Raw genomic sequence first — 60948 nt, forward strand, 5'->3', positions numbered from 1 at the left:
ACAGCTAAAATAACGAAGGAGTGGCTTCACAACAACTCCGTGACTGTTCTTGAATGGCCCAGCCAGAGCCCTGACTTAAACCCAATTGAGCATCTCTGGAGAGACCTAAAAATGGCTGTTTACCATCCAACCTGACAGAACTGGAGAGGATCTGCAAGGAGGAATGGCAGAGGATCCCCAAATCCAGGTGTGAAAAACTTGTTGCATCTTTCCCAAAAAGACTCATGGCTGTATTAGATCAAAAGGGTGCTTCTACTAAATACTGAGCAAAGGGTCTGAATACTTAGGACCATGTGATATTTCAGTTTTTCTTTTTTAATAAATCTGCAAAAATGTCAACAATTCTGTGTTTTTCTGTTAATATGGGGTGCTGTGTGTACATTAATGAGGAAAAAAATGAACTTAAATGATTTTAGCAAATGGCTGCAATATAACAAAGAGTGAAAAATTTAAGGGGGTCTGAATACTTTCCGTCCCCACTGTATGTGAGCATGCATCTACTGGCCATCTACTGCCATTCATCCTCACTGTGCTCAGTGTGCTGTATGCCAAACAGGATCTTGGAAAAATCCTCATTCGTGGCTAGACCATTAACCACTTGCCGACCAGCCGGCGCAGCTGTACTGTGGCAGAATGGCACGGCTGGGCGAAACAACGTTATGTAAGGTCGCTTCACCCTGTGGCCACTAGAGGGCGATGCGAGTGCCCGGTGGTCACGATCACCGACGGGCTCCCGCGATCGCAGCTGACACACGGAGAACCGGGATCTGTGTGTGTAATCACACAGTTTCCAGTTCTCTGAGGGGAGAACAGACAGGTCGTCTGTTCATACAGAGTATGAACAGCGATCTGTCATCTTCCCTACACAGTCCCCTCCCCCTTCAGTTAGAACACACACTAGGGAACACATTAACCCCTGATTGCCCCCTAGTATTAACCCCTTCACTGCCAGTGACATTTTTACAGTAATCAATGCATTTTTATAGCATTGATCGCTGTATTAATGCCAATGGTCCCAAAAATGTGTCAAAATTGTCCGATGTGTCCGCCATAATGTCGCAGTCCCGATAAAAATCGCAGATCGCCGCCAATACTAGTAAGAAAAAATTAATAATAAAAATGCCATAACTCTATCCCCTATTTTGTAGACACTATAACTTTTGTGCAAACCAATCAATATACGCTTATTGTGATTTTTTTTAACCAAAATTATGTAGAAGAATACATATCGGCCTAAACTGAGGGAAAAAATTTTTTTTTTATATATTTTTGGGGTATATTTATTATAGCAAAAAGTAAAAAATAATGCGTTTTTTTTCAAAATTGACGCTCTTTTTTTGTTTATAGCGCAAAAAATAAAAAACGCAAAGGTGATCAAATACCACCAAAAGAAATCTCTATTTGTGGGGAATAAAGGATTTTGTTTGGGAGCCACGTTGCACAACCGCGCAATTGTAAGTTAAAGCGACGCAGTGCCGAATCGCAAAAAGTGCTCTGGTCAGGAAGGGGGTAAAATCTTCCAGGGCTGAAGCTGTTAAAGGCTACTTTTTTTTTAAATTAACCACTTGCCTACTGGACACTTTTTCCCTCTTCCTGCCCAGGCCAGTTTTCAGCTTTCAGAGCTGTCGCACTTTGAATGACAATTACGCGGTCATGCAATGACTAGAGCTTACTTTTGGTAGTATTTAATCATCGCTGGATTTTTTAATTTTTTGCTAAACAAATGAAAAAAGACCAAAAATTTTGAAAAAAAAATTTTTTTTTTCTTAGTTTCTGTTATAAAATTTTGTAAATAAATAATTTTTCTCCTTCACTGATGTGCGTTGATGAGGCTTCATTGGTGGGCAAGGATAGGCTGCACTGATAGGCGCTGATGAGGAATCACTACTATGCAGGACTGATGGGCACTGATAGGCAGCACTGATATGCAGCACTAATGGGCACTGATAGGTGGCACCGATGGGCACTAATAGGCGGTACTGATGGGCACTGATTGGCGCCACTGATAGGTGGCACTTATGGGCAATGATAGGTGGCAGAGATATGCAACACTAATGAGCAGGCACTGATGGGCACTGACAGGCAGCACTGATTGGCATCACTGCTGGGCACTGATGGGGCTGCCCTGATGATCAGTGCCCTGATTATTTGTGCAGATCTCCCCTGTGAGGAAATGCCGCTGATCGGATCTCCTCTCCTCATGGGGTGTCAGCGTGAGGAGAGAAATGCTGATAACCGTATTTCCTTGTTTACATGTGATTGGACACAGCTGATCACATGGGTAAAGAGCCTCGTCATCAAGTCTTTACTGGGATCGGTGATGCACCGTGTCCCAGGGACAGAGCTCGCCAAAAATCACTGCGCTAACCCCCCCCCCGGCATGCAAGCACGGTGAGAGAGGGATGGCCATCATATAATGTCCTCCCAGAACGAGAGTGCTCCCGTCTGCCCGTCATTTGACAATATGGCAGGAGGGAAACGGTTAACATAAAAAAAGATGTTACACTTACCTGCTCTGTGTAACAATGTTGCACAGAGCAGTCTCCTACACCCTCTTTGGTGGTCTCTTGCTAGTGCTGTCTGTTCCTTTTTCCTCCTGGTTCCCCCTAAGCAAGCCATGTGCTAAGGAGGCATCCATGGGGACAAGCTCCTGAGCCGGGCTGTGTGTGTCCATAGACACACACGGCGCTGACAAGCAACACCCCTGCTCCCTCTTCAAAGGATTTGACTGACAGGAGCAGGAGCCTATGGCTCCACTGCCCTCAGCGTTTCCTGTGGGACCAGGAAGTGGAGGAGCGGAGCAGCAGCCAGGATAGCGGCGCTGGAGAGAGGAAGTAGGTAATTGTTTAGGGAATGGGGGGGGGAGGCAGGAAATGGGGCATTTTATAAAACAATGCAGGGAATGCATTAAGGTAGAAGACTGTTTGACTTTAGAACCACGTTAAGTGCATGGGACCATGCCACACTTGTCCTGCAACTGCGTGCAATTTAGGCAGTTGCAGCGCGGTGGTTCATTCTTTGGTGGGTTAGACACCCTCTGAAAAGTGATCCACTGTGGATTACTTTTCAGAGGGGTGGCAAGGGGTGCCACACATGCAAACAAGCCCTCAGAATGGTGAATACATTGTCATTTCAGAACCCCCCCAATAAAAACCAATTTTTTTCTGGCAGATTTGTATGAGTAGGTAATAAATCATTTACTCTATTAATATTCCTTCTGGGGTCCTTGCTAGAAGTGGACGTACGTTATATACGTCACCCCCATCCACTCACTATTTGATGGGGGAATGCAGAGCAAATAATCTATTTTTCTGCCTCTGGCTATAGTAACAATTGGATCTGTTCTTCCCCACATTCAGGGAACAAAGGAAATCTTGTTGCTTCTTCCTGGCCCATCTCCAGAGCTTGTAAGATGTCCTTGTTTAATAACCCCATACTAATAATGATCAATAGCTGCGAGACGTCATATGACCGGGACATACATTACATTCTTTGTGTTTGTTTAAATCTATGGGGTTGATTTACAAAAGGCAAATAGACTGTGCACTTTGCAAAGTGCAGTTGCACTCTGCAAGTGCAATTGCTCCAGAGCTTAATAAATGAGGTGAAGCTTCACTTCGCAAAGAATACCCAATCACATGCAAGGAAATTTAAAAAAAATAACATTTTTGCTTGCACATGATTGGATGATGGAAGTCAGCAGAACTTTTGCTCATTTACTGGAGCAATTGCACTTGCAGAGTTCAATTGCACTTTGCAAAGTGCACAGTCTATTTGCCTTTAGTAAATCAACCCCAATGCCTTATACCTGTTCCTTTGGAACCCGAATATGAACCAGAGTTCATCCAAAACGAATGATTCAGTTCTCGACAGAGAGGCTGGAAAATGAACTATAAATCGTAAGTGTAAAATTATTGTATTGTATTATAAGTATCATGTATCATAAATAATTGACACTTTTTTAAATATAACACTTGTTTTCAATTTTTTCATCATTTTTTTATTCTTTGCTCCTAAGTGCTGTTGATATCCTGCAGCCTATTTGCAGCCACTTCCTGTGTACATGCTCTTCAGTAATGGCTGCGCATCATTCCTCAGGGTGGGATTTCTGATCGGGGAGACAAAATACATCTGCGCAATGAGCGGCTGGACCAGCAGCAGGATCCAATGGCTCCCACTGCTGTGTGAGCAAAAGAGGAGAGAGAGACTCTGTAGAGCCGCTGCTCTAATGCACATCACTGGATCAAGATGGGGCTCAGGTAGGTATAAGGAGGGTATACAACATGTAGATGTGAGCGCTGAGTTCAACCAATTAGAAACAGTTGTAACCCCCCAAAAAACGTATTACTCTTAATTGAGAGAAGATAAATGGCTGAAGAGTAATTATACAGCTACGAATAGAAAATAATAAAAAATGGAACTATAATGATATGATAGGTAATCAACACAGACAGACTCTGAGCTGCTAAAGTCCAAACAGAACTGAATTATAGTCCATTGAAAGCAACTGTAGAAGGCAGCCTTGTAGATTAGGACGAAGCAATCCTCTGGGTACTGAAGGAGAAGAACAAGGGCTCCACTCTAAGTGCAGTATTTAAAAGCAAATTTAATACATCTTTAAAATCAAGTACTCACAAGGGTACATGTAAACAGGCATGTAGAAAATAGGTAGATGGTGCCAGGTGTCCCAGGTAAGGTGTCCAGTCACATCGTGTAGTGGCGTTCTGCTTCATATGACAGGCTGCGCTGCTGGATGCTTGCTATATCCTGCCGCTGGAACGCACTGTTTGTGATCAGGCCGGAAGGAGCGTAGCTCCGCAAACGCGTCGCCTATCTGCCTATCCCTGCACGGACCCGGAAGTGACCTCGTTCCCCTGATCACAAACAGTGCGTTCCAGCGGCAGGATATAGCAAGCATCCAGCAGCGCAGCCTGTCATATGAAGCAGAACGCCACTACACGATGTGACTGGACACCTTACCTGGGACACCTGGCACCAGCTACCTATTTTCTACATGCCTGTTTACATGTACCCTTGTGAGTACTTGATTTTAAAGATGTATTAAATTTGCTTTTAAATACTGCACTTAGAGTGGCGCCCTTGTTGTTCTTCTCCTTAGGTATAAGGAGGGGCTGAGGGGGGAGCTGCACCTACAAGGTTTTTTTCCCTTACAGTGGATGTAAACCCTCTCCTATACCCAGTGAAGTGAACAGCCTCAGATGATACACAGAGATGAAACAAATCTCCCTACATATGTATTACATGTATATGCTGTCTTCAGCTTGCTATATTCTTTAGAAAGTGCACATTATGTTAGAAATGTTCACATCCTGTTCAGCACTGGGAGTGTAGTCTGGGCATACAGTGTGTGACAGCTGATTGGAGGAAAGGCACACACCCCACTCCACATAGGCAGAGGAACGAAGGAATATGCTGTGAATAGACCAGCTGTCTGCTAATCTACTTATAGCACCCATCCCGACACAAAATTCAAACTGGTTTTTCTCAGTTGTCAGAGAACTTGTTAGAAGTTATCATGCTGATAACAGAAGAACGGAGCAGCAGAAACACATGGGACTTAGGGCTTTCAAGAGAGATAACTAAACACTGCAGATATATGTGCAGAGAGTCAAATTAAATGAATCGGGTTTACATCCACTTTAATGCATAGAATGCATTAACCACTTGGCGACCATATAACTTACATAGGTGGCTCTGCTGCGCCGGATCACGTGCCTAGTATGCGATCCAACACTTCCGGGTAGGGGGCATGCGTGTGCGTCGCCGGCCCGCTCCCACAGTGGTTATACACATCATTTTAAATTAATAAATAATTGTTGTACTGGATTACGCTATGTGGAATTTTTTTATCTATTGCTTGTAATGAGCAAAATACAGATGAAAAGTGTCCAGTGAACAGCGATTATCCCTTTGATTGATAAGCGTGTTAATCAGCAGGGTCTGGTAAGTGGATTACCTAGAGGGCTTGTGGCACAAGTGGTGTGGTGATGGAGACTTGAGATCATTGCTAATACCGTATTTATCGGCGTATTACACGCACTTTTTTCCCCTTAAAATCAGGGGAAAATAGTGGGTGCGTGTTATACGCCGATCCCCGCTAATTGTGATCTATCGGCAGCGATCGCCGCCGACATTCACATAGCGTGTCGTTTTAAATATGGCGCCGTGGAGTTCGGAGGGACTCGGCGGAGCTGAACGAGCGCCGCCGAAATCACAGCGACTGCTCGGAGCCGAGATACACATAGTCGAGTGTCTTCGGCTCTTTCCGGCGCCGCTCACAGTCACGTCCAGTCCCACCATTGGACCTGTGTTATGTCCATCATAGGGCGGGACTGGGCGGGACTGTGAGCGGCGCCGGAAAGAGCCGAATACACTCGACTATGTGTATCTCGGCGGCGTTCGTTCAGCTTTGCCGAGTCCCTCCGAACTCCGCAGCGCCATATTTAAAACTACATAAAGCTATGTATATGTCGGCGGCGGCGGCAAGCATGGACATTGGGGGCAAGGCTGCACTGACCACTGGGGCAAAGCTGCACTGACAAGGCTGCACTGGGGCAAAGCTGCACTGACAAGGCTGCACTTAAACTTCCCTCCTAAAAGTTTTTTTCCTTAAAATTCTCTCCTAAACTTGGGGTGCGTGTTATACGCCGGCGCGTGTTATACGCCGATAAATACGGTATTTTCTTCCACGATCGTCTAGTTTATACTCACCTGCCTTTTCTTAATGGACTTTCACTGAGTGGATCACCATTTTGATACTTTGTTTAAGTGGACTCTTAAGCAATTTCATTGATATTTTTAGATTTTTGCTATTTTTGCACTAGCGCTGCTAATGTTTTCGAAATTTTTCTTTGACATATATTTGATGCATCTTGTTTTAGTATAGCAGCTGCTGACTATTGTTTTCTCAATATTTTCTCTGTGTGCACTGAGGGAGGGATACTGAACATAGTTTTTTTTATCTCTCATTCTTTCAATAAAAAAAGTTTAGTTGGAGATAACCTTTAAGAAGTGCCTTCAAGATATTTCTCACAGCCACCAATCAGAATGAAAGGTGATGTAACAATAATAAAAATAAGTATAATATATTATAATAAAACATTACCTAAGAAAAAGAAAACATAACACAATACAGCATAATTTTGGACGAATGGGGTTTTAGGAGTGGAATTCTTTCACTCGGAAGACAGAATTACAAGATGAAGATACAATTCCAAGCCGAGGACTGCGACGTCTCCTCGTTCTTGCTGTAAAACCAAAATGTTAATTATAAGTGAGAGGAATGAAGTGAAGACAGAGCTTTTATAATCCTGGGAGTCTCCCAAACAGCTGACTTGGCCTAACACACCTTCACCTTAATCCAGAAGCCGAGTTCGTTTTATGTCATCTTTTATGGGAAAGATTCTGCACAGAAGTACAACATGTCTACTTGCTACTGGCCTAGAAGACTCACTAAGACAAGTTAGCCTTTTTATTAAGATGAGATACATGACATAACTGGGACTGTCATTCAACAAGGACAGGACAGTCGTAATGACATGCTTCTTATAAGGCTGTAGCTATGTGTGATGGGACTCCATAGCATGACCATTAACATACCTCCCAACTTTTTGAGATGGGAACGAGGAACAACTATTAAAAAACGTTAAGGATGAGCTCCGCCGTGTTCGCAAGCTGCACATGCCGAGCCTGCCAGGAAGTCGCCACTGCGCAGCGCTAATCACAGGCAGTGAGACATTTTCCTGATGTGCGGCTGCAGAGATCGGGAAATGTCTCACTGCCTGTGATTAGCGCAGCGCAGTGCCGACTTCCTGGCGGGCTCGGCATGTGCAGCTTGCGAACACGCCGGAGCTCATCCTTAGCAAACGTATGTAGGCATAGGATACACCCCCTGCCGCACCCCCTTAAAGGAAAAATATACAAAAAAAATATTAGTTAAACCCACAAGTGCTTTTTTTCCCCACTACTATTCCTTTATACTGGCTCTTGAAATTTACAAATTAATCTATTTAGAAATTGAATGAAAGGTTTTGCACTGGGAAACACTTTTCGAAAGATAAAAATTACATTTTATACACAATTATATAGATCAGACCAAAATGAGGGACAAATGAGGAGAAAAGAGGGACAGAGGGACTTTGTTCCAAATCAGGGACAGTCCCTCGAAATCAGGGACAGTTGGGAGCTATGCATTAATGGGGCCCATATCTCTCTAATTTCCATCTTGAATCTGTTTTTCTCTTGTGACATAGAATACTAAAGCTGGGCATACATGTCAGAACTGAATGGATTGCCCCATTCACACAAGCTAGGGTGGCTGAAGGAGTCCTTCCTGCTGTGTTATTGTATTCTGTGTCTGAATGGACACACAGAGCGTGGCTTGTGAACAAGCCTGCTTGAGTGTCCCTATAGCAAGAGGCTTGCTAGATGGAGCACACAAAAAGAGGAAAGGAGGGTGCACCAACCTTGTGCATTATCAATGATAACATTTATTAACCACTTGCTTACTGGACACCTAAAACCCCCCTCCTGCCCAAACCAATTTTCAGCTTTTAGCGCTGTCACTCGTTGAATGACAATTGCGCGGTCATACAACACTGTAGCCAAATTACGTTTTTATCATTTTTTTCCCCCACAAATAGAGCTTTGTTTTGGTGGTATTTGATCACCTCTGGGTTTTTTATTTTTTGTTAAAAAAATTTAAAAAGACCAAATTTTTTTTTTAAAAATACAAAACCGTTTTATATTTTGTTAATACATTTTGCAAACAGGTAATTTTTCTCCTTTATTGATGTATGCTGATGAGGCTACACTGATGGGCACTGATAGGCTGCACTGATGGGCACTGATAAGGTGACACTGGTGGGCACTGATGAGTGGCACTGATGGGTGGCAATGATGGGCAGCACGGAAGGGCATTAATAGGTGGCACTGAAGGGCACTAATAGGTGGCACTGATAGCTGGCACCGAAGGGCACTGATGGGTGGCAGTTATGGGCACTGATGGGTGGCAGTAATGGGCACTGATCGGCACTGCTAGGTGGCACTGACGAGGCACTGATTGGCATCACTGGTGGGCATTGATAGTGGCACTGATGAGGCACCGATTGGCACCACTGGTGGGCATTGATAGGTGGCAATGATTGCTGGCACTTATGTACTAGTGGGCACTGATTCGTGGCACTGGCAGGTGGCACTGGCAGGCGGTACTGGTGGGCACATATGAGGCGGCTTTGCCTCTTCCTCTTCGGGACCGATGTCCCATCAACAGAAGCCGGTAATCGGCTTTTTTTTGTCCTCACGCTGTCAGCGTGAGAAGAAGAAAAAAAACGTGCCCTACAGCAGAGGAGAGGAGACAAGAGAAGATAGGGGCAAGGAGGAAGGAATGGTGGCAATGGGAGAGGAGAGGAGAGGAGAGGAGAAAAGAGAAGATAGGGGCGAGAAGAGAGGAGGAGAGGAGAGGGATATAGTAAGCATTGCAAGATGTTTACTTGTCCACTTCTGTTTATTTAAACCCAACATCCCACGCTCAGGAGGAACCTAAATCAAATACATATTCAAAATTGTACAATGTGCTGCCATCTTAAAGTGGATGTAAACCCTTTACATAACCCAGTGAAGTGAAAAGCCTCAGATGATACACAGAGATGAAACAAATCTCCCTACATAAGTTTTATATGTATATCTGCTGTCTTCATCTTTATATACTGTTTAGAAAGTGCACATCGTGTTAGGATATTTTCTCTTCCTGGTTAGCACTGCAGTGAAGTCTGGTCATACATCCAAGACAGCTGGTTGGAGGAAAGGCACACACCCCCTCTCCTCATAGGTAGAGACTTTCAGCTCTGTTTGTTGAATGGTTCAGGGCTCTGCTAATCTATTTATAGCTTCCTCTCCAACACAAAACTCAGGCTGCTTTTATCATATGTGACGGAGTTATCAGGCTGATAACAGAAGAACGAGCAGGAGAAAGCTTTGAAGAGATATAAGAAAACACTGCAGATATATGTGCCTAGCTCAACTTTCATGAATCGGGTTTACATCCACTTTAATATAAAAATTAAACCATAACCAGAAATAGAGTCAATAAACATACACACTTAGGTAGCGCTATACTTAATTTCACAAGCACTAATCACCTAGTGCTAAATTGCAATTTAAAAAAAAACACCACTGTGAAAAATAATATTATAAAAAGTTCATAAAAGTCCATCTTCATGTGGCTCACTTCACCAGAAACAAAAGAACTTGTCACACTATATCCACCACTGTGCTCCCAGTGATTTCCACTCCCCATAACATACCACACTCGCCGATTTTATAAAGAATAAGGCCCCTTTCTCACTGACTGACCATTAGGGTACGCCTGCCATTTTTTCAGGTGAACCCAATCAAACCACCCATCTGATCCCCTCCGCTAAAAACAGACAGATAGGGTTCCATTCCCCATCCGTCTGGCAGATCGAATATGATGACAGCTGGATGGAAATGGACAGGCGGTCCATTTCCATCCAACAGCTCCATAGAGAACAGCGGGCTGTGTCTGTGTCTGTGTCCGCTCTGCAAAGCGAAGCAGACATGAGCCTATCATCTGCCTGCTCAGCGGGGATCAGTGGACAGATTCCATGCTGAGCAAGTGGAAATGCTTGACGGAATCTGCTCCATGTGAAAGGAGCTTAAAGGCTCTGAACAAAATGCTTATAAAGGATCCACTTCTAATACTCTGCACAAACAGGGGTATACTATGGCAATCTTAGATGTGATGGCTACATTAGTTTTCTTTTCAGGCTTTCTTTCCTTTATTTTCATCTGGTGATCCAGCCAGTAAGTCTGTTGTTTTTCAACAGAAGAAGCTCTCCAAGCGTCACTTTAGGTTTTTTGAGGTCACTTCTACACGATCCAGAACAAGACTGCGTACAGCCAGCAAAACACAAAAGAATATTTATGGATCACCAGATGAAAATTTAGCACTGGGTGATTAGTGCTTGCGAAATTAAGTGTAGCGTTACCTAATAGTGTATGTTTATTGACTCTACTTCTGGTTATGTCCACTTCTGTGTTCCTCCAAACCTCTATACAGTGTTCAAATTCACCACTAGATGTCCCTGCTGCATCTATAATAGAAAGACTTAGAGCCCAGGGAGAGCTTCTGATTTCTGTACAAGCTGGGCATCAATCTCATGAATGTCACTCATGTGTTTGGCAATTTTTTATTGGTATTCATTCTTTTAGCGCCGTTTGTATTTATTACTATCTTACTACTAAGTCATGGCTTCATTGATCTGGATCTCACCCTGGGGGGAGGGTTTGGCCCCTACAAGAGGTTTTGCCACAGAGATCGCTCATTCATTTACTATACCATACATATTGGACAGAGGTTTTATTGGTCTTTATAGCTTTTTAATTGGTGTTATCTTTGTCATATCACAGATAAATGTGCTTTTCAGTACAGTTTGTGTTTTTTTGACTTTCGACATGATTTTGTGCATGATTGCACTTTTCGTATTGTTACTTAGAATTCTCTTTTTTCCCAGTGAATCATACTTCCTGTTCCAAAAGTAGACTTCCACAAGAATGATTTTTTTTGTCAACATTTGTAGTTTGGAGATAATAGCGCAGATATGACACAACCATGTACATTAAATCCTGGTGCCTGTGAAGTTTTTGTCTGTGTATAGAAATGTCTAACACAGATCAGCCTAGGGTTTCCACCTTTTCCTTAAAGGGGTTGTAAAGGTTTGTGTTTTTTCACCTTAATACATCTGCATTAAGGTGAAAAAACTGCTGACAGTGACCAGCCCCCCAGCCCCCCCCCCCCCCCCCCCATTTTATTCACCTGAGCCGGTTCATTCCTCTTTGCCCGGGGTTCTTGGCTCTTGATTGGATAGATTGATAGCAGCGCAGCCGTTGGCTCCAGCTGCTGTCAATCAAATCCAATGATGTGGGCGTCGGGGGGCGGGGCCAAGTCCAGCATTCTGTGTCTATGCACGCAAATGCTGGACTCGGGAGCGCGCCCGCAAGTAACCCCCAGGGAGAGCGCTTCTCCCAGGGGGTTTACTGATGGGAGAAGGAGCCACGAGCACCGGCGGGAGACCCCCAGAAGACGACGATCGTATGATATGTTTGTTATTTTAAATTTTAAAAAAACGAGGGTTTACAATCACTTTAAAGTAGAATTATGGGCAAAACTTTTTTTTTTATTTTGGATAGAGTAAGGGAGAGTTATAACCCCTGTCAGATTTTTTTGCGCCACCTTCAGATTTTCCTTCACTTCTTGTCCCATAGCCAAAACAGGAAGTGACAGGATATCTCTGCAAATTAAAGAAATTTTTTTGGGGACCCCCAGCTCACCAGAACTGGTGTCCCCCATCTATTACTTTTCTGGGGACAACCCAAAAATTGGGGTTTTCTTTTTACTTTCACTATCAATGATAATAGTAAACAGGACAAACAGAGAGAGTGAATCTCCTTAACAGGGGCACAGACAGCAATACAAACTGACAGGGGCTCTAACCCCTCTCCACTCTGTCAAAAAAAAAAAAAAAAAGAAACGTTTTGCCTTTAGTTATACTTTAAGCCAAATCCGAACACTTTAGTGGCCTCGGACACCTTTGTATGCCCCAAGGAGAGTACTAATGCGATGCGCATAGAGTGCCGCAGTGAACAGTGGGTGTAATCAAATTTCTCTTGCTGACACCATCGCCCAACCTTCAATTATGCCGAACCTGCTCCCAGACAGCCGCCCACAGCTCACGGCAACAGATTTGTGTGTGATTATCTTGGTTACTTGGGGGGCCACAGCTTGGTCTGAATTATGTGTCCAGGTTTCAGTCTGCATGAAACCCGGACACATGATTCAAAACCTGGACTGTTTGGGTAAATCCTGGACAGTTGACAACCCTAGACCAGCCCCTGCTGTATCCTGTCACCTTGTGACCTGCTAGCCTGCTGTTACTGTTCACTGGGGGGAGAGGAGGTAATACTTTTTCCTGCATACAACAGACACATGACTTCATCTCAGCCACAGAGCCACAGCTTGGAGCTCTGCTTTTAAATTGTGAAAGTTGGAACTTTAACCACCAGGATTTGCGCCCTTAATGACCAGGCCATTTTTTGCGATACGGCACTGCGTCGCTTTAACTGACAATTGTGCGGTCGTGTGACGTTGTACCGAAACAAAATGTATGTCCTTTTTTTCCCCCACAAATAGAGCTTTCTTTTGTTAGTATTTGATCACCTCTGCGGTTTTTATTGTTTGCGCTATAAACAAAAGAAGAGCAAATTTTTTTTGAAAAAAAACACTATTTTTTGCTTTTTGCTATAATAAATATCCAAAAGATTTAAAAAAAAAACAAACGAATTTCTTCATCAGTTTAGGCCAATATATATTCTAAAAAATCGCAATAAGCAAATATTGATTGGTTTGCGCAAAAGTTATAGTATCTACAAAATAGGGGTTAGTTTTATTATTTATTTATTTTTTACTAGTAATGGCGGCCATCTGCGATTTTTTGCAGGACTGCAACATTGCGGCGGACAGATCGGACACTTGACACTTTTTTGGGACCATTTATACAGCAACCAGTGCTAAAATTAGCCACTGATTGCTGTATAAATGTCACTGGCAGGGAAGGGGTTAACACTAGGGGGGCGATCAAGGGGTTAAGTGTTCCCTAGAGAGGTGTTTCTAACTGTGGGGGCAGTGTAGTGACTGGAGGAGGAGAGAGATCGCTGTTCCTGATCACTAGGAACAGAGCAGATCTCTCTCTCTCTACTCCCCTGTCAGAACGGGGATCCGTTTGTTTACATACACAGATCCCTGTTCTGGCTCTCTGTGGAGCGATCGCGGGTGGCCGGGGGACATTGCGGCCGGCGGCTATACGCATCAGCTCCGGAGTCCCCCCTATCGCTCTTAAAGTGGCCGACATACACCTATGGTGATTCGCGCAGCCGTGCCAAACTGCCGCGGTATAATGACGGCGGTTGGTCGGCAAGCGGTTAAAAAATATACTCTTTGACATTCGAGGGATTTGTTTATGAAGACTTGTAAAATTACTGAAAGGTCCACTTTAGCGATGGCGTTGGGTTTTTAGTTGACAATGTAGGATCATCAGTACAGCGTTCTGTGCTATATCAGAGCAAGTATGCAAACATAATGACCAAAAGTCAAAGCATAATAAATGGTTTCCATCTGAGGCTTCTCTCATAAGCGTTCTTCCTAACAAATAACAATCATATACATTAAATAATACATTTTATTAAGTTTCTGTCATAAATACAAAGGATGTGCACAGGAGTAGGAAACAGACACCTAACTACCATTAGTAGAATGACATTACAGGTAGATGCACACACGATAATCCATAAGATTACAATTTACAATGGAGCTGCAAGGTAGCACAAGGCGTTTGGAGAGTGTAATTACTAAGGGGGGATTTTAACTGGTGCATACAGAATCTGGTACAGCTGTGCATAGTAACCAATCAGCTTCTAGGTTTTATTTTCAAAGCTTAAAGCGGTAGTAAACTGCCCCCCCCCCCCCAAAGAAAGGGTCCTTGGGCAATTTAAGTCATAATATGCTAGTATGCATTCCATAGTATGCAATATGACCTGAAAACAAAGCCCTCCAGTGGTGCGCTGTCACCACTGTATGACCTTCTATCTCCACCTGGTCTTCCTTCTGGATTTGTGGGCTTCAACCTTATGAATGGGTGAACTGCGATGACATCCCGCCAGTTACGGCCGCGGCACTGAGATCTGAATGGATGGCACAGTCCAATCAGAGTGAATATACAGTACTATATTACCAAAAGTATACCTGCCTTTACACGCACATGAACTTTAATGGCATCCCAGTCTTACTCCGTAGGGTACAATATTGAGTTGGCCCACCGTTTGCAGCTATAACAGCTTCAACTCAGACCTCAACCCAACAGAACACTTTTGGGGTGAATTAGAGTGGAGACTGTGAGCCAGGCCTTCTCATCCAACATCAGTTTCTGACCTCACAAATGCGCTTCTGAAAGAACGGTCAAACATTCCCATAGTCACACTCCTACACCTTGTGGACACCCTTCCCAGAAGAGTTGAAGCTGTTATAGCTGCAAACTCAATTAGAAGCTGATTGGTTACTATGAAAAAGAATAAGGTTTCCCCTAAGCAGACTTTTAAGGCAACTAATAATATCATATGTACAAATATATAGATATAGTAATGCAAAAAATTGTTATTAATAATTTACATATAGTTAAAAATGCATATCAGAATGAAATATTGATTTATCTAGACAAAATCAGCTAGTAGCAACGTGCTGAAGGGTATATGAGATAACCTCCTTACACCCCATTGATTGGTTACTATGGACAGCTGCACCAGATTCTGTGTGCACAAGTTTGAGTAAATCTCCCCCTATGCGTCTGTATAGAAAAGCAGGATAAAAAGAAACGGGGGGCAGCCAGGGTAAAATTAAAGTAGAAGTGAATTTTTTTTTGGCAATTGTACCTAGAGGCCTATAGTAGAATAGGGCTTACCTGTAGGTACAATGAATATCTCCTAAACTTACACGGTTTAGGAGATGTTCACACTGCATGCAGCCGGTGACGTCACCGGCGCATGCACCCTGAAGGGGCCCTTCTAAGCTCTGTGTCATGGTCCGTGACTCCCACGTGCATGCGTGGGAGACGTGTCATCATGGCGTGGCCAATCAGACGGCCGGAGGACGTGAACCCGAAAGAAAGACCGGGTGAATAAGATGGAAGCGTCTGTCAGCACAGTTCTGGAGGGCTTTGTTCTACGGTAATTATTTAATAATATGCTAGTATGCGATGCATACTAGCACATTATGGCTTTACCTTGCAGGGTTTAAAAAAAAAATGGTACAGTTTTCGGCCACTTTAATGCCCCGTACACACGGTCGGACATTGATCCGACATGCCGACAACAAAATCCTAGGATTTTTTCCGACGGATGTTGGCTCAAACTTGTCTTGCATACACACGGTCACACAAAGTTGTCGGAAAATCCGATCGTTCTGAACGCGGTGACGTAAAACAAGTAAGTCGGGACTATAAACGGGGCAGTAGCCAATAGCTTTCATCTCTTTATTTATTCTGAGCATGCGTGGCACTTTGTGCTTCGGATTTGTGTACACACGATCGGAAATTCCGACAACGGATTTTGTTGTCGGAAAATTTTATAGCAAGCTCTCAAACTTTGTGTGTCGGAAAATCCGATGGAAAATGTGTGATGGAGCCTACACATGGTCGGAATTTCCGACAACAACGTCCTATCACACATTTTCCCCGTGTACGGGGCATAAGAGTGGAAGGAGGGAGGGTGGGACTCCCCACTAGGGAGTAGAGTTGTTACCAGGACAGGAGGGCACAGATGGCCAGGGCTGTCTTTAAGGCAGAGCAAAAGGAGCATCTGCTCTGGGCCCATCATTGTTGTGGGGCCCAAAGCAGCTGCCTCATACTTGCCAACTATCCCAGTTCAAATTCCCTTGTCCCTTGAAGTTTTAGTCCCGTGCTGTGTTCCGATATCTCAGTGTGAAGTTCTGTTACTAATGCTGCTCAGCTCTGCCTATTGCTGTGCACAGATGATTCACCTACAGGCCCTGTGTTTACAGGTAAATAGCCTGCTTTGATGGGTAAATAGCGGTGGCATTAATATGCAACTAGCCGTGGACCGGCTGCACTGATATGTAAATAGAGGCGGCATTCATATGTATATCATGCCCCCCTGAGGTCATATCCACCATCACTTCTGCTGAATGCTGCCCACTGGGGAGGTAAAGGGGCATGCTTGAAAGTCCTGCCTACAACTGTGGTCATTAAACTGATCATCAGCCTGTTCTGCAGGGAAAGCAAATTGGAGGTGGAACCCTTTTTCAAAATAACATGGTGCCACAGCACCGTGAATTGTCAGTAGATGCGTGAAGGTGTCATTAACAATTAATGGCACTGCTGTGTATCTGCTAAAGGGCAGCATGTTTCTGTGGTGTCAGGAAAGCGATTTTGCATGCGTTCCCGACATTCACAAATGTAAACGCAGGCTAAATGTCTCAGTTACATTGGTGATCAATGTAAATCTTCTCATTACATTGGGGCTTGGTGTACAATCATTTCATTCACACTAGTAACCAGTGTGAAGGTCCCCTTTACATTGGTGTCAGTGTAAATCCCTCCTTACATATTACATTAGTGGTCAGTCTAAATCCCCATTACATTAGTGTTCAATGTGAATCCCCATTACATTGAAGTTTTCTGTCTCTTGATGGGTCCCCTCACCTCCCCAGTCCATGGTGTGCAGGTAGAGAGGAGATGATGTGCTGTAACCTTTAGCAACCAATCAGTTAGCAGTAATGATGTGCACTAACTTCTTGCAACCAATCATTGAGCGGTAAGGATATGCAGTAACCTCTAGCACCCAATTAGTAAGCAGTAATAATGTGCAGTAACCTCTAGCAACCAATTGGTGAGTGGTAAGGATGTCCAGTAACCTCTAGCAACCAATCAGTGAGCAGTATTGATGTACAGTAATCTCTAGCAACTAACCAACAAGCAGAAGTCATGTGCTGTAACCTCTAGCAAATATTAAGTGAGCCATAATGTGTGCTGTAACCTCTAGCAGCCAGTCAGTGAGTGGTAATGATACACTGTAATCTCTGTCAACCAATCGCAATCACTGCCTGATCTGATTCAGTAAACTGATTTCAAGTCTAGCTGCTGTTTATTGTATTGTAGACTCGGAGCAGGCGGACAGCGAAATTGCATGGGGGGGGGGGGGCAAGAAAATGTTTGCCCAGGGTCCAATCAATATTAAAGATGGCCCTGCAGATGGCAATAAGAACATTGTCGGAAGTTGTAACTCTTCCCCACTCTACCAAAAATAAGTTTTTGTCTGTGCCTCTGTTAGAGATTTCACATCACTTTCTTTCTTGCCAGGGTCACCTATAGCTCTATGGCCTCTTGCACACTGCTGCTTGAAAATGCTCAGTTTTCATATTCAGACATACAGGCATTTTTCTTTCTTTTTTTTTTTTACTGATCTTAATGCAGCCCATTGTTTTCAATGTGTCTATACACACAGCCATGTAAACATGCTTTGCGTATTGATTAGAGGTGTACAATTTCTGGAAAGTTTGAAGTCATAGGAAAATAGTTTTTTTTCCAGAAAAATGTAAAAAAAATCAGTATGGAATAGTTTTACAAATTGAAAGTTATTTTGTTACACTGGGAAGGTGAAATGCCATGTATATAAGTGTAGCACCCTCTACCTTAGGTAGGTGCTAAGTGTAAGGGTTTTTGTGTAAGCTGCCAGTGCAGGTAAATTTAAGCAGGCCTATGCTGCGAGCTAGGCCTGTTTGTTTTGATCTGGAGGCAGGGGAGTGGTTTAGTGTAGCAGTAGGTGACTGACAGGGAGAATGTTCTGGAAAAGGGGCAGGGCAGAGAGCTGGAGTGACATGAGGTACATGTGAGGAGCTATGACCAATCCACAACTAGGATTGGAAGGGGGCAGGCCTCCTACATATACCCATGGTCAGCCTGCGGGGGGGGGGGGGGGGGGGAGTTGTCGGCTGGGAGAACTGGATGATGGATTGTTAGACTGTCGTGCTTGAGGGAACCCCTTTCTGGGGGGGCTGTACCTCAGGCGGGGAGCTTGGGAGCTGGGAGGGAGCCTCTCCTTACGTCACATACCTCTAAACATTTTGAGATGGGAATGAGGGACACCTATGAGCAAAAGTATGCAGGCATAGGACACACCCCTTGCCACGCCCCCTTAAAGGAGAATTGTACAAAAAAACAAGATTGGTTGAACCCATAAATGCTTTTTTTACCACTACTATTCCTTTTATATTGGCTTTTGGAATTTACCAATGCAGCATTTTAGAAATCAGATGAAATGTTTAGCACTGGAAAAGACATTTTGATAGATAAAAAGTGCATTTTATATACAACTATATAGATCAGACCAAAATGAGGGACAAATGAGGAGGAAAGAGGGACAGAGGGACATTGTTCCAAATCAGGGACAGTCCCTCGAAATCAGGGACAGTTGGGAGCTATGCGGTCATTGAGAGATGTCCCGGAACAGGAGCTGGAGGAGACAGTTGGTCCACACGTCCATGATAAGTCATTCAGGAAGGATCCAGGGCAGGTGTCGGTGAGTGGAAAGCACAGTGGAGAGATCTGGAAGAGACATGCCAGGGGAGCTGGATGTAGAGCCAGAGGGAGAGACTGTAGGAGTTTTGTGTCAAATCGATGCAGCCATGAGGGTGGGTAGGATTTGCAAGTCGGACTTGCTGGGATCAGTAGTCCATCACCATTTATTCTTCTAAAGTAAATCGGTTGCTGCTACAAAGGGGTGCTGCAGGCCCCGGCCTACAAAAGGTCATCAAGTAAATACACTGGGACTTATTCAGAGTGAGGCCTAGTCACGTTCTGATGGTGTGACAGGATTACTAAGACTTGGACAGTAAAGTAGTGTGCTGGAGGAACAAAGATTTCCCAGTTCTCTCCAGAAGTCCCTATCTTGGTTAGGTCTGTCACAAATATAACCCAAATTTTTGGTACAATATCAAATATTTTCCTAGATTGTAAGGTCTAACGAGTAGGGCCCTCTGGTTCCTCCTATTGACTTGTATTGTAACTGTACTGTCTGCACCCATGTTGTAAAGTGCTGCACGAACTGTTGGCGCTATATAAAGCCTGTATGTAAAAAATGATGTTATGGTAAGTAAATAGACACCTAACATTTCACGCTTTAAAATTGAGCACGCTCAAGAAATGGCGACAAACTACGATACAAAAATCTGCATAGGTGATGCTTTAAAAATTTTTACAGGTTACCTTTTTTTGAGTTACAGAATTATTGCTCTCACTCTAACGTTTGCGACAATACCTCACATGTGTGGTGTAAACACAATTTACATATGTGTGTGTGACTTATGCTTTAAATGGATAAGGGCGCTTTCAATTTTTTAAAATGATTATTTATTTTATTTATTTATTTATTTTTACGCTGTCTCTTTATTTTCTTTTTTTACAATCACTTTTATGCCTATTACAACGAATGTAAACATCCCTTGTAATAAAAAATAATGGATGATATTACTCTGTATGGAGAGATCTGGGGTCTATAAGAACCCAAATATGTCCTCTACCTTCAAAAGCAAAAGATCAAAAAATAAATACAGTGTTTACTTCCGCCCAAGACCGGAAGGGAATGTCATGATGTTGCTTCAGTCCTCCAAGATCATAGAGGTGATCAGAGACGATCTGCTCTCTATTCACCTGTATGGCCAGCTGCACGTAGCCAGTGGTGTAGCCAGAAAAGGTTAAATTGGTTAAATGCTAGCTGTCCTTGGTGGACTACTAATCCCAGCCAGTCTTCTTCAGGCCCTGCCAGCCCTCCTGGCTGCAGCTGCCCTACACTGCCCATGGCATCACAGGCTCTCCTGCTGGCTCTACATTCATCTCAGACTACACACTGCCAGTCCGCTCCGGCATGCCTCCCCAGCTCTCCCGACTATGACTGCCACTCACCGACACCTGGTGGATCCCTCCTGGAGCCTTTGCCTGGCAGTACCTTCCACTGTCCTCTACTACTCCTGGTCAGAACACCACTGTGGTTTATATGAGGGTCCCTTCCACTCCTGAGCTCCAGGCCCAAGGTCACACCCCCTCCCCCAGACTGGGGAGCTTCCTCAAAGGCCACAACAGCTAGTACTCCAGGTATTTAAGGAGGCCTGCCCCCTGCCAATCCAGGGTGGGGATTGGTCAGGGCTCCTCAGAACACCCCAGACAGCTCTACCTCTCTTCCCCTCCTTCCTTCTAGAAGCTTCTAGAAGCAGAAGGGAGGTAACCAAAAGATTATGCTATCTGTGAGTCACCAGCCTACTCTCAGCCACTCCCAGGCCAAACAGATCAAAACAAACAGGCCTAGCTCACAAATTTACCTGTAATGACACAAATCTTACTACTAGCACCTACCTAAAGTAGAGCATGCTACATTTATTTATTTATTTTTGAAAAAATGAAAAACATTTATAATTTTCCTTCCTGTTTACAATTATGTGTCTCTTTGTGTTGGTCTAATCCCAATAAAATACATTTACATTTTTGGTTGTAACATGACAAAATGTGGAAAATTTCACGGAGTATGAATTGTTTTTCAAGGCACTATATAGTGTCTAAAATGAAAATAAAACTCTGCTAACTAAATCAAGTACTTTAAGCTTTACCATTCTGCTATTATGCCCCGTTCACACAATCGGACATTGATCGGACATTCCGACAACAAAATCCATGGATTTTTTCTGACGGATGTTGGCTCAAACTTGTTTTGCATACACACGGTCGCACAAAGTTGTCGGATATTCCGATCGCCAAGAATGCGGTCCCGTACACCACGTACGACGAGACTAGAAAAGGCCAGTTCAGAACCAAGCGCGGCACCCTTTGGGCTCCTTTTGCTAATCTCGTGTTAGTAAAAGTTTGGTGAGAGACGATTCGTGCTTTTTCAGACTCGTGGCTTTCAGATCGTTTTCTGCTGTTCAGTTTGCGCTTGTGGGTTTGTATCTGATCTTCAGTGCGTGCAGCGAGTACAATTGACCTGTCATTGTGTTCTTGTTCGTTCGTTACTGATTTTGAGGTCGCTCTTCACAGGCCTTGCTGTTCTTCAGTGCGTTCTGTTACTTCGTTCTGAGCAGCCGACCGTTTTCTAGCCATGTTGCGTATACGTACTCCTTGTAGAGTTCGTGCTGTGCGGGGGCTTGGTGTTGGGGTCCTTACCTTGACACAAGCCCAGTCCATGAACAGGGTGGAGAGGAGTTCATAGACCAAGAATTGGTTGCTCCAGCGTGATCAGTTCTGTCACATGCCTTTGCTCCGTGAGATCCGTGAGAATAATCCTGACGTTTTCAGGAACTTTCTCCGGATGACGGACCCCATTTTTAAGCGTTTGTTGGCTTTGCTGATCCCCTATATCAGCAGGCAGGATACCTGCATGAGGCAAGCCATCACTCCAGAGCAGAGGCTAGTCGCCACTCTGCGGTACTTGGCGACGGGGAGAAGCCTGCAGGACATTAAGTTCTCGACAGGCATCTCCCCCCAGGCTCTGGGGATCATTATCCCGGAGACCTGTTCTGCCATCATCCAGGTCCTGCAGAAGGAGTATATTAGGGTAAGATTTTTATCCTTTTACATCACATTTTATTGTATATAATGTTTGATAATATATTGTATTTATTTCCTCATTCCCTAATTACCATGATTGTAATATGCTGTGAATGTCCCCTTTGTCCTCATGCATGCTGGATTTTTATGTAATTTTTATTTTTGTCCTTCACACATATTTGCCTTCACTTACCTCCCCAGCATGCTCTCCTGGGCCTATATTCACCTCGTGTAGCCACTTAATAATGTATTTTGTCAGCTCCATAGTAGTGCTTTACCCTAGAACCCCCCTAAAATGTTAAAAATTGTGATGTGTGTTTGAAATTCAGGCAGAGTGCCAGAGGCTTTTTTTGTGGGTTCACAAAATCATTTGTACCCCTCCCTCCCCCTAACTGCTGACTCAGCTTATACCAATCCTCTATCTATTCTCAATCATCTATCTGCTTACTTTTCCAAACCCATACACACTATACCCACCTCTTTTGTGGTCAGATTTATGGATTAATTCCCTAAAGCATGTAGTGCAAGGGCCGGCCTAAATACTTTCAAATAGTACTGTTTAAAGGTTTTGTATCCTATTATTATCTTGATAGGTAATAGCAGAATGTAAAAATGTGCTCAAATGTGTACAGTGTGTATTTATATCTTTGTATTATGACACTTCTTACCTGTCCAGTGGGCTGCCAATAGTGTAAGTAAGGAGGGGCTGACCAAAGTAATCCACATTTTTTAGGCATTCATCTCTCAATGAAGTGGAGAGGGTTACCTGTCCAAAACATCCCCCCCCCGTAAAATTCACAAAATAGCCCGGGGGGGGGGGGATCTGATAGGTGGACCTTATACCTTTGTCTTTAAATAGTCCCTAAAATAAATGTTATACTGATGTTGGTCAAGAATGTTTGTGTCTAATCTGCTTTCCATGTTTATGCGCAAAATGATTAATTTTATTTTCTTGTTTGACTCCACAGTTTCCTTCCAACCCACAGGAATGGCAGACTGTGGCCTCCCACTTTGCCCAGTGGTGGGACTTTCCTAACTGCGGAGGGGCAATTGATGGGAAACACGTCCACATAGTCCCACCACCCAACTCGGGGTCATATTATTACGGTTCAATAGTAGTGTGATGTTGGCGGTGGTGTAGGCTACTTACGAGTTCCTGTATGTGGACGTGGGAAAGAATGGCCGGATGTCAGATGGTGGAGTCATCGCCCACACGGAGTTCTACAGGCGTCTCCAGAATGGCAGCTTGGACTTGCCACCTCCAGAAGACAATGCAGAAGCACTCCCATTCGTCTTCGTTGCGGATGAAGCGTTTGCGCTGGGGGACCATCTTATGCGGCCTTTCCCTATGAGGACCCTCACCCCGGACCAGAGGGTTTTTAATTACCAGCTGGCCAGAGCCAGAAGAGTGGTGGAGAACACGTTTGGAATAATGGCCAGCCGGTTCCGCCTATTTCTTACACCCATACACATGGCGGAGTATAAACTCAATCATATCATCCTGGCTTGCGGTGTTCTCCACAACTTTTTAAGGAGAAATTCTGTGAACTATGCTGGCTCAGTTGGGCCTGAATCCGGAATTCATGTAAATGAACCAACCCTGACGGCGCTTGAAGCTGGCCGTCCTGGCTTGCCCCCCCTGAGTGCCGTGAGGTCCGTATAAGATACATGGAATATTTTGCAGGTGGGGGCCATCGATATGCCAGACAATTTTTAAATAAAAAACACATTTTAACTACTAAAATATTTGCTGACATTTACTGCTTGTCTTTCTTTTAGCTGACCCTGACATAAATTTGGGGAGTCTTGAAAATGGCGTGATTGGGTAACATTAGAAAGCACTGTTGGGTGTTATTTACTAAAGGCAAAGACACTTTGCACTACAAGTGCACTTGAGACTGCACTGAAACTGCACTTGCAGTGCAAAGTGGATTTGTCCTTAGGAACTAACCCCCATTGTCACAGAAATCACCAATTTTACCACAAAATTTTTTTTGCAGCATTGAAAGAAGAATCCACACATTCCTGATTACCAATCTTTTTAATACAAGCACAATCACATGTGCATTTATCAAAGTTTTTTAAAACAAACCAACATGTTTGTTGTATAACAATTTATTGGGTCACATTAATAAAAGTAGAAATGTCCATTTAAGGTAAAACAGGCATGTTTAAAACCAACAAGAAATACACAAATCTGGAACTTACAAAGTTCAACTTTGTTAGAAATTGAAGGCAATATCAGACATGAGTATTTATAAACTGTGTTTGATATTGCGTTCAGCAGATGGGGTGAAGTCACCCCTGGAAAAGCCAAATTTTGAAGATGCACACAAATTGTTGAATTTCAACATGTGCTAGCTGCCATCATGGGGGATCAAGGGACGTGTTTTGTGAGTGCAACCCCACCCTCTCAGCTACTTTATTATTGAGGAAGGGGTTGCACCCACAAAACGCATACATTGATCTTCCGTGATGGCAGATAGCACATGTTGACACACTGTGTGCATCTTCAAAATTTGGCTTTTCGACACTATGTAAAAAAAGGTGCAACAATTTTTTGGTGAAAAAATGCTAACTACATTAGGGATTTTGAGGGGTTTTAAACTCTCCCTAAAACATCAATGATGTTCTTCATTTTGTTTTTAACATCATTGATGTTTTTCTGGATATTTTCCAAGTCCGTATTACACCACATGATCTCCCCGATCAGGATCTGGGCACTTTTTACGGGTGAAATGTCCTTCACCCCTAATATCACGATCACCTAAAAATATAGAAAAAAAAAAAACACCATGTTTTATAAATATGCAGGCATCCATCTCTTACCTGAGCCTGTGGTTGCACTCACCTGTTGTGGTGACAATTTCCACCACGTCTCCCTCCTCCTCCTCCTGTTGACTTTGGGGGATTTCCACTTCCTCATGAGGTGGGGGGTCTGTGGTCTGCTCGGATGAGTGGTGTCCTCCGAGTCTTTTCTCCCCTATGTAAAAAAAAAAAAATAGGTATACTTAGCACACAGATATTTTATGACAGAAATAGGAATATGAAACATTGCTTGGAAGTGGGGTACAATTGTCTGTTTTGGCAGAGTTGCAAGATGAAGAAATATTTTTTTCCTTTGTCAAGCTTGAATACTTACCTGTTTTGTACAAGCTTCACAGATGGAGTCACCCCTATAGTATCCACTGGAGCACCTGTGTGGGGCCCCTAATAAAAAGGATGCTCTAGCGTCCAGATGTGTAAACAGCTGCTGAGTGTCCTCTCCTTACACAGAATCTAGTTTGCATTTCATTCTAGTTACCAACCCATCTAGACACCAAAATTATTTGAAGAGAAGTAGGCTAGCAAAAATGTATTCAAATGCATATGTCCAAAACATTTTGTTTTCTATGCCGAACGAACAATGTTTCATACGAACGAATAATGTGCCCATGAACATGAAAGTTGCCATTTTAAAATGTACAACAGTTAAGAAAAACACATGGAGCAGCACGAACGTTAGAAAAATAAAGAATAGGAACACAGGACAACTACTTACTTTTTTGCAGCACTCTCCTGATCCTTCTGTACTGCTCATGCTCCCTTAATTTGAGGTCCGACCACCGCTTCCTGAGTTGATATTTCGATCGTCGTACCCCAAAATTCTTCTGCAGGCTCTTGACTACTTTCGCCATGATCTTGGCCTTTCTGACATTGGGGTTGGGGTAAGGTCCTTACTTCCCATCATAGTCGGCCCTCTTCAGGATGTCGCCCATCTCCAACATCTCCCCAAAGGACATATTTGAGGCCTTAAATTGTCTCCTCAGGGACCGGGACGTTTCTGGCTCCGGGCTTTCCTCCTCCTCGTTGCTGTAATTAACACGCACCTGCTGTGTCTCCGCCATGTGCTCTTCCCCACTGCGCGAACAAGAAGGGGCGGGGAATAGACTAGAAAGAACATCAGGGGCGGGCGGAGTTTCACGCATGCGCAGTGTATATAAAGCGTAACACGCACGCGTAGTACGTACGATCTGTGAGCAGAGGAAGGAGTATCGGAGGCGCCGATTGTGATAATGAAGGTAAGATTTAAACTTGGGCCTATACTGCTTCTAGATTGAGGCCTATATTGTGACAAGATTAGGAGACTTTAGCTTGAAATTAGGGTTTGTCTTGTGTTGTGTCTTGCAGATAAAATGGATGGCTTCAATGACCACAATTTCCTCCCCCTGTTCATAGACAAATACAGGGAGGTGCCCTGCCTGTGGCAGGTCAAACACCCCCAATACAATAATAAACAAAAGAGGCAGGCAGCGCTGGAGAAACTGCTGGAGTTGGGGAAGCCGGTGGTCCCCACGGCAACCATCCCCTATTTAAAAGTCAAAATTGGTGGCCTGAGGAGCACATATCTTAGGGAGCGCAAGAAGGTCACGGATTCCCAGAGATCAGGAGCTGCAGCAGATGACATTTATGTCCCCAGGCTGTGGTGCTATGAGAGACTTAGTTTTCTGTCAGACCAGACTGAAGGGAATCCCTCTCCACTCTTCCTTCCACTCTTCCTTCCACCCTATCTTCCACCCCAGCTGAGGCTTCCGATGTCCAACCTGGGACTTCCAGCCAGGAAGAAGTGGAGGAGCCCAGCTGGAGCCAGCTATAGCATTCTTCTACAGATTTCTGGTCAATAAATGAATGATGTTTCCTAGATGTTATTATTGATTACTAATTGCTGATTTAATAAAGTGTTTTGCATATCAATAGACAGCAGTGGGCAAAAATAATTGGGACAAGAATGAAAAATGCTGGGCTCAGAATGGTAGTCTTTTATATTTCTTAACATTCAATGTGCAACAGTCAGGAGGTGAAAATTGTGTGTGATTGATGAAGAAAAAACTAAAACTATGTCCCTTTTTCATACACAGGAAGACCTCAGCCAGGAGGAGGCTGTGGAATGTGGCACACAGGAGGAGGCTGTGAAATGTGGCAGCCAGGAGGAGGCGGGGCTAAGTGGCAGCCAGGAGAAGGCCAGGCCCAGTAGGAGCCTGACAGAATTGCTGTTGCCTCCCTCTTTCTTTGGTTATGAGCCCTTAATACATTTTTGTTTTGATTTATTATACTCGCCTATGTGTGTTTTCCTTCAAAAAGGACAGTTTGTTTGTGAGTAGGCAGGTACTTGTCAAATTAACAAGAGACACCAACACCAACCAACCTCCTTGAGATTAAATAATACAAGATAATAATGGTGTTGTGGTAACTTGACACACAAAACACACCCAAAACTATTCTGGAGTTAAAAAAAAAAAAAAATTAAAAAAACACAAGATCAGGCTTGAAAAAAATACAAACCAAAAAAAAAAAAAGTTTTAAATTTTTTAGTCAGATGTGACAAATCAAAATATAGTGATGAAATCATAAAGAAAGAAGTTTGTGAGAACTCTGTGTGAATATGAGCAGCAAAACAACTTCATTCTTCTCGCATTATAAAGAAGAACAGAGTGCGCTGCATTAAACAATTTCAAACATTGCACCATGACGAAAGTGCTATATCCTTTGCGAACGCTAATTTTACCAGACCGAGCAGTTCCGTCTCGGAATTTATTCTGAGCATGCGTGGCACTTTGTGCGTCGGAATTGTCCACACGCAGTCGGAATTGACGCAATCGGAATTTGTTGTTGGAAATTTTTATAGCCTGCTCTCAAACTTTGTGTGTCGGAAAATCCGATGGAAAAAGTCAGATGGAGCCCACACACGGTCGGAATTTCCGACAACAAGCTCCGATCGCACATTTTCCGTCAGAAAATCCGACCGTGTGTACAGGGCATAAGAGTTGCGCTAATGTGATATAATTTTCATCAGCAGACTTTGTTGATTATATTTTTATACAAATTTATGGGGTTGCACAAATGATGAAAAAAGTACTGGAAAATGCACTTATTTCTTAATTTTTTTTCTATTTATTTCCAAAAGGCCAGGGAATTTAAAATCTATGTATGCTATTCGGATACCAAATTAAAGTCCTACCTATCCTAGAAAAAAATGATGTGTAGTAGAGTGGGTAGACTACAAACAGTCATATGTGTATATTGTACTGAACCAAGACTTTACCATAACTGAAAAAAGCCCTGGGATGCAAGGAGATTTAGGAGGAAATAGACCCAGGGAGTCAAGTGGTTAAACTACTTAGCTCTTTTTACTTTCTGGATTTCAGATCTGCCAAACAGACAGGTTTATCTATTAGCTGCTGTTTGGCCACATAGAGACATTGGCACTGATATTTTGGGATTATTTTAGTGGGATATACTGTTTTTTTCTGAATAGCAGCTCAGCTAAATCTATGTGACCATGTTGCCCTTTATCACTGTAAATACCATAAATGCATAGGTAGGCTTTAAAGTAGAAACCAGCACCCGTGGAATTGGCTGAGGACCTCTGCTGAGTGGCCACTTATCTGGAAATGCAGTATTGTGCTTTTTAGGCTAATAGGGCTTACCGAGGGTCAGTGTACTGTGTCCCCATGAGGAATAAGGGTTGTTGCGAATGTCACCTGTGTAACTGCCATGAATGCTGATGTAAGACCAGAAGCCAAATAAACCAGGAATTTACAGTCTAGAGAAGAAAGAAAAGTCTGTATGTGTGTGTGTGTCTCTCTCTCCCATGTATATACACACACATACACACTACAGTGCAGAGGTTTTTAGGCAGGTGTGAAAAAATGCTTGAAATTAAGAATGCTTTCAGAAATAAAAGTGTTAATAGTTTATATTTATCAATTAGCAAAATAGAAAGTAAATGAACAGAAGAGAAATCAAAATCAAATCCATATTTGGTGACCACCCTTTGCCTTCAAAACAGCATCAATTGTTCTAGGTATACTTGCACACATTTTTTGAAGGAACTCGCAGGTAGGTTGTTCCAAACATCTTTGGGAACTAACCAAATCTGTGGTCTTCTGTGGATGTTAGTTGCCTCAAATCCTTCTGTCTCTTCATGTAATCCCAGACAGAATCCATGATGTTCTCCAGCCCTTCGGCAAACAAACTGCCTCTTACTACAGCCAAATATTTCACATTTTGACTCATCAGTCCAGAGCACCTGCTGCCATTTTCTGCACCCCAGTTCCTATGTTTGTATGCATAGTTGAGTTGCTGAGCCTTGTTTCCACGTTGAAAGTATGTTTTTTTTGGCCGGATTTCTGCTATGAAGACCACTTCTGGCCAGACTTCTCCAAAAAGTATATGGGTGTACCTGGGTCACACTGTTTTCCACCGGTTCTGTGCTGTTGGCACTGCTGGGCATCTTCTGATGTTGAAGGGAAGTGAGCAGTGTCTTTCATCTGCATTAGGTTTTCTTGTACGACCACTGCGTCTACGGTCCTCAATGTTGATCAATGGTGCTCTCAATGCTGAGTAATAAGGGGACATATTTATCCATCATGCCACACCATCAGGGAGGTGTATAATTGGCCCCAAATATATTTTGCAGCAGGACAATGACCCCAAACATACAGCCAATGTCATTAAGAACTATCTTCAGCATAACGAAGAACAAGGAGTCTTGGAAGTGATGGTTTGGTCCCCACAGAGCCCTGATCTCAACATCATCAGGCTCCAGTCATGCCCCCTGCCAAAAACATGCAATACAGGGTTATTGTCCCTGTATTTTACATGATGACTCTTTACCGACAGGCCAGAGTTTAGGATGGAAGAAGAGAGCGCTGGAGCTGGTGTATAAGGTAAGTGATACAGCCTGTTCTGAAATCCCCTAGATACAAGGAACAATTCAATATTTTATTTTCATGGCGTTGGGCTTTAATGCAAGATATGTTTTGGCATCACTTATTGTTGTTTTGGGAAATAATCAATTCTGGTCCATCTAACCAATTGATTATTTTACATAGCAACAGTATGCAGCTTCAGCTTTACTTTTTGTCACTGAAAGCGATCCAATCGAACAGAAAAATTGGCTTTGTGACTTGCACATTAATTTCTGACATCTGATCAATAACATGATCTGATTGAAAGATCGAATAGATAAAAGATCACGTGACTTACATGATATATCTGAGAACAACAACAGTCTATCATTTAAATGTCCACTATAGGGAAAAACAATTGTGGTAACTGTATATAGGTTAATACCTGTAATGATAGTATTCAGTATACGGGTTTCTTTTTTATTTTACATGCCTTTATTTATATTTCTTATACATATTTACATGCAGATCAAGCTTTCCAGCAAGAGTGACAATTACAGGAGTCGGGACAAACCATATATTATTGCAAGAGATGCTTACAATGGTCAGCTTGTAATTATTTGGTTTAAAGCCCAATTCCAGACAAAAAAAATATGTTTTCCCATGCAGTGGTGTTGTGCCCACACTGTACGGGTCAACTTCTCGTGTTTGTCTAGTGGATTGGAGAACGGAGATACAGTGGGTAAAAAAATTATTTGATCCCCTGCAGATTTTGTAAGTTTACCCACTTACAAAGAAATGAAGGATCTATAATTTTTTTATCATAGGTGTATTTTAAATGATAGAGACAGACTATCAACCAAAAATCCATAAAAAACATATAAAACAAATGCTATAAATTAAGTTGCATTTCAGTGAGTAAAATAAGTATTTGATCCCCAAGCAAAACATGACTTAGTACTTGGCGGAGAAACCCTTGTTGGCAAGCACAGAGGTAAGATGTTTCTTGTAGTTGGTTACCACGTTTGCACACATCTCAGGAGGGATTTTGGTCCACTCTTCTTTACAGATCTTCTCTAAAACCTTAAGGTTTCTTAGCTGTCTCTTGGCAACTCAGAGTTTCAGCTCCCTCCATTTAAAACCAAATAAATACATGACCAGTGTAGTCAAAATGACCCCCATGAATTAACTGTTATGCACCTAAACTCCAACCCACTTTAATATCCATTTATAATAATTGAGTCCACACCTTGTTTTGGAGTATAAATGGCCATAACAGCTTTTATTAGACAAACCAACCAGATAACTCCACTATCAAATCAACATAAAACCCATACCATAACATTTTACCCCAGTCCGTTGGTCTCTGACGGCGACTCACCTTGTTTACCAAATATGTATACCAAAAATATATATACCACCACGCACTGCGGGTACCATTTTGAAAACCGTTAGGCCTCCCGCTGTAGCCGCTCGGAGACACCCCCTTTCTCGCAGTGCCACCATCTCCTTATTCCATCCACCATGATGGAATACACCGGAGGGGCTGATCTTGCCGATGAGCCCCCCACCCCTTTTGGATTACCAACTTCTTACTGCCACCGTCAGAGACCAACAAGCAACTCCGCCACCCTCTGTAAACACCCCTTATTTGCTGTTATGACGACCGTCTTCCACCTGGAATACAAAAAGAAAAATCACAACAAACACCCAACATAAATTGTATACACTTCTGATTTTATATATATCTATATATAGGGAGGGAGGGTGGGAAAACTGCCTCCTCCTGTGTCTTCTTTCTCTCCACTGCCCCTTCCTGGCTCCACCTCTCCCCTTAAGTAATGCCACTCCCCCTTTTACAAGTTCCTATCTTCCACCACCCTTCCTAGACACTCCCATTCCCTATTTCTAATTAACCCCTCTTGTGTCTCCTTCTCCACACTGTCATGCCCGGCCCTCCTTTATCATTCCTTCCTCATTTTCACTCCGGGCCTCCCTTGACCAGTGTAGTCAAAATGACCCCCATGAATTAACTGTTATGCACCTAAACTCCAACCCACTTTAATATCCATTTATAATAATTGAGTCCACACCTTGTTTTGGAGTATAAATGGCCATAACAGCTTTTATTAGACAAACCAACCAGATAACTCCACTATCAAATCAACATAAAACCCATACCATAACATTTTACCCCAGTCCGTTGGTCTCTGACGGCGACTCACCTTGTTTACCAAATATGTATACCAAAAATATATATACCACCACGCACTGCGGGTACCATTTTGAAAACCGTTAGGCCTCCCGCTGTAGCCGCTCGGAGACACCCCCTTTCCCGCAGTGCCACCATCTCCTTATTCCATCCACCATGATGGAATACACCGGAGGGGCTGATCTTGCCGATGAGCCCCCCACCCCTTTTGGATTACCAACTTCTTACTGCCACCGTCAGAGACCAACAAGCAACTCCGCCACAGCCTGAAAGAGTGACCAACTTACTCTTGAAGGCACCTCCACACCCACAGGGCCCTTTGAATCCCTTCCTGCAAGCCCAGACTAGAGGTCAATCCCCCATCTGAAAGATGAACTCCATCCTTTATCCAATAGAGCCCAACATTGGTCTCTAATTCTAGATGCCCAATGACTAAACCTCCATTATTAACCACAACCTCCCCACCATTTTGTTTATGCATATGCGTGTTTTCTGAATGCTAGTCACTAATCTAGCCCGTCTCCAAACTGTCCGGGCAAATATGTCCGACCATAGCCGCAGAGTACCCGGAAAATCAGCCTTTAACTGCAGAAAATCAGCCTTGATGTCTGTGATCAGCTCCCTGACCGGACGTACCCCCCAAACCACTAACCCCTGCATGGATTACCAAAACATCGGGAGGTCTGTCCAACTTTCATATCATACCACTTCCCGAACTACTCTCTCCCACCTCATACCAGGCGTACCCAACCACCGCAAATGAGCTTCTTTCCGCGAAATGCCCAATCCCAGCACACATAGAAATGACCGAGGATCCAAATGAGGCGTGTGGAACCTCCATCTGAAAATGAGGCGTGTGGAACCTCCATCTGAAATGAGACAACAAAACATCCAAGGTAGCAATACTCCAGCATATCCCCACATACTGACAACCTCATTTAAAACACCCCGTAAATCCGGTTTACCTCCCCCTGTTCTCTTTCTTTAAAATTGTATTTTATTTATTTATTTATTTATTTATTTATTTATTTATTTTTTTTTTTTTTTTTTAAATGCGGAATCTCCTTGATTCCCACCTCCCGTTCCTCCACACCGCCGCCTCATCCTACCCACACCTGGCAGCTTCAGTAGCCGCCCCTATGCGGAAGGAGTGTGAAGCGTATTGTTCCCCCTCCAAGCCTGCCCTGAAAAAGGCATTTGCTGAACACCGACATAAATTGGAATTTTTGATAAATAGGACCCATCTTTATGCCTTAGTCATAAAATGCCAGCGAAGATACCGCAGTAAAACAGTAAGACCTCATAGCTTGAGATACATACTGAACACAACATCCCACATATGGCCCTCAGACTGGCAAACGTGACAGGCCGTCTCATAACCAATTTCATGTGACCCCTCCGGAAACCCCCCCCCCCCCTTTTTTTTTTTTTTCGCCTGTTTCACCCAAACTCTTTTGTTGCGTCCTCCTCCCCCATCAGTTGTAAAATCATGACAGGCCTGCCATCTTCCGCTCAATGGCAGAGACCAATCCCCCACGTTCCATGTTCCTAGACACAAAATACAAAACCCACAACCTTACCTCCGCCCTGTCCTTACCAATCCTGGCCTCCTGTACCATTAACAACCACTCCTTCCATACCTTAGTATAATGCGCCCGCGTGGCTACACTCACTGACTGCCGAATCCATCCCGCGGCGACTCCAATGCCAGCTCCCACATCCAATCTGTGTAAGGGACTCCCTCCTGCTCTGCGCCCGGGGTCAACTCTCTGAATCTGTCCCACTGAAAGCGAGACCGTGCATCAGCCAGTGTATTATACACTCCAGGTATGTGACCAGCATACAAGAAAATGTGCAGTCCCAAGCACCTCAACACCAACCTACGCAATAGCCTTAGTACAGGTGGTGATGACGCCGACATGCGGTTGATCACCTGGACCACTCCCCTGTTGGCACAATTCAGTCCCGATTTCATATTCCTACAAGCCTCACCCCCAAAGTTCCAACGCCGGTACTACTGGAAAGAGTTCCAGTAACACCAGGTTACGCGAACCCTGCCTCCACCCATACTTGCGGCCAAGGACCCGCACTCCACTGCCCTTGAAAAAAAACGCCCCATAACCCTTAGCCCCTACCGCGTCTGTAGTTAAATCCATGTCACCGGGCCCGACATCCACAACGATCTGCCGTTGTACGACTCCAGAAACTCATACCATACCTTCAAGTCCTCCCGGTGTTCCCTATTAAGCCCGACCAAATATGTAGGTGCCTTGACCCCTACCGTTGCTGCCGACAGCCGTCGACAGAACACCCTCCCCATTGGGATTATCCTACAAGCGAAAGTCAACTTACCTAGTAACCACTGCAAAGCCCTCAACTGGACTTACCACAGTCTGTGGATCCCTCAAATTACTTTGTATAAGTTCTCCAACTTACCTCTGGGCAGGCGACATTCCACTGTTTCCACATCTACCACTATCCCCCCAACAAACTGAGTTCCGTCGTCGGGGCTTCTGTTTATCCTCTGCTAAAGGCACTCCAAAAAACCTGCCCGCGAAGTGCTGCAACGTGGATAGCAGAATCGCACACACGTCGGAGGCAGTAATGTATGACCGAATCTAGGCCCGACACATCCCTAACCACCCACTCCCGAAATGAGCTAAATGCTTCAAACATGGCACCATAAATGAAGCAACCCATAGGTAAGCATTTGTCTACATAAAACTGTTCTTGCCAATAACAACCCAACGGCCGGAAACTATCCGGATGCCCCGGAAGCAAGCGGAAGGCGGATTCTATGTCCGACTTGCCATCAATGGCTCTTTTGCTATACTTCCTCACCCATCATACTGCCACGTTGAATGACGTGTAAGACCCAGTGCATGCTTCCGGATCGATAAATCATTCACCAAACTCCCTTAGGAAATGACCAATGATGAATAAGTCGGAACTTGTTCGGTTCCTTCTTAGGCCCCACCCCCCAAGGTGAAACAACTAAATCCTGTATAGGTATTATCCACAAACGGCCCCCCATCCGACCCAAAGCCACTTCCTTTGCCAATTTTTTCCCCCCCACTAACCTTCTAATTTCTTGTCAGTGGTGGAACCACTGCCCATGAACATGGTATATGAAAACCTTCCCCAAACCCCGTGACCAATAGCCTCATCGCTACCTAGTCCGGATACCTACTTAGAAAAGGCTGCTTCCTTTTCACCTTTCCGGCGTCGTCCCTTTCATGTGCAGGCTCGCTGTGACGCCTCCCTTTTTTTTTTTTTTTTTTTGAAGCACTCGTGCTTAAACTTACAGGACCCCCCAAATTTACAATTTGTAAATGTCCGCGGAATCAGCCTGTACCTCCTTTTTCTTCATCCCCCCTTCTTGGAATTATCCGGTTTTACCCTATCACAGGTTAAATTTTTCCAGCGGCAATAGGGAAAAATATCTCCACATATTCACCCTTGACAATATTATCCCGAACCTCCTGCTTTAAGTGTGTTCCCAGTGGACCCTCAAAGCACCCATATACCTCGCCCTTCGCCGCATCCGCAATACTCACCACCTCCACTCTGGCCGTTGTTGCCGCCCCCTCTGTAGCCCCCCTTTTTTCCTTGACCCGCTCCTTCTGCTGCCGCCCCCGAGGGGTCCGGCACCCTCTGCACCCTTACCCTAGTCGCCATAGCACCTCTTTCCCCCCCGGTTACCGTTCCCTTCCAAGGGCCACCTGCGGCAGCTGTTCCTGTACCAGTTCAAATCTACCCACCAAATTCTGCAATCCTTTCGATAAATCCTTCAATTGCGCCCCTGATCCAGAACTGGCCGGCCTTGGAGCCGCCAATCGCTGATCAGGCGCCCCCCCCCCCCCCTTTATCCCCACTGTACCCGCTGTTACGACCCCTAATAAGTCATGTAATGCCTTAATCACAGATAAATCATTGCTGGACTCACCGGGCTGTCTGGGAGCACGCCCCCACCGCCTCCGATTGGTCTCTCCTGCTGGCACTTGTTGTTCTTCGCTGTCGGACACCTCACCTTCCGAGCGATCGTCCTGCTCCCTGACAGTTGGCGTTGTCAGCCCCCCGGGTGAAGAGGCCCCGGAAGCCGTGAAGATCCGATCATATAAGGGCCGACTCTCTCCTGCCGCTATACTTCTTCCTGAACCGCCACTAGGAGTCGCCCTGGCTGCACCGATCGGCCTGCTTGTGACCACCACCGCCATCCTTCTGTCCATGTGCCAGTCTGTTGGCTAAGCCCCGCCCACCCACAGCCTTGCTGACCGCTCTAATCCCCCTCCGGTGGCCACTGTGTCCTCACTACTCCCCCCCTTAGCCCCCCTGCCTGTTCTGCCACCCCCATGTGTTAAACCCTCACTCTGAGGCCTGTGAAACTCTGGCGGTGAAGCGGCGCCATAACGGCCCGTGGCCCCGCCCCCCGGAGTAGGCCTGCGGCGTGCAGACCGCCCGGGCCCTGAGTTATCCTGTCGCTGTGTCCGCTTCGCTGGGGGCGCTGATCGGTCCCCCCGAGGGCTCCCTGTCTGCCGAGCAGGCCGCGATGGCGGCCCTGGTGAAAAACACGCCGGAGGCCGCGACCTCCGCACGTGATGGGTCTCTTCCACTGTCCACGATCCCTCCTCATCCAATATCAGTGCCCCGACTTGCCTCTTCAGCCAGTCCACTCCTCTCGTCGCCGTCGCAGCCCTCAGCCTCGCCAGGATGGTGTCCTGTCCTCCATGCTGATGCTGGAGGAGCAGTGAATAAAACTGCCTCCTCCTGTGTCTTCTTTCTCTCCACTGCCCCTTCCTGGCTCCACCTCTCCCCTTAAGTAATGCCACTCCCCCTTTTACAAGTTCCTATCTTCCACCACCCTTCCTAGACACTCCCATTCCCTATTTCTAATTAACCCCTCTTGTGTCTCCTTCTCCACACTGTCATGCCCGGCCCTCCTTTATCATTCCTTCCTCATTTTCACTCCGGGCCTCCCTAGCTGACCATTGTAAGCATCTCTTGCAATAATATGGTTCGTCCCAACTCCTGTAATTTACACGCTTACTGGACAGCTTGATCAGCATGTAAATATGTATAAGAAATATAAATAAAGACATGTAAAATAAAAAAGGAACCCGTATACTGAATACTAATCATTACAGGTATTAACCTATATACAGTTACCACAACACAATATTTTTTTTAGAAAAATTTTGAATGAATAGAATGAATTTAGGAACATATAGAAAGTCATGTTTTCCAAATCCTACTGTAGATGACCTTGCTTTACTGATCATTGAGGTCAGTTCATGATGGCAGAAGTGATTCAGTGTTGTCATCGGTTGCAAGCCTCTAAGATGGGCGAGCTTTCAGAGACGTGTGGAAAGAATACCTGCACTGATCAGCACAAGCTGCAACAGATGTTCCCCCTGAATGATCTGCGGAAATGGATTAGTCAGTCACCAAGAGACCGGGTGACATGGTCACTGCATGGATTTTCTATAACTGCCCTGGAAATCTTATTCAATTTCAGACAAGTCTAAAGAGTAAAGGTTCATTTCTAGAGATCCTCAAAAAAGGTGGACATATGTGACCTAAATATGCAGATTTTAAGCAAATGATTCAATGTGATAACACTATATGATTATTTTGTGCAATTTTAGGTAAAGATTCTTTTTTACAGCTAACCAAAGACAGATACCATGCTAAACTTGTGCCTTTGGCTATCCAGCTCCTTAAAGTGGTAGTAAATGCATTTTTTTAACTTGTACTTACAGGTAAGCCCACAATAAGGCTCACCTTTAGGTACAGTGAATGTTTAGGATATATTCACACTTACGTTCGACTCAAACATCAGGACCATCCCTAGTGGCAACCCTACGTCCATTTCCTCTCTACAGAGCACTGGTAATGCTGGGATCTGCAATCCCAGAGCCCATCTTTAATACATGCTTTGTCTATCTGGAGACTACCTCTCCCACAAGTTATAGTTGCTCCAAGCAGCCCTATCTTTCCCTCAATCCACAGCAGCTCAGTTTCCTACTTCTTTTTGTGACTGCATATAATCCTGGTGGCCAGTGCTCAGTGTCTCTCTGTCCTCTCCTCACTGGCAGCCCAGGATAGGGAGAACAGCTGGAGCACTGGCTATGTGTGATCTGCTGCAGCATCTATGACAATGAAGTTCCAGCCTGGTTCATGCAGCTGTAGTCCATGGAGTGTCTTTGACTGAGGCTACACATGTTACACCCTAAATATGGATTTGATGTAACGTGGTAAGAAAGGGGGAGTAAAGCCTAGTACACATGGGCCGAATGTCAGGGGGCATCATCTGGTTCAATAGAAACTGGCCGTGTGTACTGCCCGTGTGTACTATAGTCAGTTCGACAGAAGCCAGCTGAGAGCACTGGCAGGGGGTGGGGTGCGTCCCCCTGTCAGAACACAATAGCACAGCTGGGGAGATCACTGTATTAACATCATATAGTTAGTACAGTGGCTCCTCCTGAGCTGTCAGGTTTTTTTTTTTTCTGCCCGCTGGGTAGAATGCAGACATCTCAAGTCTCCAGCATTTCTGCGGCGGCTCCCGCACACCCACAAGTGCCTCCTGATCTCCCGGGAATGATCGCTGCCCTACCAACACTGTCCACTGCCCCAATCCCCTCCCCCCAAAAAGCATTGTGAAAAAAAAATTAAAAACAAATTAAATTGTAAAAAAAATCAAGTATTAAAAATAAAAAAAAACTACTGACACCGTCCATATACCACCCACTCCACCCCCTTCCCCAGAAGCACTGCGAAAATTGATTATTGAAAAAGTGATTTAAATAATATTTTGCCACGGGTGGTGGGGGGAGGAGTTTGCCACCTCCCTGAATGAGTTTCTGCAGGTTGGGATGTCTGAGAATGAAAAAAAAAAAAAATAGTAGTGTGTACCAGGCTTTAGTCTTTAAATTAGTATTGCACTATACACCGATCAGCCATAACTTTATTATCACTGACAGGTTAAGTGAATACCATTGATTAGCTCATTACAATGGCATCTGAAAATCTGTGGGATATATTAGGCAGCAAGTAAACATGTTGTTCCTGAAGTTGAGATGTTGAAAGCTTAAAAAATGGCTGTGTAGCCACAGACCGGTCAGGGTGCCCATGCCTACCTATGCTCACAGCTCAGAACTGGACAACAGAGCAATGGGAACAATCACAATTTCAGAGTGAAGAGTTCAGGGGTGTGCTGTGTACAGAGTGCAGAGTTCAGGGGTGCGCTGTCTACAGAGTGTAGAACTCAGGGTTGCGCTGTATACAGAGTGCAGAGTTCAGGCATGTGCTGTGTACAGAGTGCAGGGTTCAGGGGTGCGCTGTGTATAGAGTGCAGGGTTCAGGGGTGCGCTGTGTACAGAGTGCAGGGTTCAGGGGTGCGCTGTGTACAGAGTGCAGAGTTCAGGCGTGCGCTGTGTACAGAGTGCAGGGTTGAGGAGTGTGCTACAAAGTGTAAGGTTTAGGCTCCGTTCACATCTTCGTTTTCTGAATCGACCTTGGTGTTCTGAATGCAATTCGAAATAGCAGCTAATCGTGGGAATCCCGTGCAATCCTGGTCACTTGCAATGGCACCCCTTCCAATGGAACTTCTTTTGGGCGACAGGCGTCCTGTGATTCTGTTTGCGCGATTTTACCGCGATTGTCACCCGACGAATCACGGCTAAATCGCGCCACGAACGGGGTGCCATTGGAAGTGACGTGGATCGCACGAACGTACCACGATTTCCCGCTATTTCGAATTGCAGGCAAAATCATAGCGATTCCACCTGCGATTCAGAATGCCAAAGCGTGACTAGAGCCTTAGGTGTGTGCTATGTACAGTGTAGAGCACAGGCTGTCCACATCTCACTTCCACTCCTCCTCCTTGACTCTGACCTCTGCACCACTCTCCCACTTCCCCCGCCTTTGCACAAATCTTCCTCAACAGCCTTCATTATCTCCACGCCCAACAAAGTTTCATTACACCTCAACCACCTGGCCCGGCTCTATTACCAGTATACTAGCAGTGTATTAGTCTAGCAGTGTAGGCGGCTCCGCCTTGCCTTGCAGGGAGATCATCGGTCGGCATCTGTACCCGACGTGCCCTGCTGTAAGTGCATGCAGGGATCTTTGAGAGCCGCAATCCACCAAGAGCAAAGCTGCCCTTCTAAACATAGCAGTGGGGAGCGGAGGGTGAGGGATGAAAAAAAGCCCTGGGTGTGAGGGCCACATGACATGGCCTGGTGGACCGGATTCTGCCCGCGGGCCTTGTGTTTGACATGACCATGATAGATAAGATGTCACGCCTTCCTATGACTGCCATTGTATACTCCAGCCCTAACCCACCTAACTTTACCTACTATTAACGAGACCACACTTGAAATGGAGTATAACTGGCCATAGCAGCCTTTTTTTCACAAATATTAAATATATAACATTCTTTAACTCATTACAAAACCCCAACTATCAGTTGCTCCACCCAGTGGTCTTTGACGGCACTTCCCAACTTAGTTCTGTTCCACTTGTACACTGCGGGCCTTTTTCCGTATTAGGCCTCCAGCCGTGTCACACCAGCTCAAAGACAACCCATTACCCGCAGTGCAACCATTACCATCTTCCAGCGAAACCATGTTAACTGGAATACACCAGAGGACCCATACCACCGATGAGTCCCTCCACTCTTCCATCTTGCCACCATCAAAGACCACCACCACCAATTCTCTGCTGCCATGGCACTGCTCGCACTGCACCTGAAATAACTGAAAACACAAAAAACAGGGAGGGTGGGTGGGAAACTGCTCCTGTCTAACCTTCCTCCTGCAATGCTACACAGGGCACCACCCCCCCACCCAATAAATAAACTAAACCCCTCCTCTAATCCTTTTCCTCCAATCCACTACTCCCCCCACTTCTACACTATTTTCCTTAACCCCTTGATGTCTCCCTTCTCATTCCTGTCATGCCAGGCCTCTGCTAGCTCCTTTTTTCTCCACTCGCTCCGAGCCTGACTTGACCAGGGTAGATAAGACGTCCCACCTTCCTATGAGTGCCAAACCATTGTATACTCTAGCCCTAACCCACTTAACTTTACCTACGATTAATGAGACCACACTTGAAATGGAGTATAACTGGCCATAGCAGGCTTTTTATTCACAAATATATATTTTTATAACATTCTTTAACACATAACAAAACCCCAACTATCAGTTGCTCCACACGGTGGTTTTTGATGGCACTTCCCATCTTAGCTCTGTTCCACTTCTACACTGCGGGCCTTTTTCCGTACTAGGCCTCCAACCGTGTCACACCAGCTCAGAGACAACTCATTACCCGCAGTGCAACCATTACCATCTTCCAGCTAAACCATGTTAACTGGAATACACCAGAGGGCCCATACCACCGATGAGTCCCCCACACTTCCATCTCATAGGTTATCTTGCCACCATCAAAGACCACCACCGCCACAGCTAACAAGGGTGACCCCTTACCCTTGAGAGCCCCTCCACACTCTCAAAGCACGCTGAATCCTATCCTGCAATCACAGGGACCATAGATCAATACCCACCGCAAACAGGTTAACCCCGTCCCTCCTGAGATAAAGCCCGGTATCCCTCTCCAATTCCCTATGACGGATCACCAAACCCCCGTTACAAATCACAAAGCGGCCCACCGTTTTATTCACTTTAATACAGGCTTTGTTGATTCTGTCCACTGACCGCACCAATCGCCAGGCTGTCCTGGCCACAATGTCGGACCACACGACCAACATATCTGGGAAGGCTGTCCTCAGAAATAAGAAGTCAAACTTGACGTCCCCGATGAGCTCCCAAATGGACCGAACCCCCAGATCATTCCCACCGACATGGAGCACCAAAATGTCTGGCGGCCTGTCCAGACGTGCAAATTGATGCACTTCCGGTACAACCCTACTCCACATCATACCCGGCCGTCCCAACCAACGGATACATGCCTCCCCTCTGGAAATCCCCAGCTGCCTGCCAATAGGCCTAACGTCTGCTCGCCTGGCCCCCCAAAACACATAGGAGTGGCCCATGATCTAGATGAGGCGAAGCTGGTCTCCACCTGAAAGAAAGGAACAAAAACACCACGGGATAACCACAAGACAAACCACATATACTTACCCTACTTGATAAACCGTGATATATGCATGCTTGCAAAAACATCCCCCCAATCTACCAATCCGCTTAACAGCCGCCTCGTCCAACCCACATTACGCGGCCTCTGTTGCCGCCCCTATGCGGAAGGAGTGCAAAGCATATTGTGTGCAATCAAAACCCGCAGCTTTAAAGCATTTTCTAAAAACTGACACAAACTCTAACTTAGACATTAGGGACCCGTCCCTGTGCAATGAAAATGGCCCATCCGAAACTGGGCGAACTCCCAGGAACTTACTGCCCCCACTGGGCACAAGAGAGCCTGGTAGAGAAAACAGCCATATTCTGATGCCCTTGCCACCCTGGTCTGTCTTGGACCGGTGTAGCAGCAACTCAATGCTAACCCCCTGCAAACTACATCCTGAGCCCATAAGCCCCCCCGGAACCCTCTTAGATGGGCTGACTAGTTCACTAATCCTGAAGGCTCCAAAAAAGGCCAGCGAAAATGCTACTTTAAACAAGGAAACCTCATAAGCTGACGCACACAAGCCCAACTGAACAAAAAGTGTCTGCAGGTTGTCAAAGGACACAGGCCTCCTAGCATCCCTGTGCTTACTTGTCCTACGATAACCTTTCATAACCTGTCGGACCCAAAAATTCTTGGTAAAATTGACACCGCCCTGTAATTTGAACACCAGACCCGCTAGTTTTGGATCCATGACTGACACCGACACCCCCTGTTCCAGGTTTCTGGAAACAAAATAGATGACTAGCAACCTTAGCTCCACGCCATCTGGATCCACCCCGGGCTGCCTAACCAATTCCCACCATTCCTGCCATACCTTATCGTAGGCCGCACTCACCGACCTCCTTATCCATCCAGCGATGACTCCAATGAAATCGCCCACAGCCATTGGGGACACAGAACCCCCTGTCGTTCTGCCGCCGGAGCCAGCTCTCAAAACTTGTCCCACTGAAAGCGAGACAAGGCATCAGTCAAAGTATTGTCTACCCCCAGGAGATGTACCGCATACAGAAAAATATTCAACTATAGGCAACGCAGCACCAGGTGGCGTAGCAGCCCCATGACATGCTGTGGCGACGCTGAGATGTGGTTAATGACTTGTACCACTCCCAGATTGTCACAATTCAATCTCACTTTCAGTTTCCTGAATGACTCACACCATATTTCCATAGTCAGCAGCACTGGAAAAAGCTCCAGTAGCACCAAATTTTTTGTAGGCCTGCCTCCACCCAAGAACTTGGCCAAGGCTCAGCGCTCCAGTGACCCTGGTAGAGAGCGCGCCGTACCCCGAGACCCGGCTGCGTCCGTAAACAGCTCCAAATCAAAAGTACTCACTGGGCCAGACATCCACACCGATCTTCCATTATAGTTGTTCAAAAATGTGTGCCACACCCTCAAGTCCTCCCGATGTTCCCTAGTGACGCAAACAAAATAGGTGGGGGACCGGACCCCTGCGGTGGCTGCCGACAGCCGTCAGCAGAACACCCTGCCCATGGGAATGATCCGGCAGGCAAAATTCAACTTACCCATCTTGCGGAGCCCCAAGATCCCACAAATCTCCATTTTAAGCGTTCCCAGCTTCTCCCCCGGTAAGCGACACTCCATGATTTCCGAGTTGATGACTATGTCCTGGAAGCTGAGAGCAGTGGTCGGGCCCTCCGTCTTGTCCTCCGCCAATGGAATGCCAAATCTACCCGCCATGTGTTGCAACGTGGATAACAGTACTGCACACACATTAGACAAAGGAGGAGCAACGCAGAGGAAGTCGTCCAAATAATGAATGATAGAATTAAGCCCTGAAATGTCCTAAACAACCCACTCAACAAAGGAGCTGAATGTTTTGAACAGTGCACAGGAAATGGAGCAGCCCATAGGCGGGCAACGATCGATGTAAAATTCCCCTTGCCAGCAGCACCCCGACAGCCAAAAGCTGTCCAGATGGACCGGGAGCAAACAGAACGCCGATTTGATGTCAGATTTTGCCATCAGAGCCCCTTTTCCACAGCGGCGAACCCAACCCACTGCCGCATCAAAGGATGTGTATGACACCGCGCACGCCTCAGGATCTATCTCATCATTAACCGAGTCGCCCTTCGGAAACGACAAATGGTGTATAAGCCAAAACTTATTAGGCTCATTTTTGGGCACCACCCCCAGAGGGGAAATCACCAATTCTGGAAGAGACTGCTCCCAAAAAGGCACGGCCATGCGACCCTTCATCAATTCCTTTCCCAATTTTTCGGTGACCACCCCCGGATGAAGCAAGGCCGAACACAAATTCTTCGCCACCGGCGGGACAGTAGACAAGGAGCACGGGATACGAAAGCCCTCAGAGAATCCCTCCCCCGACAGCCACGTGGCCGCCCAATCCGGGTACCTATTTAATAAAGGTTGCATCCTTTCCCCCTCATTGGTGTCGTCCCTTTTGTTACCAAATTCCCCAGCATGGCCCTTCCCTTTTTTAAAACAGAGCCGCCGCAACCTTGTTTAAAACGGCTTGCCCCCCCCCCCCCCCGAATTTACCGGATCCCTCATTGTACTGCCAGCAGACACTCCATCTTTTGGCAGCCGGTAGTCCAGGGGAAGCTGAACCACTGCCCCCCTCCCCCCCCCCCCCCGAAAAAACAGGTTCAGGGCCCTCCCCGAAGGCATGAGCCTCATCCAGAGGCTAATGTCCTTGAGATCCCAGCGCAAGGACGGACAGAAGGCCCTGCGGTGCTGGAACTGTTCATCATACCTTAGCCACGCAGATCCACCGTAGACTCTGTAGGCCTCACCCACGGCATCCATGTAGCAGAAACAGTGTTCGGGGTTCTTTTCCCCTATTACGCTCACCATAATGGCGAACGCTTGCAGCCAGTTAGAGAACGTGCGTGGTATAAACCTGTACCGCCGCTTTTCCTAATCCTCTTTCTTGACCCTATCCAGATTAAACTTTTCCAGGGGCAATAAAGAAAAAATCTTCATGTACTCACCTTTGCCAATCTTCTCCCTGACTTCCGGCTTCAGATGTGCCGCCAGCGGCCCCTCAAAGCAGACCTATGTCAGGTCACCTTGAGGCTAGGTGACAGATGCACACCGTTGGGATCAGGAGTGCACCGCAAGGCAGTGGACCCTATGGCTGACTGCTGCGGATGGCAGTCCGGGTGGCAAGGAAGGCAGGGCCACTGGAACACCAACACGGATCCCACCGGGGTTAGAGCGTAAGATTCCCTGGGGCGCGGAGTCTGAGAGCCAGCAGGTGTTCACCAGAGCCTCTAGTGGTGAGGATGGACTGGGCTGCAACTGGCTCCAGGTCACGACCTCCAGGGTCCCCCAGCTTACACCCACAGTAGGCAACAGGAGGATAGGGATAGTAAAGGAATAAGCCAAGGTCAGGGCCACAAGCAGACAAGGACAACAGAGTTCACGCCAAGATTCAGGGTCACAGGCAAACAGGGATGGTCGGGGACATGCCAAAGGTCAGGGTCACGAGCAGACAGGAATAGTAGAGAACACGCCAAGGTCGGTAACAGAAACAAACGTAGAGCACACGGCAGGCAGGAACAGGAAGCCAAAACACACAAAGGTTGATTAGCAGGGCAGGCCTGCAGTGCAGAGGTTAATATAGAGTTCTCTGATAGGAGCTGGGGTGGTGCCATGCTAGAGGAGAGTTAATAAAAGCAGTCAGGTGAGAGTCAGCTGGTCTTTAGAGATGAACACATGGAGACAGGTAAGCTGACAAACAAAACTCTATTGCATAACCATGACAATGTACACCTCGCATTTAGCTGCGTCCACAATGCAAACCAAATCCGTCTTACCCACATTCTCCCGTGACGGTCCTGCCTTCTCCCCTGCCACTGCTCCCGCTGACCCAGGTGCCGGGGGCGACCCCGACAGCCCTACGTATTGAGCGCCTTGGTAACCAAGACGGGGGAGGGGTACAGCCAACCAGACCCCGCCCCCGTGCCGTCCGTGGCTGACCCACCACCCGGCGGTACCCACGCCGACACCTGCGGAGCCTGCACTCCTTTCCCTCCTGCAAATTGCTGCACCAAATCCCGCAATCCCCCCAGCAATGCCTGTAGCTGCACGTCGGACCCTGCAGGGGTGGGTGTAGAGCCCGCCGCCCGGGGGTCCCCCGCTGAGGCAATTGTAGACTGCGGCGCCACTCTCGTAGCCCCCGTACCCCCCGCAGCTGCCACTCCCAACAACCCACACAATGCAGTATTAAATGCCAAATTAGAATGGGAAGCTGCTGCTGCAGAATCCACTGGTGCTGGATGGTCCTGCGTGTCCTCCACCTCAGAGCCAAACAGGTCCCCCTCGGACCGCTCACCCGGCGACTGCTGCTGCTCTGTGTCACGCATCCCAGGCGAGGAGGACCTGGATGCTGCAGATGCTTGCCGCTGCTGGCCATGCCTCCCGGCACCGGCTCGACCCACTGACTTGGCTTTCCTCCGTCCTTTCCAACCTTGGCATTGTGCCTCCGCTGCATGGCCTCTGCTGGCGCTGCTCTGCTGCCCGACCCTCCTGGCAGGGGAATCCGCTGGTAAGCCAAAGCCGCTGGCCGGGACTTGTAAAGGCCAGGCGGCCATAACTGGACTCCTCCCATGCCGAGACTCCCCCCTTACTGGCACATCAGAGGAGGGCAAGTCTATCCGGTGTCTTGTCGAATACAGTCCCCTATCCAGAAGTGTCCGCCCTGTACTGCGCAGGCGCAGTACGGAGGACAAACGAGACGCCGAAAGCCTCCGAAGTTCAACAGCTGATCATCAGCTGTACACGGCGCCTGCGCATTTATTCTTACCCTATGTCCAGGATCATTCCCTACTATCCAAGTGGACATAGAGTTAGAATAAATAGTTGCCAAGCGCAGCGAGGCCGTGCCCGAAGCGTGGAGAGCAAAGCGAGCCCGCGAGGGGCCCTCTTACACAGCCATCGCTAACAGGTGCCCAAGCGCCGTGTACAGCTGATGGTCAGCTGATCAACTTCGGACATTTTCGGCATCTCCTGCTGCTCCGTACTGCGCAGGCGCTGCGCCTGCGCAGTACGGAGCGGACACTATCTGATAGGAGGACACTATATGTCAGAACACCGGTCCCGATGATGCCGCTGAGAGGGTGGGGGGGGAGGCACCTGCGCGTACCGTAGTCCCGCCCACCGAGCTCCGCCGATGCTGAGGATTCTGTCCAGGCCCCACCACAGCAGAAGCCGTCTGACACTTCGCCGGTGGGCCTGACGGGTCTTGATCGGGGCTCCTGTCATGGCACGAAGCTCGTAGGGGGGCCCCCAGGGAGAAATGCTCCAGAGGTCGAGACCTCCGAGCACGTGGGAGATCCTGCCCCCCTACCGCCGAGCCAAATGCCTGATCCCTCAGCAGTGGGGGCCATCTGGCTGTGCAGCCACTCAGGGACCCTGGTAGCAGTGGCCGCCCGGAGTTGGGCCAAGAGCAGATCCACATCGGCCATGGCAGGAGGACTACAGGTGCCACTGCTCCAAACTGCTAAACTGCTCCTGTCTAACGTTCCCCCTGCAATGCTGCCTGGGGCACCTCCCTACCTAATAAATAAACTAAACCCCTCCTCACATTCCTTTTCCTCCAATCCACTACTCCTCCACTTCTACACTATTTTCCTTAACCCCTTGATGTCTCCCTTCTCACTCCTGTCATGTCATGCCGGTGTTCTGCCGAGAAAGTTCCCCTCAGCGGATAAGGACCCCCCTCTACTGCGCAGCGCTTGCGCAGTAGGAGCCGGCGGAAATAGCCGAAGCCGAATAGTTGTAAATCAGCTGTACAGCTTCGCTCGGCACTTTTTTATTCTCCCTCTAGATCCATTTGGATGGTGGGGCTTGAACCTGGACCCAGGGCGCAGGCGCCATGTACAGCTGATTGAAGGTTTTCAGCTTCGGCTATTTTCGGCGTCTCCTTAGTCGTTCGTACTGCGCAACCGCTGCGCCTGCACAGTACAGGGGGGTCCTTATCCGCCGGGGGAACTTTCTCGGCAAGACACCAGCCCTCTGCTAGCTCCCGTTCTCTCCACTCGCTCCGGGCCTCACTTTATGTGCTATAGACTATCACTGAGTGACAGCTCAGGGTCCACTGGGGATGGTGACATATTCAACAAGGTGGCACAGTCCCTTAAATGATCTCAAATCTTTTGGAAGTCTACACAAGGGAGGCTTTTACAGTTAAATAATGTGCATAATATACAGTAAATGCACCTCTTGTGGGAAGATTGCTGTTAAATTGATTGGAACTGCACACTAAATACACAGGACTGCAAGTTATCTAAAGCTGGTATCAGATGAAGAGAGGAAATTACATCCATTCATACTAAAGGTAATTTAGATAAAAAGCTGCAGATGGATCCAGGCTGCAGTCTTGTATAATACCAATGTGTGGATTGTGTCCTTCTGTCCTGCTAAGAAATATTGTCCAGTTAAGCTGCACTTACTGCTGTTATGTCCATTGTCTACAATTGATTATTCGCTAATCATCTGCACAGTGTGAGAACGGGGAACAGATTCTGTTGAAAAGCTCTTTAGAATTTGCTAAAACACATGGGCTAAACACATGACCAGTGTAGACTAAATGTCCCCTACCTTCAGTCACCGTATTACTGCAACCCAATATCTTCCCCACCTGAAATAATGAGACCACACCTTCTCTTTGTTGGAGTAAAATGGCCATAACAGCCTCTTTTATTAAAACACTTCCAAATAATAACTCCAATAAATAACCAATAAATAACCAATAAATATAAATAATAACGTAATAACCTAAACTGTTAACCCCAGTCTGATGGTCTCTGACGGTGACCCACCTTTCAAATATAACCAACGTATACCATCGTATAACACCAACGCACTGCGGGATATTTACAAAACTAATAGGCCTCCAGCTGTAGCCGCTCGGAGACAACCGCTTCCCGCAGCGCCACAAAACCAGTATTCCCTCCAACGTTCAGGAATACACCGGAGGGGCACATGCTAACGATGAGCCCCCCACCCCTTATTTTATCCTTCCTTTTACTGCCCCCGTCAAAGACCACCAGAAGAACACCGCCCTTACCCAAAATGGACCATCCGTGCTGTCATGACGACCCTCACCCAATCCTGAAAAACAGAAAACAACACACAACACAAAACACCATGACACATACATAACATATATATATAGGGAGGGAGGGTGGGAAAAACTGCCTCCTCCGTCTAACTCTTTCTCACACTGATCCTTAGCTCCACCCCTCCTTTAAATATAACTCCTCCCCCTTCCTTCCAAAGGCTGTTTTCTTACCTCCCCTTTTCTTCTACCACGTTTTCCTTCCCATATTAACCCCTTCAGTGTCTCCCTTAGCCACACTGTCATGCCCGGCCCTCCACTACCCCTCCTTTCAGTCATTATCGCTCCGGGCCTCACTTGACAGGGAGAGTGAGTCAGACCTTCCATGTGACCTTCTATGCAGCTTCTTGGCTCACTGCTAAAAAAAACAAATTAACTTCTCAGGTTGCTTTAAAATGAATATAAAGCCCCTTTCACACCAGTGGACTGATCGGTCCGCCTGTCCGTTCTGCATCGGACCATCCTCTGTCCTCTATGTAGTGGCGGATCCACTGATACCTGCCGGCATACAATCCGGCCCACAAAAAACAGACAGATGGGGATCAATTCCTCATCTGTCCGGCAGATCGCATCGGATGACAGTCGCAGTCCATTTCCATCTGAATGCCCATGGAGAACAGCAGGCTGTGTCCGTGTCACCTCTGCAAAGCAGAGTGGACACGGACCTATCATCCGCCTGCACAGCAGGTATTAGCGGAGAGATCCCCTGCGGAGCAGGCAGATCCGCTTGATGGAGTCCGCCCCATCTGAAAGGGGCCTAAGAGATTAAATGGCTAAAACTTTTTTTATTTATTTTTTTGGACACAGGAGTGAAGCTTTCATTTATATATCTATTTTTTCTGTCTGTGTTTTGTTGGGCTGATTTCCCTTCACTCCTTATCTCAACAGAAGATGATAGGAAATCTCTACAAAGTGAGGCGAATTCCCCTCTTAGTTGTCACCAGGAACAGGTGTCCCCATTGGAAGGTTTCTCCTCATCCTTCTGTTCCCATGACAATTCTAAAATGTTGGATTTCCTATTACTTTCTTTCTCTGTGGCAATGGTCACAAGGGCAAATTGAGAGAGAGAATCTACAAAGTGGAGACAAAGACATGACAGAGTGTCTAACTCTTCCCTAATTTATACACCCCCCCCCCCCCCTCCAAAAAAAAAGTTTTGCCCAGACATTCACTTTAACTACTTAAATAGCAGGCGCTTTAACCCCTCCTGCCCAGGGCCAATTTTTAGCTTTCAGTGCTGTTGAACTTTGAATGACAATTGCGACATGCAACACTGTATCCATATGAAATTTTTAAATAAAATGGTACTCCTGCGCTATCACAAATGAAGGAAAAAGTGAATATGACTGCTGCAAAGACCGAAAAGCAAATCGGTGGCTCTAAAGTGCATGAATAATGATGTTGCGCTGTCAATAATACCATGTGATACTAAACAGTATATAACATGATCTGCATAAGTACATAAGTAGATACATGAACAAAAAAATGAAAAAAAAAAATGAAATAAAAGTGACTGATAAGGTAAATACAAATGTGTAAAAAGTCCCAGTGGTAACAATGTGAATCCACAGGTGCAACTAAACTAAAAGTGCTCTACTTCTTGCACATTCTAAACAGTGAATAACAGTGATTGGTGTCTCTTCCTATAGTGTGTCACCTCGGTGCTTACAGGCCTCTCACCTTACTGCTATAAGGTAACAGCATTAGGTATAGATATCTTTCATAGGGGATTCTTGTGCCTCCTCTTATGTTTGGGGATCTCTCTGTGATAAATGCTGTCCTAGGAACTGGATACACGGCAATACCTCCTTGGATGTGATTCTGGGGTTTCCACCTAGTCTCCTCCGTGGTGGTGGTGTATAAACAAAGGGGCTCCAATAGTGTGATATAGTTTCTTAAATGGTATTTTATTAGAAAACCTAATTGTACTTACATTTAAAAACAAATAAGCAAGGCATATAATCCACGAGCAGCAAGATCGTACTCCTACGTCACTTTCGGTCTGTCGCCCCAATCCCAACGCGTATCGCTATGTATCACATGACTTCATCAGGGGATGCTAACAGATAGAGATGGTGTCCTTATATAGTATAATAGGTAAGTATTTGCTGGCAGCTATTTTCCCATAGCCTGCCATTGACATGTATTGTAGTGGCCATTTTACTATGGCCCACTGTATAAACCACTATTTCATTCAATGATACCAACAATAGGCTATTATTCCCCCCACTGACACCAATAAAAGGGCACAATTTCTATTAATGACACCAACAATGGGGCCCAATGACACCAGTGATAGGGCACAATTCCTGCCAATGACACAAACGATGGGGGACTATTCCTTCCACTGACACTGAAGATGGGGCATTTTTTTCCCACTGACATTGGGACATTTTCTACTCCCAATGGCCACAGTCTGGCCCCGCTAAATTTTGAAAGACAGTAAACTAGGCCTTTGTTTAGAAAGTTTGGAGACCCCGGTCTAGATGTTCACTATGTCAGGCTACTAAAACAGATATCTTCCTGTAGATATTTAGGCCACAGTTGAACTCCTTGCTAATGGAAAACTTGAGTATGCGATGCAATCTAATACTAATATAAAATTCTTTATTCAGAATGTAGAAATATATGAAAATTAATTAAATTTAACGATAAAAAAATCCAGAAAGCGCCGGAACTAATAAAGGTATATAAAATTTGTTTTAAAAATAGTATTGTAAATAATAAGAGCCCAGAGATACCGAAACTGATGTAGGTAATGTACTCTTTTGAGCCGGTTCACACGGGGGCGACTTGTCAGGCGACCTAGCCGCCTGACAAGTCGCCTCCCGTTCTGTACAATGGAACCGTTCTAATCGGAGCGACGCAAGTCGCTCCGACTTAGAAGAAAGGTTCCTGTACTACTTTGGGGGCGACTTGCATAGACTTCTATACAGAAGTCGTCTTGCAAGTCGCCCCGGCAGTCGTGTGCAGGTCGCCTCGGTGAGGCGACCTGCAAGTCGTGCCGCGTCTAGTGTGAACCGGCACTTTAGCATATACATAAGTAACTAGATAAAAGTTCAACCATGTCCTAAATATCTAACCAAACACAAAAAGTCGCCCCAGGACTTTAAATGAGGTGAATGTGGTTAGCCAGTCACATGACACAAGTAAATACAGTATCAAAGTTTATTAAAAATTGTCGTGCATACATGAACAACAAAAAATTGCCAAGCCGATCAGCTGATACATACAGTGTAAAACAGTATCATTACACGTATAGCAGTATAAAATGTACATAGCAATATACACAGGCATATAAAGTGACCCTACGCATTTCGCAAGACCATGCTCGCTTCATCGGGGGGAAGATGCATGTGTATTACATCTGTAAAAAAATATGAGAAACCAAATAGATATCTGCACAATGATGGTATTGTGACAAATGGTCAAAGGGGTCTGAAGCACAAGTCCTCATACTTACAAACGAATAGGTCAGACTACCAGATGCTGAATTCCCAGAGGCGGCAGCATTAAGCAGCCAGCTCGGGAGCTGAGGAGGCAAGAAAAACCCAGACCCAACAGAGCGCAACCGGGGGGCAGGCATAGCTAGGATGTAGGTGTGTGTCCACAAAGATCTCCCACCATCCATAGAGAATATCAACTGAAACATAAATACATGTATAACAATTAATACTGCCATAGCAGCATAAATGTGAAGCAGTATACGATGCAAAGTAGATATTTGTATACATGAACCAATCTGGTTCAGTACTAGTATGGACTTGGAATCTGGGGGACAATGAAAGAAGTGAAGGGAATATATACATAATAGATGATAAGTGTAGTGTGTGATCCACAAAAGATATTCCAGCGTCCATAATAAAGGTCAGCAAACATGAGATTGTGTATATATATATATATATATATATATATATATATATATATATATATATATATAAGCATGGAGTATGTAAAAAATAATAAGATGTATAATAAGATGTATACATACATACTTATTATACAAAAAATGTATAATAATCTAATGAATTGCCCCTATAGGTGAAATTAAAATGTAAGAGGATGTATAGCACACCATACTAGAAGTGTGTGCTCGAATGTGGGGAAAGGAAAAAAATGGCCTATATATCTACAGGAAGATATTCGTTTTAGTAGCCCGACATAGTGAACATCTAGACAGAGCCTATAGGAAAATGGCCGCCGACTCCATTGGTTTATACAGCGGGTCATAAAATGGCCTCTACAATATCTGTCAATGGCAGGCTATGGGAAAATGTCCGCCAGCATATACATACCTATTATACTATATAAGGACGCCATCTCTATCTGTTATCATCTCCTGATGAAGTCACGTGATACGTGAAGATACGACTCGGGATTGGGTGACAGATATACCGGAAGTGACATAGGAGTACGAACTCGCTGCTCATGGATTATATGCCTTGCTTATTTGTTTTTCAATGTGAATAAAATTATGTTTTTTAATAAAATACCATTTGAGAAACTATATCACACTATTGGAGCCCCTTTGTTTATATACCACCACCACCGAGGAGACTAGGTGGAAACCCCAGAATCACATCCAAGGAGGTATTGCCGTGTATCCAGTTCCTAGGACAGCATTTATCACAGAGAGATCCCCAAAGATAAGAGGAGGCACAAGAAGCCCCTATGAGATATATCTATACCTAATGCTGTTACCTTAAAGCAGTAAGTTGAGAGGCCTGTGAGCACTGAGGTGACACACTATAAGAAGAGACACCAATCACTGTTATTCACAGTTTAGAATGTGCAAGAAGTAGAGCGATTTTAGTTTAGTTGCACCTGTGGATTCACATTGTTACCACTGGGACTTTTTACACATTTGTATTTACCTTATCAGTCACTTTATTGGCACTTGAGACTTATGAACATTTAGAAGTAGTATTAATTTCATTTTTTTGTTCATGTATCTACTTATATACTTATGCAGATCATGTTATATATGGTTTAGTATCACACAGTATTGTTGACAGCACAACATCATCATTATTCATGCACATATGAAATTTTTATCATTTTTTGAGACAGAGCTTTCTTTTGGGGGAATTTAATCACCACTGGGTTTTTTATTTTTCATCTAAACAAATAAAAATAGCCCCAAAATTTTGATTAAAAAAAAAGATTTTTCTCAGTTTGTCTTTCTATAAAATATAGAAAATAAGACATTTTTCTTTTTCACTCATGGGCGCTGATGAGGCTTCACTGTTGAGGCCACACTGATGAGGAGGCACTGATGGTCACTGCTAGGTGGCACTGATGATGGGCACTGATAAGCTGCACTGATCATCAGTGTAAACAATGTACTAACACTCTTGTCAGTTATCTTCTCCCCTTTCCTCACACAGAAACAGTGTGTGAGGAAAGGGCTGTGAATAATCTGAAAGTTTATTTACATGTGATCAGCTGTGATTGGACACATCTGATCACATAGTATAGGGATGCTGTGATTGGCCCTTATCCGCGATCTGTGATCAGCTGTGTCCAAAGGACACAGCGGTCACGGAGCATGCAGGAGGCAGGGTTCTGGGACATAGTCAATGGACACCCTCCCAGAACTGAACGACCACGCTGTAGCCATCTTTCGCCTATAGTGCAGTCGGCAAGTGGTTAAAATACAAAGTACACAATAGGATTCTCTTATCAAAGAGCCTCCCATTGGAACTATAATATTTGCGTACAGCAATCAGACAATGATTAAAAAGACAGGGGTTCCAGTCCTTCCGTACTCTAAAACTACAAAAAAAAAGTTTGGGCTACTAATAAACACTTCAATAACTTTAAAACCACATGTGGCATACACATATATGGTCCCTGTGAAGGGTCTATGGCTGGGAGAGGGTATTCAGAATAAGGAAGTCTAAGAGAAATAGAAAGAAAAGTGGGAAAAGAAGAGAAGAGAAATGGAGGGAGGCAAGAAAGAATGGGGCGATAAAAGGGTGGGCTGGTAAAAGTGAAAAGGGGTGTGAAGAGGGAAGATGAAAGGTGGAGGAAATGGGGTGGGGTGGGGGTAGGACTTTGTCTCACAATGTCCATGTCTATCCAAATCCCTGCTATGTACAGAGCAGGGCTTTTTTTCAGCGGGAACATGGGGAATGCAACAGTGAATCTTTTCTTGAAAATTTTATGGCAAGTTGTGCTAGAGGGTCTATTAATGTCAGCTGCTAAGGGATCTATTGTCGCTGGTTGGGATCTATTTTTTTTGTGGGGGTCTATTGTTGCTGGGTAGCTCTATTTATGTTGACTGTGGGGGTCTTATGTTGCTGGGGGTCAGTTGTTGCTGGGAGGAATCTACTGTTGAGGGAGAGGTCCATTGTTGCTGGCTGCTGGAGAGTCTATTGATGCTGGCTGCTGGGGGATCTGTTGTTGTTGCTGAGGGTCTATTGTTGCTGTGGTGGTATTTTGTTGCAGGGGGTCCATTGTATTGTTGCTGGGGTGGTATTTTTTTGCAGGGGGTCCATTGTTGCTGGGGGGGGGGGGTCTGTTGTTATGTGGGGGATCTATTGTTGCTGGGGTGGTATTTTGTTGCAGAGGGTTCAATTTTGCTGGGGGGGGGGGCTGTTGTTATGTGGGGGATCTATTGTTGCTGTAGTGGGTCTGTTGTTCCAGGGGGAGTCTATTGTTGCTAGGGTGGGGTCTATCAAATGTCACATAAATTACTTACACAAAATGATACTTGGTTCTGTTTTCTCTAAAAGGGGCGGTACTGGGAGGTGGGTAGAGGGGAAGCAAAGAGACAGTGCTCAAAGATGGGTAGGGGCAGAGATGAAGGGTGACTCTGCACCTATTCTCTAGAAAAAAGCCCTGGTACAGAGTAAGAGAAAATTCAGGGTACTGCACCAGTTGTGGATGATGTCAGGATGGAGAGGTAGTCCGCAGAGTAGATGTACTCAGCCCAAGGCTGGAGGTTCCAGTTTACTCCAGTAGCACCACCCCAGAGGAGCCTCTGAATTATTTTGTGATATCTCTGCACACCTGAAGATGACACACCTTGCTCACCCAGCGCTTACCAACACACCATGAGGTATTTCAAAGAATTTATTAGGCTAAGAATAGCCTAAAATAAGAGGGGATTAGCAAGTGTACTTATACAAACAATCAATAAGACATTAATGTTAATCTGAGAAATATGGTTAAACACCTGCAGTATTCTAACTAACATTAATTACCAGAACTGAACTGCATTTAGCTAACAACATTATATAAAGACAGTTCTAAATTGCTACAACAGTTTCAGTTTTATTTCACAGGGTGGTGATTTAGGGGAAGAAAAAAAGAAAACCATCTGCCAGAAAAGATATAAAGATATTAAAAAGTAAGAGTCCCAACACAGAACCTTGAGGTACACCACTGATAACCTAAGACCATTCAGAATATGAATCATTAATCACTACTCTCTGAATTTGTTTTTTTAGCCAGTTTTCTATCCATTTACAAGCTGATCTTTCCAAGCCTGGAGACTTTACCTTACACATTAGCCGTGTGTGGGGAAATGTGTCAAACGCTTTAGAAAAATACCACGTCCACAGCCACCCCTCTGTCCAAGGTTTTAATTACCTCCTTATAAAAAGAAATCAGGTTTGTTTGACAGCTTCTGTCTTTCATGAATCCATCCTGTCTGTTGCTTAAAATATTTTTTTCCAACAAGAACTCATCTATGTGGTCTTTTATTAAACTTTCCAGTATCTTCCCAACTATAGAAGTTAAAATAAAAGGTCTATAGTTATTTGGTAAAGACTTTGATCCCTTTTTAAATATGGGTACCACATTGGCCTTATGCCAGTCCAGTGGTACCATTCCAGTCATTAACCGGTTCCCGACCGGCTCACATCTTTTTGAGGGCAGAATGGCACCCCTGCGTGAAACCCCTTACGGGGAGCCACCAGAGGGTGCGTGCGCCGCCGCACAGCGGGGGGACCAGATGTGCGTGGCCGGCGATCGCCGCTGGCCATGCGCGATCGCGTCCACGAGAGACAGCGCGGGGATTTGTGTGTGTAAACACACAAATCCCTGTTCCGTCAGGAGAGAGGAAACATATCGTTTGTTCCTACTAAGTAGGAACAATGATATGTCTCCTCCCCTAGTCAATCCTATCCCCATACAGTTAGAACACACTGAGGGTACACATTTAACCCATTTATCGCCCCCTAGTGTTAAGCCCTTCCCTTCCAGTGACATCTATACCATAATCAGTGCATATTTATAGCACTGAGTGCTGTATAAATGTCAGTGGTCCCAAAAAAAGTGTCAAAAGTGTCCGATCTGTAATGTTGCAGTAGCGCTAAAAATCGCTGATCACTGGCATTACTAGTAAAAAAATAAAAAATAATAAAAATGGCATTAACATGCCATAAATCTTTTCCATAGTTTGTAGATGCCATAACTTTTACGCAAGCCAATCAATATACGCTTATTGCAATTTTTTTTTACCAAAAATATGTAGAAGAATACATATCGGCCTAAACTGATGAAGACTTTTTTTTTTTTTAATTGGGGGATATTTATTATAGCAAAAATGTAAAAATATTGTTTTTTTTTTTTCAAAATTGTAGCTTTTTTTTGTTTATAGTGCAAAAAAATAAAAACCACAGAGGCGATCAAATATCACCAAAAGAAAGCTCTATTTGTGGGAAAAAAAGGATGCAAATTTAGTTTGGGTACAGCGTCGCATGACCACAGTTAAAGCGACGCAGTGGCAAATTGTAAAAAGTACTCTGGTTAGGAAGGGGGTAAAATCTTCCGGGGGCTAAAGTGGTTAAAGTGTAAGTTCACCTTTACAGAAAAATCTGTAAGGTGGACTTACACAGGACCCCCTCCTCACCCCTCATATCCCGGTATGAGCCCTGCTATAGCCGCCTCACAGGATTGGGGCTTAGAAATCCCCTCAGCATTCTCTCTTTTTCTTCCCCGCTGACAGGATGGGCTATGCAGGATTCTGATTGGTCGGCGCCGACCAATTTGAATGCTCTGAAACGTCCCTCCTGAGGGGGACATTTTGGAGATTAAGACGAGGGGATTTCTAAGCACTGGTCTGGAGAAGTGGTTATAGCAGGGCTCATAACGGGATATCACCGTACTCCAGGTCAGCGGGATGGGGGGGACGGGGGGGTGAGGAGGGGGTCCTGTGTAAGTTTGCCTTACAGATTTTTCTGTAAAGGTGAACTTACCCTTTAAAGAGTCCCTAAAATTAGATACAATGGCTTTGAAATGACAGAGCTCAATTCTTTTAGGATCCGTGGGTGGATGCCATCTCGTCCAGGTGCTTTATTCACCTTTATTCTGTCTAAATATTTTTGGACCATATCACTTTTGAGCTATTGTGGATCATTTGGGTCTGTGCCAAAACCACCCCCATTATGGACATGAGCTCCCCCATGCTCCTTTGTATACACAGAGCAGAAGAAAGTATTTATTAAACTTGCCTTCTCTTTGTCCCCAGTCACCCACTCTAGATTATTTTGTAAAGGGCCTACATGCTCAGACCTGACCTTTTTACCATAGCTCCCAACTGTCCCTGATTTGGAGGGACTGTCCCTGATTTGGAGCAATGTCCCTCTGTCCCTCATTCCTCCTCATTTGTCCCTCATTTTGGTCTGATCTATATAGATGTATATAAAATGCACTTTTTATCTATCAAAAAGTGTTTCCCAGAGCTAAACATTTCATCTGATTTCTAAATTGCTGCATTTGTAAATTCAAAAAGCCAATATAAAAGGAAAAGTAGTGTTAAAAAAACACTTGTGGTTTTAACCAATCTTGTTTTTTTGTACAATTCTCCAATAAGGGGGCGTGGCAAGGGGTGTGTCCTATGCCTGCATACTTTTGCTGATAGGTGTCCCTCATTCACATGTCAAAAAGTTGAGAGGTATGATTTACTACTAATATATTTGAAGAATTTTTGGGGGTTAGTCCTACTATCTTTTGCAATCTGTCGTTCGTTTTGAATTTTTGCGTCCTTAATGTATGTGTATGCAGAAATACAACTATAACAGGCTAACTCTAGACTATAACAGCCTTCCTCATAAGCTATGAGGAAGGCTGTTATAGTCAAAACACATTAGTTATCATAGTTGTATTTCTATATGTAGCCAATAAAGAATTGCATTTTACGGATGACATTGAGTAGCCAGCTTGATTCTATTAGTTCTTCTATTGGAGTGTGGAGGCACTGGTTCCCAGCCACAGGCTGCATTTACGGTTGAGCGTGGGTATTTTTTTTTCCTTCACATACCAGGTTTAGCAGATAAAGCCGCGGACACACGGGCGGACTTTTCGACCAGACTGGTCCGACGGACTTTCCGACGGACTTTCAACGGACTTTTGACGGGCTTCTGACAGACTTCTTAATGAACGGACTTGCCTACACACGATCACACCAAAGTCCAATGGATTCGTACGTGATGACGTACACCGGACTAAAATAAGGAAGTTGATAGCCAATAGCCAATAGCTGCCCTAGCGTTGGTTTTTGTACGTCGGACTAGCATACAGACGAGCGGATTTCTGGGTCCGGCGGAGTTACGACGTAAAGATTTGAAGCATGTTCCAAATCTAAAGTCCGTCAGATTTTCGACTGGAAAAGTCCGTTGTAGGTCTGATGAAGCCCACACACGATCGGATTGTCCGCCGGACTCAGTCCACCTGACCAGTCCGGTCGAAAAGTCCGCTCGTGTGTACGCGGCATAAGAGCAATGGTAGCTGAAGAAATAAGGAGTAAAGTAAGTATTGTGCTTGGTATAATCTACATAGACAAATCAGGCAAATAACCCTTGCACTGGGCTTTAAGCTGACCATAGATGGAACATAATTTGTCCGGGTCAGCAGAGATAAAGAAATTCGCTGGCTGAATGAAAAAAAATAAACAAAAAAACAATCCATCTATGGCCAGCTTTAGCTCTCTACAAAGTGAGGACTTTTTCCCCCAGTTTCTCGGAGATCACCTTTAATATTGCATTCCACATTGACACCATAACGGAAAAATTTTGCAAAAATCTCCAAATTTCCGCCAAAATTTTGGTAAAGCGAAAACTCTTAATTTCCCTTATTCCCAGTCACAGTATAGATGCAATATGTTTAAAGCAATGTGTACCTGGAAATTATTTCAAATATCTGGCATAAGCAGCAGAACATCTCTCCTGTCCTTGTTGTTTACCTTATGAGGCTGAGAAAATCAGGGCAACCTCCAGGGACAGCTCTGTATGTGTTTCCAGCCTTGTGCCTCAGTCTGGAAAAACGGTCGCTCAAAGTCTTTTCCCTGCAGACCCAAGCACAGAACAAGCCTGTGTCAGGGTTCTCCTGTGTTACCAAGGCAGTTCCAACTTGTCCAGACGGATATTTTGCCCGCAGGTACCGGCAGCTCTGTGATTAAACCAGATCTTACCGTGAATTATTTCCACAACATTTAATTGCCATGAAAAATGTTTCTGCTGTGAGTGTGAAATAAAAAAGGTAAACATTGTGAGAACATTTTTATAGTTGAATTAGTGTAAATAAATTCTCATTTGCTGCCAATAATTGGCTACTACTTGCTGGTGTGGGGCCTGGTCGTTCCTCAGAGTAGATAGTAATATCACATCTCTGACA

The 60948-nt window shown here is 45.2% G+C and overlaps 2 long non-coding RNA genes across 2 annotated transcripts; both read right to left on the reverse strand.

The window, feature by feature from the left end:
- Positions 1–24619: 24619 nt before the first annotated feature.
- Positions 24620–60645, reverse strand: LOC141141609 (uncharacterized). Its single transcript, XR_012244159.1, has 3 exons — positions 60518–60645; positions 25051–25182; positions 24620–24966 (listed from the first exon to the last, which is right to left on the reverse strand). It is a non-coding gene; the product is annotated as an uncharacterized lncRNA (long non-coding RNA).
- On the reverse strand, positions 31627–37003 carry LOC141140885 (uncharacterized). The gene is made up of 2 exons (XR_012244011.1): positions 36738–37003; positions 31627–32950 (listed from the first exon to the last, which is right to left on the reverse strand). It is a non-coding gene; the product is annotated as an uncharacterized lncRNA (long non-coding RNA).
- Positions 60646–60948: the final 303 nt, after the last annotated feature.

The sequence above is a fragment of the Aquarana catesbeiana genome, linkage group LG04 (assembly GCF_042186555.1).
Source record: "Aquarana catesbeiana isolate 2022-GZ linkage group LG04, ASM4218655v1, whole genome shotgun sequence".
Taxonomy (NCBI): Eukaryota; Metazoa; Chordata; class Amphibia; order Anura; family Ranidae; genus Aquarana; species Aquarana catesbeiana.